At 36.5% G+C, this 72089-nt stretch overlaps 1 protein-coding gene across 1 annotated transcript; it reads left to right on the top strand.

Moving 5' to 3' along the window:
• The first annotated feature begins 44366 nt into the window (after positions 1–44366).
• Positions 44367–69681, top strand: LOC121980705 (myosin-6-like). The gene is made up of 39 exons (XM_042532869.1): positions 44367–44908; positions 45143–45271; positions 45519–45662; positions 45753–45898; positions 45989–46145; positions 46253–46311; positions 46464–46623; positions 48131–48280; positions 48366–48502; positions 48600–48746; positions 48897–48998; positions 50634–50691; positions 50811–50912; positions 53791–53828; positions 53921–54047; positions 54699–54869; positions 54951–55082; positions 58291–58400; positions 58476–58542; positions 59595–59772; positions 59889–60094; positions 60399–60518; positions 61398–61496; positions 61733–61945; positions 63928–64088; positions 64354–64459; positions 64545–64583; positions 64672–64755; positions 64839–65009; positions 66720–66875; positions 67001–67180; positions 67855–67983; positions 68061–68131; positions 68210–68309; positions 68391–68447; positions 68822–68878; positions 68985–69065; positions 69232–69311; positions 69457–69681. Exons 1-39 carry the CDS (start codon positions 44906–44908, stop codon positions 69569–69571), a joined length of 4542 nt encoding a protein of 1513 aa, XP_042388803.1. The 5' UTR covers positions 44367–44905; the 3' UTR covers positions 69572–69681.
• Positions 69682–72089: the final 2408 nt, after the last annotated feature.

Genomic DNA, 72089 nt, shown 5'->3' with positions numbered 1-72089 from the left:
TTATAGCTTTTTACAAAAGATTAAGAAAAGATTTGAAATCTTTCCTTATTTGTAGATTGAAAGATAGATTTTAATTTTGAGAAAACTTTCCCTTTTTAACCATGTTCATGATTTAAAAGAGAGTTTAAAAATTAAATATTTCTTTTATAAGTTTTTACAAAATATTAAGAAAAGATTTGATATCTTTTCTTATTTGTAGATTGAAAGGAGATTTTAATTTTTAGAGATAACTTTCCTTTTTAAAAATCATCCACATGTTTAAAAGAAAGATTTTAATTTATAAAATTTCCTTTTTACAAATCACCATGAAGGGAAAAATTATTGGAGAATTTTTTTAAAAAAATTTCCGAAAACAAATTATGAAGTTTTAATTCTTGTGTTAATTAAAACTCTCCTTGTTTTGGAGATTAAAGTGGCCGGCCATTATAATTAATGTAACACCCCACCCTCCTCACTACTGGTCTGTGAGGGCGAAGCGCTACTGGACTACTAACTTATCTTAACTAACCTTGTTCCCATGTTGATAGTAATTCCTAAAACTCTCGGAGAACTCAAAACATACAATTAACTAGCAGCGGAAGACTAAATGACTCATCTAATACATTCTACTCAACTCTTTGTTAATAAATTCTTATGCTAAATCCCAAGGCTTCTATAGTCCAGGCATCACACATCCATCCGCACCTCCTTGTCGCCTTCGTTTGCTATAACTTTTCTTTTCCTTTATCTACAGTAAGAGGAAATGCAACTATAAGCAAATTGCTTAGTAAGCGCTATCCAACTCACAAAACTCGAATATGCATGTGAATAAAATAAATCTAAAACTGATTTGTGAAGTTTTGAAAACTATTTTCATAATAGATAAAAATAATAATCAAACTGCTGATGGGCCCGACAACTGTACTTGCTATGCGCGCATCCCTAACTAGACCCGAGGTAGCTAGTCCCGAATTTAGTAGGGTTTACTAGGTTATCTGAACCTAGGGACGACTATGGGAGCCCAACCCAAGGACAACTGAGAGTCCAACATACTAGGTTATCTAAACCTAGGGACGACTATGGGAGTCCAACCCAAGGACAACTGAGAGTCCAACACAGTGCCACTGATAAAAGTAAAATACTGATTCATAAGCTGATTTATCTTAATTACTTCTTATTTAAATGCTTTGGCATTTTAACGAGCACCTTGTGTGCCAAAATCACTAAAGTCTTGACTTTGGGATCTACTTAAGGCCTTGGCCTTTTTCTTTCTTTTCTTTATCTTTCTTATACTTGTTAATACCTCTAATAAAAGAATGCTTCTTTAAAAACTGAAATGTTTAAACAAATTCTAACTTTGAAATGCATAAACAAAAATCTGCATACTATGCTAATCAAAATTCTGCATACTATACTAATCAAGATTCTGCATTCTATGCTACACTATTTCTGCATACTATGCAAACATAAATTCTGCACTATAATACTTAACCAAACTGCACTATAATCTTTTTCTTTAAAAAACTGCACTATAAGTTCCACCAAAAATCTGCACTACAAGCTCCACCAAAAATTTACACTTTAAATTCCACCAAAAATCTGCACTACAAGTTCCATCAAAAATCTGCACTATAAATTCCACCAAAAATCTGCACTACAAGTTCCACAAAAAATCTGCACTATAAACTTTAAGGAAATCTGCACCATAAGCTCTTTAAGAAATCTGCACTACAAGCTCTAAAGAAATCTGCTCTAAAGAAATCTGCATTTTAAGCTCTAAGAAATCTGCACTACAAGTTTAATTAAAATCTGCACTATAAGCTTACATAAAAATCTGCACTATAGGCTTAATTAAAATCTGCACTATAAACTTAAATAAAAATCTGCACTATAAGCTTAATTAAAAATCTGTACTGTAAGCTTAATTAAAATCTGCACTATAGGCTTAATTAAAATCTGCACTATAAGCTTAATTAAAATCTGCACTATAACCTTAATTAAAATCTGCACTATAAGCTTACATAAAAATCTACATTATAAGCTTAATTAAAATCTGCACTATAAGCCTACATAAAAATCTGTACTATAAGCTTAATTAAAATCTGCACTATAGACTTAATTAAAAATCTGCACTACAAGCTTAATTAAAATCTGCACTATAAGCCTACATAAAAATCTGCACTATAAGCTTAATTAAAATCTGCACTATAGACTTAATTAAAAATCTGCACTACAAGCTTAATTAAAATCTGCACTATAAGCCTACATAAAAATCAGCACTATAAGCTTAATTAAAATCTGCACTATAGACTTAATTAAAAATCTGCACTATAAGCGCTTCTCATGCTTTGAATTCAAGAAGAACAAATGTAACAACCCAATTTTCCCTATTTCAAGTTCTAAAAGTCCATAAAAATATTGGTAAATACCTTTAAAATATTCTAGCGATTTTTAAGGATTTTTAGAGTATTTTTACGCAATTTTTGGAGGTCGTTTAGTATGTTTACAAAAAGAAAGAAATTTTGACAAAAAATTGTCAAAACCGAAGCTCGAACCCGTGACCTCCGGCCGAACCAAACCCAACCGGACACAGCAAACCAACTGGGCTGCGCACGCTTTGTTAACCAAGTATGAGGAGAAATAGGTTTAAGTTATAGTAAGGATCAGAAATTAAACCTAGGTTATAAAGGGTTAATTTCTTTCCCCGAGCCCTAATCCCTTTTCTTCTCGTTCCTTTCTCCCGACGCGTGCGACGGCGCTGTGCTTGGGCGAAGACGAAGCCGAGTTAGGGCACTTCCTCCGGCGGCCGGCGAGGGGTTTTTCGGAGAATCCTTCTCATCCTCGTGACCTCCTCGACGTGAAGAGCACGTAGACGCGAAGAAGGCGCGGTGATTTCAAGTCTCGCCGAACCCTAGCAGCCCTCTCCTTCCGGTTGTAAGTCCAAGAAGGCATTGTAAGTACTACTCACCTGCGGTAGGAGTTGTTTCGGGTTCCTTTTTGATTCTCCCTTTGCTTCCGAGGCCTAGCATGAACCCTAGACCTTAGTATGTGGCGGCACAGCAAGTTTGACCTCTCCTTTATACGAGCACAGCATGTTAAGATTGAGAAATCGGGTTCTTTGTTCATTTTGAATTTGAAGCATGTTGTAGAGATTTATGGATCCTTTTAGCTTTCTGCCGTGAGACATAGAGGAAGAATAAGAATGATTAGGTTTAGTTTTTTTGGATAGCATGTTCTGCCATTGCTGGTTGTTTTTATACCATGCAGATTAGAGCATTTCTTGTCATCATTTTCCTGTAAAACTTGAAAGGAACAGCTCTATATTAGTAGGTCTGGTTAGACTTCTTTTGTGTTATCTAGTGGCTTGTTTTCCTTGCTTCGGTTTTGTACAGCATTAGGAATAGCTTCGGTTCCTCTTAGCATGCATTTAGTAGACTTCCTTGTTGTACCATGTTATTTGTAGGTACTTTAGTTTCGTATGGCAGGCAGATTGTATTAAATGATAATGCAGAATTTTATTAGGTTAACAAGTGCAGAATCTTGCTAGTGTACATGTATTCGGGTTTGCTGTGCATCATGTTTTAGTTTTTCAGTAGCATTCTATGCCCTGTTTTTACAGCATGTTTAGAAGTATTGAAGTAGCATTCTTTGCCTATTTTTACAGCATGTTTAGAAGTATTAAAGTAGCATTCTTTGCCTATTTTGTATAGCATGTTTAGAAGATTAAAGTAGCATGTTTTATTCTATTTTTCAGCATGTTTAAAAGCCTTAGAGTAGTCATCCTTGCCATGTACTTACAGCAAGGTTAGCAGCCCTAAAGTATCGTTCTATACTTGTTTTTACAGCATGATTAGAATCATTTCATACTTGATTTTACAGCATGTTTAGAAGCACAAAAATAGCATCCTTTGCCATGTTTTCATCGTATGATTCAAAGGCTTTAAATTGCTTTCTTTGGTTTAGCTTATAGCATGATCAGTAAGCTTTAAGTTACTTGTTTTATTCTATTATATAGCATGGTTAGTTGATTATACGCCCATACTTGTTAAGTATATTTAAAGGACTCCCACAATCTTTAATAAAAGATAATAAGAAAGATAAAAAGTAAGTCAAGCAAGAGGCTAGTACCCGACATCCAAGAGCTTGTCGTTAAACAAATCCAGGTGACCATTTCCGAGGTCTTGGCCCTGGTAGACCGAGGTCTGCTCTTTTAGGATTGGTGGCTCGCAACCCCAACCTATTAGGGAACGCGCATGAGATGGTACTAAGCCTGGGCCCAAAGTATAGAAAAGTAAAGAAGTAAAGTGAAGAAAGAAAGAAAGAAGAAGAAAGTAAAAGATAGAAATTAAAAGATTAATTTCTAACACAAGGATACAAGAAATGAAATAAGTTCCAAGCTTAGAATAGATAAGAATGGTTAGTTTCTTTGATTCTAAGTTTACATTGTTAGTTTCTTGTTATCCTGCTTGATACTGAGTATGATTTGTATTCTGTTCATTTTCTGTATACCATGAGCACATGCAGATAGCTTTATTATTATTTCAGTTTCAGCACTTATGCATTTCATTTATGCTTTTCGAGTTTTGTGAGATAGATTAGTACTTACTAAGCGTTTTCGCTTATAGATACTTTTCTTTTTCCTCCTACTGCAGATAAAGGAAAAGCTAAGATATGAAGGGAGGCGACAGGGTGGTGGTGATGATGGATGTGTGTGGTGACTGAACTATGGAGAGATCCAGAGTTCGCTAGCAAATTTTCAGGACCTACCTGTTTAGAGTTTCAGTTTATGTTTTTAGTTTTCTTCTTAAATGCTATTATGAAGTTGAGATTGTAATGAAGTTTAATTCGTATTTGTAGCTTGATATGTCCTACTGTTGGAGTTATGCTTGGTTACTATTGCTAGAATAGCTTTCTTTTAGTTATAGTGTGTATTAGTGCTGCGTGGTTGTGAAAATATATGTTCCAGCCGCCTGTGGCTGAGTATAGATTGTTTGTATTATGGATTTGGTCACCGGTACAGGGGAGACTCTGCCGAAATTTTTCGGTAGGAATTCCTCTGAACCGTGATAAATCTAACTGACTCTAATAATAGCGTCAGTGACACTAGTAAGTAGAGTATAGATAGGTAATGGTCGCCCTTAGAGAGTAGTAGTAAGAAGGGTGGTCGTTACAGTTGGTATCAGAGCAGTGTTCCATTCTCCAGCATCACACACACATCAGCATCATCCTTGCCGTCTCCAAGTAAGAAAGTATTTAAATCCTTTCTTATTCCTGCTTTTCTTATTATTAACTGCAGTATAGAGTATTTGTTTTTGAATGCTTAAGTAAGATAGAAGTTTGTTTCTCTTTTATTCATATTTAAGTATGATTAGAAGGGTTAAAGTAAGATATCAAGCCTTTACCTTGAATAAATAGATGGCAAGAAGAGGACGTCCCCGTGCTACTCACACTGAGGAACCAGCTCAAGAGAATGAAGTGCCTAGAGCAACTGAGCCCAACCTTTCTGAAGTGGTTGCTCGGCTCCAGAGGCAAGTAGCAGAGCAGCAGCAAGTGATTGCCAATCTGATGGCAAACCAGCCAGCAGTTCCTCCCCCTCCTCCAGCTGTCACTGCAGAGACCCCAATGGTAACTGAGACTCCACCAGCTACTCAGGGAACCGTCACAGCACCCCAGAGACTAGAAGCTTACCTTATACAGTGGCTAAAGCTGAAACCAGAGAGCTTCTCAGGCACGACTGAGCCCTGGGATGCCCAGGCTTGGTTTAAAACACTAGAGAGCACTATGGAGCTTCTTGACTGGCCAGAAGTTGAGAAGGTCAAGTGCGCCTCTTTCTGTCTGTCTGGAGATGCTCGTATGTGGTGGGAGAGGATAAACACCAAGAGAGCAGCTGATCAGATGAGCTGGGCTGATTTTCAGTCAGAGTTTTATGAAGAGTTCTTTCACCTGCAGATCACCAACAAGCACTACGAGGAGTTTATAGAGTTCAAGCAAGGTGACCTGTCAGTGGAGGAAGCAGCCAAGAAGTTCAACAGGTTAGCTCGTCTCTGTCCAGAGCTAGTGAGTACAGAGAAGGAGCGAGTCAGGCTGATGCTCAGAATGCTGAGACCACAGATAGCACTGAATGTGAGCAGTGGAGCTCATCGGCCCCAGACTGGTGAAGAATTGATCAGTAGAGCATTAATTGCTGAACATTACATGAACAACATCAAGGCACAGCGAGCACAACATAAGCCAGTGAAGACAGAGGACAAGACAGCAGGAAGCCAGAAGTCACAGTCAAGTAAGGAGAACTGGAAAGGCAAAGGTAAAAGGAAGCAGTGGAACACAGGAGGTGGCTAGAAGGGAGGACCAGCAAACAAGCAGACCAAGTTCCCTCCCTGTCCCAAATGCGGGAGAACACACCCAGGAGCCTGCCTTTTGGGTAAAACTGGATGTTACTCCTGTGGTCAGGAAGGACACATGGCTAAAGAGTGTCCTAATAAATTCAAAGCACCTCAGCCACAGCCATTGCAATATGGAGGCCAGCCTGCACAGTTGCACCACATGGGAGCAGCATTAGAGGGACCCTACATCGGTGCCAGAGTATTCTCCCTCACCAAAGAAGAAGCTGCTAGTGCCTCCACGGTCGTAACAGGTCAAGTAGTTATTTTCCAGCACATAGCTATTGTACTATTTGACACTGGGCGACCCATTCTTTTGTATCGATACCTTTTGCCAGTAGTTTACAGGTGCCTCAGAAAGTATGAACTCCAAGTTCCTGACAACCCTACCTTCTGGGAAAGTCATGGAATCCAATCAGTGGCTTCGAGCTGTATTGGTTAGAATTGCAGGCCGAGAGCTATATGTAAATCTAATAGTCCTCGCCATGCAGGATTTCGATATCATTTTTGTATGGATTTCCTCAGCAAGTACAGTGCCTCAATGGACTGCCGCAGAAGGAAAGTAATTTTAGTCCAGAAGGTGAGCCAACTTTTGAGTTCACAGGAGTGCCAAGGAAGAAGACCGAAGCTCCTCTCATCCCTAGCAGCACACCGGATGTTAGCTAAAGGGTGTGCAAGTTTTCTTGCATACATAGTAAAGCGAGAGGAGAAGGGACTCAAGCGGGAGGAGGTCCGGTAGTATCGAGTATCCAGTATTTCGGAAGAGCTACTGGACTACCTCCCAACAGAGAGGTGGAATTTGAGATTGAATTGGTTCCTGGAACCGGTCCAATTCAAAGCTCCGTATCGCATGTCTCCAGCAGAGTGAAGGAGTTACAAGAGCAACTACAGGAGTTACTGGACAAAGGCTTCATTCGCCCTAGTCACTCACCTTGGGGAGCTCCTGTGTTGTTTGTCAAGAAGAAAGATGGGACAATGCGGATGTGCATAGACTACGGAGCTTTGAATCAAGTGACAATCAAGAACAAGTACCCCTTCCCGGGATCGATGACTTATTTGATCGGGTAGGAGGAGCGACGGTGTTCTCAAAGATAGACTTGCGCTCTGGGTACCATCAGCTGAAGGTGAAAGAAAGAGATATACCCAGAACGGCATTCAGAACCAGATATGGACACTACGAGTTTGTAGTTATGCCATTTGGAGTGACCAATGCACCTGCGGTCTTCATGGACCTAATGAACAGAGTGTTCAGAGAATATCTTGACAAATTTGTCATTGTATTCATCGATGACATTCTGGTCTATTCAAGGACCCCAGAGGAGCATGACACGCACTTGAGGATAGTACTGCAGACTTGAAAGCGACTTTATGCTAAATTCTCAAAGTGCGAGTTCGGTTAAATCGGTGGCTTTTAGGTCACATTATTTCCAAAGAAGGTATTCAAGTGGATCCGAAAGTGGAAGCGGTCAACAACCGGAGTAGACCCAAGAACGTCGGAGATCGAAGCTTCCTTGGTCTAGCGGGGCAGGAAGTTCGTGGAGGATTTTTCCAGGATAGCTCCGCTAACAGCCCTCACCGGAAAGAACAAGAGATTCGAATGGTCAATGTGAGCAGAGCTTCCAAGAGCTAAAGAAGAGACTGATCAGTGCTCCCTGACTGTTCCACAGGGCGACAAGAGTTTCGACATCTACTGATGCTTCCAAGATGGGTTTAGGAGCCGTACTCATGCAAGAAGGAAAGGTCATAGCTTATGCTTCCAGACAACTCAAAGACTATGAGAAGAACTACCCTACTCATGATCTCGAGTTGGCAGCTGTAGTTTGCACTTAAACTCCGGCGACATTATTTGTATGGAGTCCAATGTAAAATTTTCACAGATCATCGAGTCTTAAGTACTTCTTCACTCGTAAGGACTTAAACATGAGACAGTGAGGGCTGGAATTGGTCAAAGATTATGACTGTGAAATTCTCCACCCGTGCAAAGCTAACAAAGTGGCGGATGCACTCAGCAGAAAATCTAGTGCATCACCGATGTCTTTGTCATCACTAGCCATGCCACTGCAGAAGGAGTTGTCGATTTTGGGCTTGAAATTATCGAAGGACGACTCTACATTGACCTTAGAGTCTACCTGCTTGTGGAGATACGGAGAAAGCAAAGTGAAGATCCGGACATCCGGAAGATCAAGCAAGGGATACGGAAAGAAGACAACTCGAAGTTTAGAGTACAGATAGCGGAATTCTTTATCGGGAGTCGCATTTGCGTGCCCAATGATGAGGAACCGAGAAAGAAGATCTTAGAGGAAGCTCACAGTACACCATATTCCATGCATCCTGGTTCTTCCAAGATGTACCAAGATGTGAAACGAGAGGTTTTGGTGGTCGGGACTCAAAAGAGATGTAGCTAAGTATGTCAGCACCATGCCAGAGAGTCAAAGCAGAACACCGGAGACCAGGAGGAGTTCTCCAGCCTTCCGAATACCGAATGGAAATGGGAAGACATTTCCATGGACTTCATAGTCTCCCAAGAACCACCAGTGGATATGATGCGATATGGGTAATAGTAGACCGATTGACCAAGTCTGCTCACTTCCTAGCCATCAAGGTGTCCCACTCCATAGAGCAGTTGGCCCAGCTATATGTTAAAGAAATAGTCAGACTTCATGGAGTTCCTAAATCTATCGTTTCTGATAGAGATGGGCGCTTCGCCTCACACTTTTGGGAGTGCGTTCAGAATGCACTGGGCACCAAACTCAAGTTCAGCACATCCTACTGATGGACAGACAGAGCGAGTGAATCAGATTTTAGAAGATATGCTCAGAGCTTGTGCGCTGAATTTCAAGGGAAGTTGGTGCAAGTATTTGTGCTTAGCTTAATTCGCCTACAACAATAGCTATCAGGCTACCATCAAGATGGCACCTTATGAGGCACTATATGGCAGGAAATGCAGATCACCCATATGCTGGCAAGAAGCAGGAGAGAGAAAAGAGATGGAAGTGGAGTTGGGCATTCAGACAGAGATGATAGACGAGACCACTCAGGCGATCCAGAAAATCAGACAGAGAATTGAGACTGCCCAGAGCAGACAGAAGAGTTATGCTGACACACGTCGTAGGCCATTGGAGTTTCAAGTAGGAGATTCAGTTTTCCTCAAGGTCGCTCCTATAAAGGGAGTGATGAGATTTGGCAAGAAGGGCAAATTAAGTCCTCGCTATGTGGGACCTTACCTGATCATAGAGAGGATTGGGAAAGTAGCTTACAGGCTGGACTTACCACAAGACATGTCAGCAATACACAATGTGTTTCATGTCTCTATGCTAAAGAAGTGTCTCCATGACCCGAGCCAAGTGATTCAGCCTCAGTCGGTGCAGATCCAAGAGGATCTTAGTTATGAGAGCAGACCTACACAGATAGTGGACAGAGCAGTCAAGAGATTGAGAAATAAAGAAGTACCACTAGTGAAGGTCGTCTGGCAGAACCAGAAGCACGAGGAAATCACTTGGGAGCGGGAGGACAGTATGAGACAAAAGTATCCAGAGCTATTCTAAGTTCGAGGACGAACTTTTTATAAGGTATGGGGGATTGTAACAACCCAATTTTCCCTATTTCAAGTTCTAAAAGTCCATAAAAATATTGGTAAATACCTTTAAAATATTCTAGCGATTTTTAGGGATTTTTAGAGTATTTTTACGCAATTTTTGGAGGTCGTTTAGTATGTTTACAAAAAGAAAGAAATTTTGACAAAAATTTGTCAAAACCGAAGCTCGAACCCGTGACCTCCGGCCGAACCAAACCCAACCGGACACAGCAAACCAACTGGGCTGCGCACGCTTTGTTAACCAAGTATGAGGAGAAATAGGTTTAAGTTATAGTAAGGATCAGAAATTAAACCTAGGTTATAAAGGGTTAATTTCTTTCCCCGAGCCCTAATCCCTTTTCTTCTCGTTCCTTTCTCCCGACGCGTGCGACGGCGCTGTGCTTGGGCGAAGACGAAGCCGAGTTAGGGCACTTCCTCCGGCGGCCGGCGAGGGGTTTTTCGGAGAATCCTTCTCATCCTCGTGACCTCCTCGACGTGAAGAGCACGTAGACGCGAAGAAGGCGCGGTGATTTCAAGTCTCGCCGAACCCTAGCAGCCCTCTCCTTCCGGTTGTAAGTCCAAGAAGGCATTGTAAGTACTACTCACCTGCGGTAGGAGTTGTTTCGGGTTCCTTTTTGATTCTCCCTTTGCTTCCGAGGCCTAGCATGAACCCTAGACCTTAGTATGTGGCGGCACAGCAAGTTTGACCTCTCCTTTATACGAGCACAGCATGTTAAGATTGAGAAATCGGGTTCTTTGTTCATTTTGAATTCGAAGCATGTTGTAGAGATTTATGGATCCTTTTAGCTTTCTGCCGTGAGACATAGAGGAAGAATAAGAATGATTAGGTTTAGTTTTTTTGGATAGCATGTTCTGCCATTGCTGGTTGTTTTTATACCATGCAGATTAGAGCATTTCTTGTCATCATTTTCCTGTAAAACTTGAAAGGAACAGCTCTATATTAGTAGGTCTGGTTAGACTTCTTTTGTGTTATCTAGTGGCTTGTTTTCCTTGCTTCGGTTTTGTACAGCATTAGGAATAGCTTCAGTTCCTCTTAGCATGCATTTAGTAGACTTCCTTGTTGTACCATGTTATTTGTAGGTACTTTAGTTTCGTATGGCAGGCAGATTGTATTAAATGATAATGCAAAATTTTATTAGGTTAACAAGTGCAGAATCTTGCTAGTGTACATGTATTCGGGTTTGCTGTGCATCATGTTTTAGTTTTTCAGTAGCATTCTATGCCCTGTTTTTACAGCATGTTTAGAAGTATTGAAGTAGCATTCTTTGCCTATTTTTACAGCATGTTTAGAAGATTAAAGTAGCATGTTTTATTCTATTTTTCAGCATGTTTAAAAGCCTTAGAGTAGTCATCCTTGCCATGTACTTACAGCAGGGTTAGCAGCCCTAAAGTATCGTTCTATACTTGTTTTTACAGCATGATTAGAATCATTTCATACTTGATTTTACAGCATGTTTAGAAGCACAAAAATAGCATCCTTTGCCATGTTTTCATCGTATGATTCAAAGGCTTTAAATTGCTTTCTTTGGTTTAGCTTATAGCATGATCAGTAAGCTTTAAGTTACTTGTTTTATTCTATTATATAGCATGGTTAGTTGATTATACGCCCATACTTGTTAAGTATATTTAAAGGACTCCCACAATCTTTAATAAAAGATAATAAGAAAGATAAAAAGTAAGTCAAGCAAGAGGCTAGTACCCGACATCCAAGAGCTTGTCGTTAAACAAATCCAGGTGACCATTTCCGAGGTCTTGGCCCTGGTAGACCGAGGTCTGCTCTTTTAGGATTGGTGGCTCGCAACCCCAACCTATTAGGGAACGCGCATGAGATGGTACTAAGCCTGGGCCCAAAGTATAGAAAAGTAAAGAAGTAAAGTGAAGAAAGAAAGAAAGAAGAAGAAAGTAAAAGATAGAAATTAAAAGATTAATTTCTAACACAAGGATACAAGAAATGAAATAAGTTCCAAGCTTAGAATAGATAAGAATGGTTAGTTTCTTTGATTCTAAGTTTACATTGTTAGTTTCTTGTTATCCTGCTTGATACTGAGTATGATTTGTATTCTGTTCATTTTCTGTATACCATGAGCACATGCAGATAGCTTTATTATTATTTCAGTTTCAGCACTTATGCATTTCATTTATGCTTTTCGAGTTTTGTGAGATAGATTAGTACTTACTAAGCGTTTTCGCTTATAGATACTTTTCTTTTTCCTCCTACTGCAGATAAAGGAAAAGCTAAGATATGAAGGGAGGCGACAGGGTGGTGGGGATGATGGATGTGTGTGATGACTGGACTATGGAGAGATCCAGAGTTCGCTAGCAAATTTTCAGGACCTACCTGTTTAGAGTTTCAGTTTATGTTTTTAGTTTTCTTCTTAAATGCTATTATGAAGTTGAGATTGTAATGAAGTTTAATTCGTATTTGTAGCTTGATATGTCCTACTGTTGGAGTTATGCTTGGTTACTATTGCTAGAATAGCTTTCTTTTAGTTATAGTGTGTATTAGTGCTGCGTGGTTGTGAAAATATATGTTCCAGCCGCCTGTGGCTGAGTATAGATTGTTTGTATTATGGATTTGGTCACCGGTACAGGGGAGACTCTGCCGAAATTTTTCGGTAGGAATTCCTCTGAACCGTGATAAATCTAACTGACTCTAATAATAGCGTCAGTGACACTAGTAAGTAGAGTATAGATAGGTAATGGTCGCCCTTAGAGAGTAGTAGTAAGAAGGGTGGTCGTTACAACAAAGGTCCGAAACTACTCCTACTGCAGGTGAGAAGCACTTACCTTGGTGTTCTTGGACTCACAACCGAACAAGAAGGGCTTCTGGGACCTTGGTCGGCCGCCGGAGACGATGCCCTAACTCCCTTTTGTTTTCTGCCCGAGCTCCGCCATCGTACGCAGAAGAGAAGGAGAGAATGGTTTAAGTCACGGGAAAACAGAGCATCAACTTATCCCTTTTTATAACTTAATATTTCTGTTAACTCCTTAAATAAACTTTTCTAACTTTTTTAAATAGATTTGTCTGTTTGCATTCTTGGTTCGCCGGATTTGCCCCTGGTCAGAGGTTGCGGGTTCGATTCCTCAGCCGAATCCTTTTTCTCCTATTTATTTCCTATTTATTAATTACTACTTAAATAAATTTTGTTCCTTATTTTAATTAGCATCGCTCGCTAGAACACTTGATAATATGCGCTTTGCTAAAATCAGGGGTCGCGGGTTCGATTCCTCAGCCGAACCCTTTTTATTCCAATTTATCTCTTATTCTTTAACTACTGCTTAAATAGAGTTTTCTCTGTCTTTAATTTGTAATGCTCGCTGGAACAGTTGGTCAGCCGCGTGTTGCTTAAAGTTTGGCTCGTGGGTTCAAATCTCGGCTGCAATCTTTTTCTTCCTATTATTTCCTGTTATCAATTTCTACTACTTAAATACATTTCATGCTTCTTTAAATCACCAATGACTGCTTGCACACTTGGTCAGCTGGACTCGTTTAAAACTTGGTTTGGCCGGAGGTCTCGGGTTTGAATCTCGGCTTTGACATTTTTTTTTTGTCGAAACTTCTTTCGTTTAGTAAAAATACCAAACACCCTCCAAAAATTGCATAAAAATACTCCAAAAATTTCTAAAAATCTCTAGAATATTTCTAAAGTATTTCTAAATATTTTTAACCACTATTAGGACTCGTAATGAGAAATTTTGGGTCGTTACAATTAAGAAAAAGATTTTAATTTTAATTAATTAAATTTTACCTTTTCATGGAAAAGGAATTAAGGAAGGTTTTATTTAAATTTCCTTATTTGCTAAGACCAAGGATTATAAAAGAGGAGTTAGAGGTGCCTTCAATAAAATAACTCTATTCTTTTTCTTCCTCTCTTTTCCTCCTTGGTGTGGCCGGCCCTAGAGGTTCTCCCTCTCCTCTTCACTTCTTCTTTAGTGGACGGTTTCATTTTTCTTTTGGAGTTGGTGATAGTGGCCAGTTCTAGCTAGGAGAAGAAGGTGAGAAAGGAGACTTTGTTTCTAGCATCCCTTGGAGCTTGGTGGTGGTGGTCGGACCTCTACTTCTCTTGGAGAATTGATGGTGGCCGAATCTAGCTTGGAGAAGAAGGAGCTTGGTGGTTCTCGTCTCGGAAGATCATTGCCCACACAACGTCCGAGATTAGAAGAGGAATACGGTAGAAGATCAAGAGGTTATTTGCTTACAAAGAAAGGTATAACTAGTAATTGTTTTCCGCATCATACTAGTTTTCTTTGTATAGTTATTTTTGAAAATATCAAACACAAGAGGCATTAGATTCTAGATTTTCAGATTAGATATTTGAAGTTGTGTTTCTTTTCTTTTATTTTTCAAATTTATGATTCGATTGTTCTTTTTTGTTAAACCTAGAGTTATATAAGGAAATTAAATATTAGCTTTCCTTAAAAGGCTTTGTCTAGGCGGTGGTGGATGCTCTCATACCCAAGAAGGTCATGTGACTCGCCATGCAGTCCTGAAAGTTAAGTTTGGAAATTAATATTTAATTGAATTTATAACATAGGTTGATTTGGATCAATAGTGTTAAATTCCGCTTGCGATCCAAGTCTAAACCATCAATAACAGATAAGTAAAATTTGGAATCAATAATGTTAAATTCTATTTGTGATTCCTAATTTAACTTCTAAAGAACACAATAGGTTGTTTAGGAAAAGGTTCGACACTTGTACAAAATTTTTGTACAGTGGAACCGGTATGATCCTCCTAGGACCAACCAACAATTGGTATCAGAGCTAGGGTTTGCTTCTGTGTGTTTGGTTTTCAAATAGATTATGCACATGTCATACATAATTTAGGCAAGATAATAGTAGGAGGTGCTAACTTTGTGGTTACAGGCTCCAACTATTATGGCATATAGATATTGTGTGTGATTGGACCCTTGGACATGTCAAGGGCATTTTATTGTGTGTGCATGATTGTAAAATTAAATACTGCAGGAGCTGTATTATTTATTAGAATTTTACATTTTTTTTTCGATCTAGATTACATGTACATTCCTTTATGGAATATAGGATTGATATATGTACAAATTCTATTTTTGTCGCGGATCGTATCCTTGCGAGGCGTGGTGCTATGGGAGGACCAGAGGCGCAGTAAAAAAAGAAAGCTCGATGGACCCGACGGCATGAACCTGAGGGCTGACAGCACGCGAAGGACAGTGATGGAAGAAGCCATAATAGTTGGAAAATTAATTTCCATATTTATTGCTTTTATTTACTGTGATGTGTGTGTGCATGTGATGTATGCTAGCATAGGTTAAAATTCCTCACCATAAATAACTAAGTGGGAGAGGGATTAGTATATGAATCCCATGGTCTCCATTACTGGTTTGTAAGTGATGCAACAAGTTTGCGCGTTGGCTCTGAGTGCCTTCCTCCATATCGGATGAGTTTACTTGCAGATCACTAGATCAAACTTCCATATTTGGATGGTTATAGGAAATTATTTAGGAGCGTGTGATCTTCCCCATCGGAAGGGGCACAATCTTACTTAATGGACTAAGTATCAAGTAATGATATACACTTAGGCACACTTAATAGTATCCTCCCCATCGGAGTCACTACTATTATTTGTGTGACCGAAGAAAACCAACTATTAATTAATTTGTCATAAAGATAAATTGACAAGATAATAAAATTAAAACCCCCTCTTACAAATGTTGAGATTTTGTATACGTCCATACTATCATGGCATACAAAATTCACGGTGTTTGAGGTAATTTTATTTGTCAGGTTGACAAGATAATAAAATTAATGGGTAAAATCCCTCTTACAAATGTTTGAATTTGTATACGTCCACACTAATGTGGTATACAATATTCACGGTGTTTGAGGTAATTTTATTTATCATAAAGATAGGTTGACAAGGTTATTAATGGGTATAACCCTCCTCTTACAAATGTTCAATTTTGTATACGTCCAGACTATCGTGGCATGCAAAATTCACGGTGTTTGAGTTGTTGGTGAATTTAAATGATATTGTTTTGAGGAATCAGTATTATTTTAAATTCAAAGTTTTGACCAAATATTTGATCAGAGATAAACAAACTATTAATTTTATTTGTCATAAAGTTTAGTTGACGAGATAATAAAATTAATGGATAAAATCTCCTCTTTGATTTTGTATACGTCCACACTATCGTGGCACACAAAATTCATGGGGATTTTAAGGTGTTAGTTTTGACCAAATATTTTTGTGATTCTTAGGATTTAAAATGTTGGTCAATCCCCTAGCTGTTATACTATAGGATAGACTTAGTGGTCCCAATTATAATGATTGGAAATAGGACTTGGACATTAAGGTAGACTGTCATCTTAGAACTAATAATAATATAGGTGTATTTTATTCTTTAGTTGATACATATTTAGTGGTATTATCTACCGATACCTGGTGTGTAGATACAGGAGCCACTGATCATGTCTGCAATTCATTGCAGGGGTACCAGGAAACCCGATAACTATATGAAGGGGAAATCACCGTCTAGATGGGTACTACTGCAAAAGTAGCAGTTGTTGCAGTGGGAGATGTTTATCCTCTGATAGGAATAAAAAGTGGATTTTGAGAAAATTGTCTTTACATACCAAGTTTAGAAAGAACTTGATTTCGATTTCTAAACTATCAAAGAATAGATATTATGTCTATTTTGATAACAAACTTGTTATCAAGAAAAATAGGGAAGTTATCTGTTCTGGTATGTTGGTCGACAATTTATAATCCAATAACTCCCACGACGCAATAAATGGAAATTAATAACACATCTTCTAACTTTAATAAGAGAAAGCAACCTTCGGAAATGAACCAATCATATTTTTGGCATCTAAGACTAGGTTATATTAACTTAAGTAGGATTCAAAGGATAATAACCAATGAACTCTTGGGTTCATTGGTAGTGGAAATCTTTCCAGCCTGTGAGTCTTATTTGGAAGGAAAAATAACCAAGAAGCTTTTAAGTCTAAGGGGTATGGAGCCAAAGATATGTTGGAATTGGTTTATTCTGACTTGTGTAGACCTTTGACTATCCAAGCAAGAGGTTGTTTCAAATATTTCGTTTATTTTATGAACGACTATTCGAGATAAGGATACATTTACTTGACATGCCACAAGTCTAAGTGCTTTGATCAGTTCAAAGAGTACTAGCCTGATGTGGAGTAACGTCAAGCTAAAAATATCAAGACACTACAGTTAGATCATAATGGCAAGCACCTCTTAGGAGAGTTTAGGAGTCACTTATCAAAAGTCGGGATTTAATCCTAACTAACTGCACTTGGTACACCCCAACAGAATGGTGTAGTAGAACGAATGTATAGGACTCTTATGGAAATAGTTAGATCAATGATGAGTTATTCAGAATTACAAAAAATTCATTTTGAGAATATACACTAGAAATAGAATGTAAACATAGTACCTTCTAAGTCAGAACTCTCTACTCCCTTAGAATTGCAGAATGGGCGTAAGCCTAGTTTGAAGCATATTCGGATTTGGATGGTCTAGCACATGAGAGACACTAATAAGTTAGACAGGAGTTCACTTGTTTGTAGGTTATCCTAGAGAAACGAAAGGAGGTTTATAGTCCTAAAAATCAGAAGGTCATTGTTAGTACCAATGCCCGATTTTTTAGAAGAGGACTATGTAATAAACCATAATCCCATAAGTAAATTTGTTCTTAAGGAAATAATAAAGGACACATCTAATTTAATACCAACTGTACAAGATGAAATATCACAAGAAACTGCAACACGTATCACAGATGATACACAATTGCAGAAAGTGCCTCGTCATAGTGGGAGGGTTGTTAGGTAACCTAAAATATTCATGTTTTGGGAGAGTCTTTGGACTTGATCCCTGGTGAACATGAACCTAATTTTTGGACATATGACGAAGCGCTCCAAGATAAAGATGCAGCATCTTTGAAAAGAGCAATGAATACAAATTAGAATATATGTATTCTAATAAAGTCTGGGAGCTTGTAGAACCACCAAATGGTGTAAAAGCCATTGGGTGTAAATAGGTCTACAATAGGAAAAGAGGGGTAGACAGGAAGGTGGAAATTTTCAAATCAAGGGTTGTTGAAAAAGGAAACTTTTTCATTGGTAGTCGTGCTTAAGTCTATCCAAATTCTTTTATCTATATGGACTATGAGATTTGGTAAGTGGATGTCAAGACAACTTTCCTTAATGGAAGTCTTGAAGAAAATATCCATATAAAGCAACCAGAAGGGTTCATTGAAAAGGACAAGGAGCATCTAGTATGTAAGATCAATCGGTCTATGGACTGAATCAAAGCTTCAAGGTCTTGGACATCTGGTCTAATGAAGTAATCCAAACCTATGGATTTATTCAGTGACTGGATAAGTCTTGTGTATACAAGAAGTGTGATGGAAATGTGATGGTATTTCTTGTACTATACGTAGATGACATTTTTGGTAGTTGAAAATAATATCGAAATGTTGTCGGAAGTAAGGGTATGGTTGTCCAAATAATTCGATATGAAGGACTTAGGAGAATGCATATATTCTTGGGATCAAAGTAATAAGGGATCGCAAGAAAAGAATATTTTGCTTATCCTAAGCTTCATATATTAATGCAATCCTTGCTCGTTTTAGCATGCAAGACTCTAAGAAAGGTTTTCTACCTTTTAGACATGGAGTAAACTTTATCTAAAAAGATGTCTCTGAAGACATCAAAGGAGATAGAAGACATAAAGGCAGTTCTTTATGCTTTGGCTATCGGAAGCCTAATGTATGCTATGCACGAGATAGGATATCTGTTTTGACGTAGGCATGGTTAGCAGATATCAAAGTAATCCAAGACCGGGACGTTGAACTGTCGTAAAGCATATATTAAAGTACCTTAGAGGGACTAGAGATTATATGCTAGTTTACAAGGAAGATAATTTGATCCCTATGGGTTATACGAATTTTGACTTCCAATCAGATAAGGACAATAGTAAGTCGACCTCGGGGTTTTGTGTTTACTTTAAGAGGTAAAGCCATAACAATGGAGAATTCAGTGGGAGAATCATTTAATTAAAGGTTTAATTAAATGATTGAAATATGATACTTATTTCTGAATTTCTTATTATAGATAACCATGTTATATAGTACCCTGAATATTCTCTCTCTCTGTGATCTTCCCTTGATAAGGATAATCTCAATGGAGTTAATTTCCTGAACTAGTACAGAAACTTGAGAATTATCCTCAAGCAAGAACGAAAACTGTATATCCTAGAGAAGCTATTCCTGAACCACTCACTACCACTGCAACTTGTGTTGATAGGGATGCTTATAAGAAGCATCAAGATTATGTATTAGATGTGTCATGTCTTATGCTTGCAACCATAAATTCTGAGCTTCAAAAGCAACATGAGAACATGGTTATTCACAATATGGTTGCACATCTTAGCAACTGTATCAGAGGAAGGCAAGGATTGTGAGATTTGAGATATCCAAGGCTTTATTTCAATGCAAGATGTAGGAAGGAAGTCCTGTAGGAACTCATATACTTAAAATGATTGGGTACATTAACAACCTTGACTGATTGGCATTTCCTTTGGGCCAAGAATTGGCCACTGACCTTGTTCTACAGTCATTGCCTAAGAGCTATAGGCAATCTGTCATGAACTTTAACATGAATGAAATTGACAAGTCATTACCTGAGATGTTAAGCATGTTGAGAACTACTAAACTCAACCTTAAGAAGAAAAAGCCTAGTATGATTTTGATAGTACAAAGGGCAAAGGAAAATGGAAGCCCAAAGGTAAGGCTAAGACCCAAGCCAAAGGCAATAACAAGTCTCATGCATTGAAACCCAATGGTGAGGTGGCTAAGGAAGGAACCTACTTCCATTGCTGTGAGACTAGACATTGGAAGCGAAACTATAAATTGTACCTAGAGGAAGTTAAAGGAAGATAAGTGAGACTTCTGCCTCATGTATATATGTTGTAGAAGTCAATCTATCTATTTCTTCTTTATGGGTATTAGATATCGGTTGTGCATCTCATATTTATATGAATGTGTAGGGGCTGAGAAATAGTATATCATTGACAAAGGGCGAGTGGACCTATGAGTAGGCAATGACGCAAGGGTTGCTGCTATAGCTGTAGGAACATATTCATTATCTTTGTCTAGTGGACTTATTTTGGAACTTAAAGAGTAATGTTATGTTACTGCTTTAACTAATAACATTATCTCTGTTTCTTATTTAGATAAGAAAGGTTTTTCATTTGTAATAAAGGATAAATATTGTTCTGTTTATTTCAAGGAAATGTTCCATTGCAATGCACATCTCATGAATGGACTCTATGTTCTAGAATTTGAAAATCTAATGTATAATATAAATATCAAATGGTTCAAATCTAATGATTTAAACCAAACATATTTCTCGCATTGTCGCTTGGGTCACATAAATGAGAATCACATATCCCAACTCTATAAAGATGGACTTTTAGACTAATTTGATTTTGATTCATTCAAGGCATGCAAATCTTGTCTACTATGCAAGATGACAACAACTCCTTTTAGTGGATACATTGAAAGAGATAATGATTTATTAGCACTCATACATACTGATGTATACGACCCTTTCAATATAGCAGCAAAAGGAGACTATCAATACTTCATTACTTTCACTGATGATTTTAGTAGATATGACTATATGTATCTCATTAAACGCAAGTCTGAATCCTTTGAAAAGTTCAAAAAATTTAAGAATGAAGTACAAAACTAACTTGGAAAGCGTATTAAGATGCTTCAATCAGATCGAGTTGGGGAATACCTTAGCCAAGAGTTTTGTGACCATCTCGTTGAGTTTTGGATCATATCTCAACTCACTCCACCTAACACACAATAATGGAATGGTGTATCAGAGAGGAGAAATCATATTTTATTAGATATGGTATGATCAATGATGAGTTAGATAGATCTTCCTACTTCTTTCTGGGGATATGCTCTAGATACGACTGCTTTCACACTTAATCGTGTTCTGTCTAATGTTGTCATAAATGCACCATATACGACATGGACTGGGAAGAGTCCCAAGCTATCTTTTATGAAGATTTGGGGTTGTCAGGCTTACATTTAATGCCAAGTTTAAGAGAACTAGGACATAAATTAGATAAGTGCTATTTTATAGAATATCTCATGGAAACAAAGAGAGATTACTTTTATAATGCCACACAAGGAAAAGTATTTGTTGCAAGAAATGATATTTTTCTAGAAAGAGAGTTTGTTTCTAGAAGAGCTAGTGTGAGTAAAGTCAATCTTGAATAAATTCAAGATACATAGACTAGCACTGAGGCCTTCAATGAAATTGAGCAGGTTCCATAAGATGTTGTGGATCATGATTTTATCACACTGCAAGAAGTTGTGGAGCAACAATCTATTCAGGCCCGCACATGAGAGTGCTTCCAATGGGAAATCCACTAATTAATCGAAAGTTACAAAAGATTTACAATTTTAGTACAGGTAACTTTTAAATAACACAATATCAATGACTTGGAGAAATAAATCTTCAGCGTAGTCATCGTCGGAACATCTTTCGGGTGTCGAGACGCTTTATCGAAGCAACACGCAAGTGCAGAAGTCATTCTGAATGTCATTATTAAGCTCCTGGTTGAATGCTACTTATATAGGATATTCCGAGCGCTTGGAACCCCTCTGGGCAGCTGGACCACGTGTCCTAACCAATCGACACGCTCCTCGTCAGCTTGTGGATGACTTTTTAGGTCTAAGCGCTTGGACCGAGTCTGGGCACCCAGACCAAACTTTTTCAGCACTTAATTTCATGCACAACAATGTTAGTTTAGGCAGTATAAAATATATGTAAAATATGAATTTGACAGCCTCTTACTATCTGATTCTGACTTTGAGTTTCGCTGAGACTCTAGGTCGAACCGACGCTTACTGTTTCCTCTTTGGGGGAACACGTCCTCACCTACTCCTCTCAAGAGAGTTTATCTTTTGTTAGATCGGTCCTCCATGACTATTTGGACTTTTGCTCAGGGTCCGAGTCTTTATGTCTTCATGTTAAACATCCGTTCCATGAACCGTCTAGACTTCCACCTGGTCTGCGACTACCAGGATTTTCACCTAGAGTCCTCGACTCTAGGATTTCACCTAATGTGCTTGGCCCACCAGGACTTCACCTTGCCTAACCATAGTTAGGACTTTCCACCACCTAGGGTTACCTTCCCCTTGGGTTTTCTATCTGTCTAGAATCCACTAGGACTTTTACCTAAGCACATTTAGGACTTTCCTGCAAGCTCATTTAACCTTGTTAGACAACAAGTAACCTTAACTTTGGACCCTTTTCCATAATCAAAACTTAGGTTCGATCGTTTGGTGCTCCCTGCACCAACACTATGTTAAGAGATTTGGCTTATCTTCTTGATAGCTTTGATTATAGTGCATGATTGTTTACTACCATATTTGATGAGGTTACAGTTACTCGCTTACCTTAAGTTTGTCCTATATCATTCCTGAGTTTGATACCTTATTATTTATCCTTATATGTTGATCTATTGTTGATAGCTATGCAGTTAGGTTTAATATTCATAATTGTGTTTATAAATATGCATGATATTACCATACCCTAGTATAGGACATTGGATATTCTGCTAGATCCCTTAGTAAATGATTTGACGCTGTGTTTATTGTTAGGATGATCACACTGTAGTATAGGATATTAAGAATCTTGCTAAACCATTGTTTGTTATTTCATACTATGCTGCAAGATATTGGGTATTCTAATAATCCTTGTTGTTATTTAGGCCTATAGCTTATGTTCGTGAATTTATATTATAGTATGGTTATATACTTAGGCTCGTGCCTATAGGTCACTAATATTATAAATAGTATAGTTGCATACTGGTGCTAGGACATATATGTTAGTGAGATTATACTGACATATACTTGTTGGAAATTATTCCCTAGTAGAAGGGTAGTGTATTCTACTAGGTTTTCCCCTTTGAATCAGTTCCTAGGATTATTAAATCTTGATTTCGTTGTTTATTATATCTGAGAAGATTCCATAGAATTAGTCGAGATATTAATGATAGGTGACTAGTAACTTGGGGATGTGATTGTCTATTTTTCTGCCAATATACTGGTAGAATTATATCGTAATATAGTGTACTGAGTATCCTAGTAGACGGTTACTTGTTATATAGGCTTATGCCTATACATTAGTAGAATTATAATATGGTATAGTATTTCGAACCCTTGGTTGTTATATCCTATCGGCCATTGTCTCCCATTCATGGTTGAGAGAGTCGTCAACAATCATTGGTATATCCTATTGACCATTGTCTCTCATTCATGGTTGAGAGGGTCATCAGTAACCGTTAGTATATCCTATCTTCCATGTGTAGTTGAGAGAGTCATTAGTGAACATTAGTATATACCCTGTCTGCCCACGAGACTATCCATGGTAGAGTATTCTCTAATAGACGGTAACTAGTTTTTTACCCTTTCTGCCCATTGGACCATCCGTGATAAAGCGTTCTCCCATGGACAGAGACTAGTCATTTACCCTACTGCCCATAGGACAATCTGTGGTAGAGTGTTCTCCCGTAGTCATTGTTTGTAATATACTTGCTATATATTGGTCATGTATTTATTCTTGCAGGTTTGGATGTACTGTATGTACTCCCGATTTATTGGTTATACTCAGTTGAGTAGGTTAGTGAAGTTCTATGTTATTGATTATACTTTTAGTTAGCTGGTGAATATTTTGGGATACCTATGTTGGTTAGTAAGTATTTTACTTGAGATTACATCCTTTTATTTCCTGTCAGTATATATATTATTCATGCACTATCTTCTTCTACCCACTGAGTGGTTGTACTCACTACCCTTTTCTTTTCCAATGACTTTCAGGTTAGCAGATAGAGGAGGTATTGTGTCGCTCAGTGGTCCTAGCCGTCAGTCCAGCTCGAGTTGCATTATGTTGAGTTGATTCATTTTATTGTTTCCTTTGCTTATAGTTATAGTTTTTTTCTGTTCTATATTTTTGATTGTTTCTTATGTATATGCATACATACATGCATTATCATTTGTGACTTGGTATTGTTATATTACATCGGTATTTTTATATTGGCTTGAATTGGTTCGATATCGTATTTCTTATATTGTACATATACTTTATAGGAATCCTCAAAATGAAATAGGTCCCCAAAGATTTTACAATCACTAGAAAATTAATCCATATATGCGTCGAAGGCTTTTGAAGGAAGTTCTTCTATAGCCCGATGCTAGTCCAGAAAGTCCTTGAATTCACCTGCTAGAGGATAATCCTACTCTTTGAACTGGGCCATTACTCCTTCAAATCCTAGTTGAAAATAGGTTGCATTTTTAGACTATAGCCGAGTCGTTAATTGTTGTTCTCTTGCAGCCCATTTCTCTTCCACCGAGGATCTAAAAGCTTCAAACTTTGCATTGATGTTGTGTGCCTTCTTGTAGGCCATGGATACATGTTAGTCAATATTGTTACATCATCCCTAGCTTTGTCTAGCGCATTCCCCAATTTGGTGAAATCGGCCTTGACTTAGTCAACAAGCTCATTCTGCCCCTGTTATACCAAAGCTTCATGAAGAAGACTGCTCATGTATAAATTCAAACATCTTGCTACTCGTCTCTTAGACTCTATAGGTTGCTATTCACTTTCTCTAAACCTTTGTGATAATGAGAGATTATGGTCTCATTTAATTCACCATTAGCTCTTTAGAATGAACACTTCTATTTCCAGACTCTGTTTATCCATAAGGGACTAAGCTAGTGAATTCTCCACTTCATCAAGTTTCCGCTATAGCAAATGTGTTTTTGATTGATCTTCGCTGCGCAATTTGGTTAATTCTTTAATTTTGTCATCCATATCCTCACGGTGATACAGGAATATGGCTTCCTAGTTCTCCCACTTCTATTCCTTTATGGTCATCAGGAGGCATTCTTGTTTCAGTTGTTCCTCCAAGGTGGTGCAGCGTCGTTGAGTTTATGATTGGACCCTACAAAAATACCTCATAAGTTCTCCTTTGTTGGGCACAATCTGACAAATACGAGTTTGGTCAATGGATAATGACAGAAGTGGAAAAATGAAACTAAGTTAACTTACTACATCCACTAATTGATTCAATTGTTGAAGAGAAAAGAGTGAATCCGCTTCATTGGGCAAAGGATATTGCTTGGGTAAGTCATGTGTCACAAAATAAGAGGATGACGGACTTGAAAGTTCACGTGGTGGAACCATAGGAAGTAAAGAATATGACACCAATGTTTTGGAAAGAGAATCTTCAGGTATGGAAGGAGAATAAGGAGGTGGTGTTGTCATATCTATTATGGGAGTCAAAAGCTCAAGTGAGTTAGGAGATTCAGTGTTCTGAGGTGGAGGACTAGAAATGGGAGAGGAAACGGGAGATATCATGGGCTTCGAGGAACACTCTGTAAGAATCTTTTGGATGACCGAAAAATTCATGGGAATATCAAAAGTAACCGTATATTTAGACGCAATGACCATAGGATAGAGAACCCCCAGGGGTGTTTTTGTCAAGAGGCTTCTAAGAATCCATGGAGGAGAAAATAGAAACTGAGTCTGTGGTGGTCTGGAGGGACCTGCTAGAAGATGGTGGTGGTCCCTTGGTGATTATTTAGAGGGGGGTGAATAGTCTACACAATAAAAATAAATAAAATCTCTTTTTTGATCTTATAGCTCGATTAGAATAGATACTTGCATAAAATAAATAAAAGACTGATAAAAAGGAAGAGGTACAAAAGGGCTACTTGGTTTGAAATCAGGAGATTGCTAATCCCAGGAAGTTGAAGCTCATTAAATAATCCCCTTCAGGTGGAGAAACCTCTTATATAAGTTGAAGCACTTAATTACAGAATAAAACTAAAGAGGAATTATTTACAAGTGTTGTTATGACATATTGGGATCAGGGCCGTATTAATATCCTAGTCGGGGCCCTTGGAAGGGTTCCAAGCGTCTGGACGAGGATAAAACTTTATCCCCATTGGAAAGGAATGTGTTGTTAGTGTGGGAAGCATCCGACGATCGAAGTCAAGTTTTGATAATGACAAAGGAATCAAAGTTAAGCTTATTTGTGATCTAACATGTCTGATGGAGATTGCAGGAAAGTCCTAAGTGTTCTTAGGCAAAAGTCTTAGCTGCGGTTAGACAAGGTGAAAATCGTAAGGGGTGGTAACCTTAGATCCTAGGAGTGGTAACCCTTAGTGGAGGAAAATCCTAAGGGGCGGCAACCTTAGGTCCTAGGGGGTGGTAACCCTAGGTGGTGAAAATCCTAAGGGGGTAACCTTAGGTCCTAGGGGGTGGTAACGCTAGGTGGAGAAAAACCCTAGGGGGTGATAACCCTAGGTCATAGGGGATGGTAATCCTAGGCAGAAAGTCCAATCGGTCTGGAAGACCGGACTGACATCAAGTAATCTCTCCTGAGGGGAGTAGATGAGGGCGCGTTCCCCGCAGAGGCAACAGTAGGCGTCGGGTCGACCTAGGGTTTCCGATAGGAAATTCGAAGTTAGACCCAGACAGTCCGATGACTGTCGATCACTTGATTTATCATGTTTATGTCTGTTCTAACTTTGTCTTGCAGGGTATGTTGTTGTACTAACGTGTTTTGCTGGTACAAAAGGAACAAGCTAAGCCTCGGATGAACAGTGTTTGAGGCGCCTCCATGGAGCTTGGAGGCGCCTTAGGTGCAAAATAGAAGTTGGCTATGAAGAGGAGCTGGAGGAGTCTCGGATAGAGCTGGATGCGCCTTGAAGAAGGGCTTGGAGGCGCCTTGAAGAAGGGCTTGGAGGCGCCTTGGACTGGCCATGGAGGCGCCTCAAGCAAGATAAGCGACGAAGGTGTCTGCGATGATCCACGCGGCTGACTTGAGAGGCTTAGAGGCGCCTTGGATGAGGTTTGAGGCACCTCCAACAGTGTATAAAAGGGGTGTTCGAGCAGCAGATTAAGACAATCAATTCTAAAGTGACCTTCTCTCGTGTTCTGCTAACAAGACGACCCAGAAGTGCTGTTGCAAGTACCCGACAACTCGAAGCTTCATTTTCTTCATCTCTAGTTGTCGGTATAAGTTTTCTTTTCAGTGCATTTAATTGTAAACACTTATTATACTCTTATCGATTTCATAGTTGTTGCCCACCGAAAAGTGATCAACGATCGCGGGCCTTGGAGTAGGAGTGACCCTAAGCTCTGAACCAAGTAAACCCTTGGTGTCTTTATGTGTGTTTGTTATTTCTTTCTATTCCACTGCTTACTCGTCGAGTTTTTCAAATCCGAAATGCATGAAAGTCATGAGCACTATTCACCCCCCTCTAGCGCATCTCCATCCAACAATTGTATCAGAGCGGGGTAGCTTTGATTTGGTGCAACCACCAATCAAGCAATTTTTTCGTGGTATTTTTCAATTTTTTAGAGTCAATTGGAACTAGTTTTATTGCTATATTCCAATCTATTTTCTTAACTTGAATCGACTTCTACTCGAAGTTGGTGCAATACCACTCGAGTCCGCTTTTCTTTATCATACATCCCGCACTACTAATCCAGGATCAAGTCCTGGGATATTCTTCTTGTTTGTTTTCTTTGTGTGCATATTCTCTAAATGGCCAAACAAGAAGGCTACAACACTGTCCGTCCCCGCTCTTCATCGAAGAAGATTTCGGATACTGGAAGGGCAGAATGGAGAATTTCTTGAAGATCCAGTTCGAGATGTGGATGATCGTCAAGACTGGATTTGCACTACCGACTAAAGAAGATGACAAACGAACACCCTGCGAACACTAGGATCCAACATTAATCAAGAAGGTGGAAGCAAATGCCAGAGTAACTTGCACCCTCCAGTGTGGACTAACAAAAGAGGAGCTCAACCGCATCGGCCCTTTCTCCAGCGCCAAGGAATTGTGAGAGAAGCTGATCGAGCTTCATGAAGGAACACCCGACACCAAAATAAGTAAAAGAGACTTAATATTTAATAAGTTATATAATATTGAATTGTAGGAAGGTGAGACGGCTACCCAACCCCACACCGGGATACAAGATCTACTCAACGTACTACATACGATTGGGTAAAAGGTAGACAACAGGGATGTAATCAGGTATTCCTTAAACGCCTTTCCGAGGAATACCTTGTGAGCATCCATGGTAAATGCCTACAAGGTCTCCAAGACGTTTCTGTTATTAAAATAGATGAATTGTTTCCTGAGTTTGAACTTCATGAATAGATTAACTCACGTCCGACCGAGAAAGATTTGGCTTTGATTGCAGGTACAGGAAAAGCACGCAAGTTAAAATCAAAGCACAGAACCGAACCGAAGTCAGAAGAAGAATCGGATTCAGACAATGACGACGATGAACTCACTGCCGAACTCGTCAACCTGGTGAGGAAGCTCTACAAGAAAAAGAAAGGCTTCAACAAGAAGGACCTCAAAAAGGCAATTCAATCCAAGGAGGCCCAAGCAAAGGTAAAGTTTGAGGTGACATGCTACGGGTGTAATCAGAAGGGGCACATCAAGGCGAACTGCCCGAACCAGAAGGATCCGAAGAAACCAAGAAGAAAAAAGGCCCTGAAGGTGACTTGGGACGAGTCTTCTTCCGAGGAATCCGACGATGAAGAACTCGAGCAGGCAAACTTTCTCGCATTGATAGCCCGGGACTACACCAACGAATCTGGAAGCGAGGATGAATCGAAAGCCGAGTCCGAGAGAAGCCACAGATCCGTATCAGTTTTCGAAGAGCCAAACCCCTCTGTAAGTATGAGTCATCTTTATAATTTAATTAATTATTTAATACGTAAAGTAGCTAAGTCCAATGTTCGGATCAAGTCACTTCTAAATGAAGTAACATCCCCTAAAGAAGCGACTAATACCGAATCTTTGACTGAATCTGTTTAGACTGGAACCTCAACTCAAGTCCAAAAGCTTGAGGAAGAGAATTTCATCCTGAAAATTCAAATAAAAAATTTAAAGACTACATTGGAACGGTTTAAACTGGGTTTCAAGAATCTTGACTTGATTTTTGGAAAACAGAAAGCTGTATACAATCGATCCGAACTAGGATTTAAAGCTAAAAAGAAATTTCGTTCATATTTATCGCTTATTAACATACCAAATAGTAAGATAGTCCATGTTGGGTTTTTCGGGCCGCAAAAACCGCTTTTTGCATTGCGGAAACCCCGAAACCCATGCCACGGATCCGTGCAAAGTTTATAAAATTTTGTAAAACTTCGTGTACGAGTTTCTCTAACCTAGATCTACACTAGATCTACAAGGAAGAAAGGTTACCCTTAATGTGAAACCCTTTGCGTATCCCGCTCGTCCAAGTGATGCCGGATCTCGAGGTTGTCAAGTGTACAACCCTCTATGTATATCCACACGAACAAGTCGATGGAGAGAACCTCTAAGGATGTGCTAGCAACCTTAGAAGATCAGTAACCATAGAGGAGAGGGAGAGAAGAGAAGAGCTTTAGGAAGAAGATGGGAGTTTCAACACAAAATGAAACTCCTCACACTAAAGTGGCCGACCACATTCAAGAATGGGTTTGTAAACCCCATGGGATATCAAGAGTCACAACTCTTGATCTCCCTCATGATGTGGCACACACATGTGCTAATCTTGATGATGTGGCACATCACCATTAGTCACTTAATGTCAACTCACCAATGAGGTGGCAAATGGTCAAGTCAAACTTGACCCTTCATCTTCCTCTCAAGTCAAGTCAAACTTGACAACTTCTCTCCCTTGGTTGATCTAATCTAACCATTGGTTCAAGTCAATTTTAATTTAATGAATCTCTATTCATTGAATTAAATTAATTAAATGAGTCTAAGTCCAAATTAGACTCACTTAACACATGAACCAAATTGAGTCCAACTCAATTAGCTCAATTTGGATTACTCTTAATCCAATTTGGTTCATCATATGAACTTAATCCTTTAGGTTCATCAAATGAACCTAATCTCCATCTAATTGCCCTTTGTGTATGACCCTATAGGTTCTTATAATGTTGGCAATGCTCCTAAACCCATTTAGAAGTATAAGTAATGAGCGGTATCTAGCAACACATCATTACTACCCAAGTTATAAGAATGTTGAGATCCAACATCACCTTGTGACCCCTCACAATATATGACAATGTTCTTCTATCTTAGACATCTAGATTGATCAATGTGAGGCATACACTGTGTCATCCTCTAATCAATCTAAATCTTGAACTCCAAGTAGACTCACTCAATCAAATGAGCTCAACATCTCATATTGACTCATTTGAGCATGACCATGCACTTAGTGGTCTCACTCTATCAAGAATATCAATGTCACTCCCGTCATATAAGAGGGATAGATCACATCTACATCACTCACATCCCTCTGCATAATTCGTTACATACCTAGTAATTGCCTTTATAGTCCACCCAGTTACGGGTGACGTTTGACGAAGCCAAAGTACGTAACTCCTTATGTAGGGAACCATGGTGACTTCAGGTTCAAGGACTAGTAGTCATACTAATAGCCACATGAGAAAGTATATGACACTCATATAATGATCCATGATACTTTATCATGGCGGGTCATTCAGTATATATTCTCCAATGCATACCCATGTGTCAACTTGATATCTCCATATCCATGACTTGTGAGATCAAGTCATCGAGTTGACCTACATGCTAGTCTCGTTGCATTAACATTGTCCATGAATGTTAATACTCGACTAGGAATAATTAAGAGTAGTGTTCCCTATATCATCCCACTATCGATTCAACCAATCGATTGATATAGGTAAGAACCTTCTACTCAAGGACGCTATTATACTTAGTTATTTGGCACCAATACAAGTAAGTATAATAACCAAAAACAAATGCCTTTACATATACATAAGAATATGATACAATGAGTCCATACAACAATCATCAAATGATTGGCTCTAGAGCTCTAACTAACAATCTCCCACTAGCACTTGTGTCAATCAATGTAGGCTCTAAGGCCTAATGACCTAGTGTGACCATCATGCTTTCTCTGTGCCAAAGCCTTGGTCAAGGGATCTGCGATGTTAGCCTCTATAGGTACTCTGCAAATCTTCACATCTCCTCTATCGATAATCTCTCGAATGAGATGGAAGCGCCGTAGCATGTGTTTGGTCCGCTGGTGTGAGCGAGGTTCCTTAGCCTGCGCAATTGCTCCATTGTTGTCACAATAGAGCTCAATAGGGTCAGCAATGTTAGGAACTACCCCAAGTTCAGTGATAAACTTGTGGATCCAAACTGCCTCCTTTGCTGCCTCTGATGCAGCAATATACTCGACCTCTGTTGTAGAATCAGCGACTGTGTCCTGCTTCGAACTCTTCCAGCTCACAACACCACCATTTATGCAAAACACGAACCCTGACTGCGATCGATAATCATCCTGGTTGGTCTGGAAGCTGGCATCACTATAACCCTTTACAGCTAGCTCATCATTGCATCCATATATCAAGAAATATTCTTTAGTCCTTCTCAAGTACTTAAGACTATTCTTGACCGCTATCCAGTGACTCTCACCTGGATCTGACTGGTATCTGCTCGTCATGCTCAAAGCATACGAGACATCGGGACGAGTACATAGCATGGCGTACATGATAGATCCTATGGCTGAAGCATAAGGGAGCTGACCCATGCGGTCTCTCTCCTCTCTAGAAGAGGGACTTTGAGTCTTCGAAAGACTCACGCCATGTGACATCGGCAGAAATCCCTTCTTGGAGTTCTGCATGGCAAACCGTAGGAGTACCATGTCAGTATATGTACTCTGACCTAGGCCAAGCAATCTCTTAGATCTATCTCTATAGATCTGTAAGCCTAGAATGTGGGTGGCATCACCTAAGTCCTTCATTGAGAAACAAGTCTCTAGCCAAGTCTTTACAGACTGTAGCAAAGGGATGTCATTCCCAATGAGTAGTATGTCATCCACATACAATATAAGAAAGACAACTGTGTTCCCTACAACCTTCTTGTAGACACAAGACTCATCTTCGTTCTTGATGAAACCAAACTGTTTGATTACATCATTGAATCGAAGATTCCAGCTCCGAGAAGCTTGCTTTAGTCCATAAATGGACCTATGCAGCTTGCATACTCTGCTAGTATGCTGTGGATCTACAAAACCCTCAGGTTGTGTCATGTACACATCTTCGAGCAGGTTTCTATTCAGAAACACGATTTTGACATCCATCTGTCATATCTCATAGTCATGGTATGCTGCAATAGCAAGCATGATCCGAATGGACTTAAACATCGCTACTGGAGAAAATGTTTCATTATAGTCAATACCATGAATCTGCTTGAAACCTTTAGCTACCAAGCGACCCTTATATATAAGTCCATCCATGTCAGTCTTTCTCTTAAAGACCCACTTGCACCCAATGGTTTTAACGCCCTCAGGTGGATCAACCAAAGTTCATACTTGGTTGGTGTACATGGATTCCATCTCGGATCTCATGACTTCTAGCCATTTCTCAGAATCTGGGCTCATCACAGCTTCCTGATAGGAGGTAGGCTCATCCTCTATGAGTACAATGTCATCATGGTCAGACAAGAGAAATGAGTATCTCTCAGGCTGACGACGTACCCTATCAGACCTGCGAAGAGGTATGTCTACTTGAACTGGTTGTTGTTCCTCAACTCCTTGTGGGACAACATCATCCACAACACTTTGTAGTTCTAGTTCAACTTCCATCGAGGCTTCAGTGCTATGGTCCACATCTTGAACTTCTTCAAGATCGAACATACTCCCACTAGTCTTTCTAGAAACAAAGTCCCTTTCTAGAAATACCCCAGTCTTAGCCACAACTACCTTGTGTTGACTGGGAATGTAGAAGTAATATCCCTTCGTTTCCTTGGGATATCCAATGAAATAACACTTGTCGAATTTGGGTTCCAGTTTGTCCAAGACTTGACGTCTAACGTAAGCCTCACAACCCCAAATCCTCATAAAAGACACCTGGGCATCTCTCCCAGTCCATATCCTATATGGTGTCTTTATTACAGCCTTAGATGGAACTCGGTTGAGAATGAAGGCTGCTGTGTCTAGAGCATAGCCCCAAGATACATGGGAAGATCTGTGTGACTCATCATAGATCGTACCATATCTAATAAAGTACGATTCCTCCTTTCGGATACACCATTCCACTGTGGTGTTCCAGGAGGAGTGAGTTGAGATAGAATCCCACACTCAGCTAGATAGTCACGAAACTCATGGCTAAGGTATTTACCACCTCTATCTGATCGAAATATTTTAATACTCTTGCCAAGCTGGTTTTGTACTTCATTCTTGAATTCTTTGAACTTTTCAAAGGATTCTGACTTATGTGTCATCAAGTACACATAACCATATCTACTGAAGTCATCAGTAAATGTAATGAAGTACCTATAACTACCTCTAGCAGTGACATTGAAAGGGTCACATACATCACTATGTATAAGATCAACAAGTCAGTCGCTCTCTCACTGTGTCCACTAAAGGGAGTCTTAGTCATCTTGCCTAGAAGGCATGACTCGCATGTCTCATATGATTCAAAATCAAATGAGTCCAGCAAACCATCTTTATGGAGCTGGGATAAGCGCTTGTCATTTATATGACCTAAGCGACAGTGTCAGAGAAAGGTTTGTTCATGTCATTTAACTTAAACCTCTTGGTACTTATGTTATAGATAGGGTTCTCAAGGTCTAGAATATAGAGTCCGTTCATCAGAGGTGCACTACAATAGAACATATCATTTAAATAAACTGAACAACATTTATTCTTTATTATAAATGAAAACCCTTTCTTGTCTAAACAAGAAACTGATATAATGTTCTTAGTCAAGGCAGGCACATAACAACATTCATCTAATTCTAGTACAAGCCTAGAGGGTAGAGATAGATAGTAAGTTCCTACAACAACAGCAGCAACCCGTGCTCCATTGCCTACTCGTAGGTCTATCTCACCCTTCGTCAATGCTCTGCTATTTTTCAGCGTTTGTACATTAGTACAAATGTGAGATGCACATCCGGTATCTAATACCCACGATGAAGAAATAGAGAGGTTGACTTCTATAACATTTATACCTGAAGTAGAAATCTTATTTATCTTTTTCTTAAGATCTTCCAGGTATCCTGTGCAGTTCCTCTTCCAGTGCCCTGCTTGTCCTTGATACAGTTGACGAAGATGTTCAACTATATCATAAGCACCCATCAACTCGTGTTGCTTCTGAAGCTCAGAGTTCATGGTTGCGAGCATGAGACATGACACATCTAATGCACCATCTTGATGCTTCTTGTAAGCATCTCGGTCAGCTTGCGTGGCAGTGGCAGGAGGTGCTTCCGGAATGGGTTGCTCCAGAACGTACAGTTTACGTTCCTGTGTGAGAATAATTCTCAGATTCCCGTACCAGTCCAAGAAATTAGCTCCGTTGAGCTTGTCCTTCTTAAGAATAGAACGCAGGGAGAAAGAGTTCGTATTTGACGTCATGGCAATCTACAACAGAAATTAAAGCAGAAAGTAAATATCATATTCCTTTTATCATTTAATTAGGCCTTTAACTAAATGATGCTCCCACTGAATTATAGAACTTTTGCAGAATCAAGTCAGTGATGTGGTCAAACCATACTTACTAGATTCTAACCAATCAACTATAATTTTTTTTGTGCGACAAGATCCACATCATACTATGTCTTGAGTTAGCTTTGGCTAAATCGCCCAAGACTTAGTATGATCGGTAGGTAACTAATTACCAATTACATCTCTATGCAACTCTTGTTTATAGGATCAAGATCCGCATTTATATTAAAACTCGAGTTAGCTTTGGCTAATACGCCCAAGAGTTAATATAAACATGATTTTGACCTATCTACCAACCATTGGAAAATGACTATAGTTAAACTCGATCCAATTGAATTAACTAGTTACTCAATCTAATTGAGTTGTACTCACCCATACATTGATAGGCGGGACCAAGATTGTCCCTCCGTACCCTACCAAGATAATATGTGTTGCTCTGCTTTGGCAGATTCAACAACAACATATGATCGAGGTAGTGATAGGTATCACGGCATGGTAGGCATTACGAGTTGACACTATTGAGATCTAATCTAATCGACGAGGTGTATCATATACGCGATTTAGATCTAATCTAATCGTTAGGGCGCATCATGTACACGATTTAGATCTAATCTAATTGTCGAGGTGTATCATATACGCGATTGATTGAATCGAATCGTTAAGGCGCTAATTAATTATTTATTCTAGCATGCATCACATATACACACACAAGCAATTAATTAAATGTTTTGTGATTAGTTATGGGCCTACTACGATCTTCTCAAGCCAATGAGAAGATCGAATGGTCAACCTAAGGTCAACAGCTTCTCAAGCTCCTTCCTTTGACCACCTTGTGTTGCTCGCGCCCTTCTCGTAACTCCGTCTCGAGTGGACCTTCCACCGCTCCAATTTTGTACATTACAATTTTGAAACTCGAGTTACATTCGAGTCTAAAAACTATTTTATAACAGGAATATAAAATAGAGGAAGGCACGACGCGCAGGTCGCGAATCAAGTACAACACGCACAAATACAAAATGACACGCAGGCCATATTATGAATTACAACACAATTTTTCCAATATAATTGGGTCTTTTGGGCCATGACTATCACAAAATAATACATAATTCTAAATTATGTAATTTCTATAAATTTCTGTAAATTTTCCATAATTTTTACAATTTTTATGAGTAAAAAATTCTCGGCGGTCCCGTTTAGCGATTTTCGGGCGTAATCGTGGAACGAAGCCCCTTGCGGGGTCAGGGGCAGCACCCCTACCCGCGATATAACCATCACGAGTGTTCCTTAGCGATCTTACAGCGCCTTAGCCCACTGTCCCAAAATGATTTGGGGTGAAACCTTGCCGTTTCGGAAAGATCTTCTCGGTAGTCGAAGTCTACAAGTGTCTAAACACTTGTGCTTCGCTTCTACGAGAAAAATACTCATAAAATCTATAAAAAAAACACAAATATACAGAAACTTACAGATCTGAATTTTGTCATAAAGACAAAAACAAAACTCGTACACTCTTTGCACGTGGCTCTGATACCATTGTTGGATTTTTCGGGTCGTAAAAACCGCATTTTGCGTTGCGGAAACCCCGAAACCCATGCCACGGATCCGTGCAAAGTTTATAAAATTTCATAAAACTTCATGTACGAGTTTCTCTAACCTAGATCTACACTAGATCTACAAGGAAGAAAGGTTACCCTTGATGCGAAGCCCTTCGCGTATCCCGCTCGTCCAAGTGATGCCGGATCTCGAGGTTGTCAAGTGTACAACCCTCTATGTGTATCCACACGAACAAGTCGATGAAGAGAACCTTGATACTTTGAGTATCTTTTTATCAAAAATTCATCCTTCTATAGTAAATAAATTATTACTGCTTAAATTAATGTTATTTTCTTATGAAAATTTTATTGCTACTTTGAATATGCTTGTTTAACCCTCATAAAATTTTTTAGGATTTTTTAGCAAACAAAATAATTTTCAAAATAATTTTTATTGATTTTTTTAAAATCATAATTTCGAGAATAAATTCCAAAATTTTTTCCTAAGTGTAGTCATTGTTTGTACTTTCCTTATACTTGAATTTTCATTTAATTTAGCAAAACCTCTATTTTTAATGTGTTCAAAGGGAGAGAGTTAGGAGTTAAGTTTAAGAGGGAGGTAATTTTTTTTTTTCAAAATATTGCATATGCCTTGCATATTCGTTTAATTTAATGTATTTTATTACCCTAACTTAATTTAGGTTGATTCAAATTAAAAAGGGAGAGATTGTAAATACCCCATGATGATTGTGATGTGATCAACCAAATCAAGTTAAGTCCTATTGTGGTTTGATGCCCTGTGTCTAAGTGTGCATGAACTTAGAGCACAAGAAGTCGAGCGAAAGATGCAGCTAGAGAGAATGGCAGCACGGGAGAGAGTCAGCATGCTCGGTGTGTCCGAGGGACCAGGTGTCGTGGAAGAGTACCTTGGCGGGCGAGAAGAAGGCGCACGACATTTCCGAGGGACGAGAAGCCACAGCGGAAGGTTGCTCAAAAAGGTAGGAAAATGGGTTCGGGTGAACCCTATTCTGGATGGCCAAAATCACCCAAGCAAGCGGAATCGGAGCGTAAGACCCGGATAAAAAGTCAACTAGAAGTTAACTCTGCTCTGGGTGCCCGAAGCTATTCCAGGCGCCTGGATCACCTGGGACAGCCAGGGCGCCCCGAGCTCAAGCTTGGTCGCAGGCTGGTTCTGCCCGGTCCGGGCGCTTGGACCTAGTCCAAGTGTCCGGATTAGAAAACTTATCTTTTGCCGAGCTGTCACGATCCGTTGCATTGTGGATAAAATTTTATCCACCCCTAGGCACCTAGAACCCTTCCAAGCACCCAGATCAGCGCTATAAATACAGCCTTGATTTCAGTAGTAGAACAATACTTGTAAACGATTCTCTTTTATGTTCTACTACTTGTTTGTGAGCTGTCAACGTTATAAGATGCTATTCTACCCTAAGGAGTTTTTAAGTGAGTTTTAACTACCTTGGATTAGCAATCCTCTAATTGCAAACCAAGTAACTCTTTTTGTGCCTCTGTCTTTAGTTAATTTACTTCTTATTTCTTTTTGTACAAGTGTTTGGTTTAATTAAGCTATAAGTCGAGAAAGCTTTGCTTTTATATTTTTCAGGTAAAAATTTCTCCCTCCCCTCTAGTCAGTCGCCAGGGGACTAACAAAAATGAATTCATGGAAAGAGGTTATCAAGTGTGCTAATTTGGAGAAAAATGAATGGTTGTCATTAATATATGAATTGTGGCACAAGTGGGTGCCAACATATTTAGGCATGTATTTTGTTCTTGAATATCTAATAGTCAGAGATCTGAATGCTCACATTTATTTTTCAAGAGGTATGTCTCAAATAAGAACTCATTAATTGGTTTTATCACCTATTTCAATAGGGCACTCAGACTCCAAAGACACAATGAATTAATTGATGATTATATTGATATGAATGAGCATCCTAATATTAAGACAAACTGGCCAATGAAAATTCAAATGATTAAGTTGTAAAAAAGAGAAATTGGTAGAATTTTAAAGTGAAATAAGTGAGAGTCATGGTTATTATGTGCAACAAGCATCTATAGGAGTTGACTCAATAGTTTACCATGTGATGAATTTTCAAAGTTGTTCTTCCTTCAAACCAATGGTGCTCACGCATGACAAATAGAGGGACTATATATTATGTAGCTATAGCTAATTTGAGTTTGAAGACATTCCATATAGACATATGTTAGCTTTTTTATGTCAATTAAGTATTTGAATTGTCTGATAAATATATATTCAAACTATGGATACGAGATGCAAAGGTTGGAGTAATATATGATATAGGGGAGGGAGCAAAATTTCATCGATGATCTAGAAAAATTTTTGATGCCAAGATATTCAAGGTTATCTTATAAAACTTCAGTATTAATTGATGATGCATCTTTAATTGATAAGGGGATAAACTTCTTGGATGAACAATTTGATTGTATCTACAACAAAATTCAAGAGATGAACATTAGTAGAACATGCGGCAATGGAAGTCAAAAGAAAAAATCCATGGATGAGACCCCTATATTATTGATCCTTCTTCAATAAGAATAAAGAAAAAGTCAACCTCAAAGTCCAGGCTATATAATGGATGCAGGCATCGAGGCATGTCACATGACAAGAACAACTGTCCAATTTTGTAGCAAGGGTATGTGTCGATTAATTCTACAATTGCATTATATTTTTGTTTGCAAACCAATAAATTTTATTAAATTTTGTTAATATGACTATGTGTTCGATTGTCATATCAACTATATATAATCATCAAGCAGCGATAATGACACATGTATATGAAGAAGATTTGACATCTATAGCTGATACTATCTAAGTTTTATTTTATTAAATTATAGTGGTTGATTAAGGAATTGAAGTTAATAATTGTCTTTATTATTGTAGGTTCTAACAATTTGCACTTGGATGAATGAAGGTTTATCAAACAACCAGCCCCGGTCCTAACAATCAGGAGGCTCGGGGCGAAACAATCAAAATAGACCCTTAATTTTTTTTTCATAAAGTAAAAAATATTTATAATGACTTCTTTTAGTTTTTCTAGATGCAAAATCATCTATAATATTATTAATTTCAAGATTTTCTAAAATCTCTTTTTCAATAGATAAAATTGTTAATCCATGCAATCTCTTTGTGATATTATTGATCTCATGTATATTCTTAACAATTTTAATTTCGAGAAACTCCTTTCAGTTGATCTTACAGTAACGACATAGTTAACAATATTTTCTAAGCAATTGCAACATTTGGATAACAATCTATATTTTTCATAAAATTAAAAATATCAATTGCTGACATTATCTCATTTGGTAAAGTTACTTGTAATATTTTTAATTCCGTAAACAAATCATCTAACTCAACATCTAATAAATTTTCATGCGTAAAAGTGGATGTTAATACAATATTTTCTCAACTCATTATTATCTAATGATTTTAATGTTTTCGAATCAAACAAAAAATCAAATATATTTTCAAATATTATCATTTCACCAAATGTTTTCATTACAATAATTATAAAATTATAATTTAAATAAACTGAATAAAACTATAATTTAAATCAATTAAAATAATTATACGTGGATGAAAAAGATGAGTAGATCTGTAGATGACAGTCCGCAACCGTCGCAACTCGCAAACCTCCGCACCGTAAGCTCAAAACCTCCAGGAGCAACGTGTCGGAGGTGGTGGTGCAGCTGTGTAAAGAAGTGGCAAAGTCACAGTCTCGCTGTGATGCCGTCGCGGTCTCATGGAGTCGCTAGTAGAAAAGAGAGCAAACAAAAATCAGACAACAGTTTACCAAACCTAATTCTTAAAACAATTTTATATATATATATAATCATTTAAAAGTTAAAAGTTGTGGGCCCCTCCAAGAAGTTGAGGTTGTGCGGCGGCGAAAGACAAGGTGCAACAGTGAAAAATTATAAAACTTAATTTTTAAAATAATTAATATATATATATATATATATATATATATATATATATATATATATATATATATATATATATATTATATAAATATTTAATATTTATGGGCCCTCCCAAAGTTGGGGCCCTGGCCAATCGCCCAAGATGGTCCTGCCTCTGGGCCGGGCCTGCAAACAACTATGATTATTACATATGGATTTGACGTACTTATTGAAGTTGTATTAATTGAGTTCTCATATATTAGTCTATTATACTAGAGTCTATATATTTACCCGGGAGATGCCCCAATTAATTGTATTATGGTATTTCTATTATTGAGATTTAGAGTATGGTGTGATCAAGCCAGTGGTTATGCATGCGTTATATTTCTATTCTAGCTAGTGAGGCCATGCATGTTGACCTTTTCAATTATTGGCCAGTGCAGTATTGTTGTTGTTGTGGTTGATGATTGAGATATTGAACTTATATTTTGAGTATATATTTTGATTTTGTGTTGTTGTGATTTTACTGTATGTTCTATTTATGAGAAGGTCATGCTGGAATTTCTATATAATTCAAACTTAAAATTTTAAATATATATGATCATTACTTCAATGCATCCATTTTTCACCTCCCACACACCAAGAATTGTCAACAATATAGACTATAAATACAAGTTCCTGAAAGGATTTGTTTCTTAGATGGTTTTGGATTGGTCCTATGCATAAAAAGTGTCAATTTGCAACTAGTTTCAAGTTTGAGAATGCATGGATTCTTCAGAAGCTGTTAGGTGTTTTTGAAACCTGATACAAGTTCCTCTAATAAACCATCTGCTTCATAAATGAGCTATTTGAAATGTGCTAGTTTGTTCAACATCTTTAAATGTGAGACTTTGACTGACTGAAATTTAATCTTGTAAATTAGAGAAAAATCAACATTATTTTCCACTTGCAAGTCCATTAGTTTTTTTTTTTTTTTTTTTGCCAATCCACCGACTCTCTTGCATTCTAGCAATTCACTTTTTCTTGGTTTGAATCTAATTAAACTTTAGTACTTCAGTTACCAATTGAACAAATCTAAAAAGACTTGAGAATCCTGTGCAATAATTTCATTGGCCGCTGGCAACATGGGTTCTTCATCCAAAGTGTTAGATTCCTATATTCACAAAGCCCTTATCTGAAATGGCCTCCACCACTTCTTCACCCCTGATAAGCTTCATTTGGTTACATTAATTCCTTTCATTTGATTACATTAATTCCTTTCCTTTTATTCTTTTTTGAGCTATCTGAAATTCCTATTATAGCTTGGATTCACATATTTCACTTTCTTTTTGTTATCCCCACGGATTTATATAGTTAGTACTTATATAAGTATTTACTCAAATAGATCTTCTCCTAATAACGTAAAAGTTGTCTTAGGAATAGTAGATATGGTCACCGAAAGGATCGTAGTAACATAAGTTAGAGCATTGTTTCGAGTAGGTGAAACACAAATAAAATAAATAAGCTAAAACAACTCAAATAAATCATTATTTCAAGTACAAATAAAACAACATGTTTAATCATTACCACTAATATGTATAAAATCAAAATAAGACTTCATCTTTTTGAATACATCTTTTAACTTAGTTAACTTTTCAGACTGTGAAACTCTTCTCCCTAAATTTAAACTTGAAGCAACACATAAACTTTCATTTCCACTCGATGTAAAGGAAGTGGGTGCATATTTTTTATCCAGGTGTACCCGAAAATCTCTTTTTGCCTCATCTTTACTCATAAAAGGCTAGTGTATAGTATCCTTAAAACTATTAACTTTACTAGATGCTTCAGCTCATATGTCATAAATACTAACATACGTTTTTCTCTATATTAAAAGCAATGTTTAGAATACTGTATAAACAAAAGTTTATAATTCGAGCGAATTAAAATTTAAAATGAAATGACTTACCATTCAATGATATAAAGAAACATTATTTTGTAAGTTTTCTACAAATTGTACAAGAATAGAAGTTATCAAAAGAAAAGTTTTTTATAATACTAATGATTATATGAAAACCTATTCCAAATTATTATCAACAAACTACTTAACCACAACACTTATATGTGCAATGAAGTGAAGCTCTGCATATTACTATATAGCCACAAAAATATTCTAAATCAAATAAATATAAAAGAGATAAATCAATCTTATATAAGATCATATGCATCTAACAAAACAGAATATTACATAACAATATCAATAACCTTAACGATTGTCAAATTGAGTTCTCAAGTAATATTGTTGTTCAAGAAGTTACTGTCACCATGATATGACCTCGGCCTCAACTAAACGAAGATTGACGCGGACAAACCTAAGAAAAGAGTGCATCGAAGGAAATCTAGGCTAGGGTTTGAGCACGACAGAGATTTCTTAAAACGAGATCACTATCAAAAGAAGTGGTAGCGTCAACAAGGGACGGAGATGTAAGTGCGGCAGTGAGGTATCGCTACAACGAAGGACAGAAATGAGGACGCGACGGTGAGGGAAGAGAGATTGTGGCGACGACGAGGGATGTTAATGAGAGCAACAAGGAAAATCTAAATTCTTCTCTAGTAAAGGAAATATATATATATATATATATATATATATATGTGCACCTCGAAGGGGAGTCTTGGCGCAACGGTAAAGTTGTTGCTTTGTGACCAAAAGATCACGAGTTCGAATCCTGGAAACAACCTCTTGTAAAAAGCAGGGTAAGACTATGTACAATAGATCCTTCCATTGGAGGCGCGCATGTGAGAGCGCAACATAAAAGAACCCATATTCATATATGAATTCCAGGATACATGTTCGTGCACTATATACCATAATAAAGAAATTAGTTTAAATATTTTTTTTTAATATGATGACTAATTGAATGACTTAGGTGTCCTTAAGGAGTGTCTAATTGATCAGAAGATGTTAAATCTATTATAATTAGGTAGAGATCAATTCCCGTCGTGTACATGCTCTCAGGGAAAAACTTTTACCATCCCTAATTATTTGGCGGTCAACTATGAGTTAACTTTATAATTTATCTCTTTTCATATAATTTGAGGATGGATTGTAATTGACACTTGAGATGAACGTAGTCACTTTTATTACTATAATAGTTTCAATGTTATTTTTTTTTTTAAAGTATACTGACTCCAATCAAGAGACAACGTTTTCTTTTTAAAAACATACTTGAGCTTGTGAGTAGACTATGAATTTATGGTCAATAATTGATAAGCTCTCGAGTAGACAACAATCAATGAGTTTGCTAGTTAAATGGATAGTGATCGATGAGGTTCTGAGTAGGACATGAGCTTGCGACTAGCCGTTGCAACGCTTGTGGGCAGGGATTGAGTTGATGCTTAGGAGGAGAGCGGGAGCATAACTAAAATTACAATCCATTACTCGAATAATTTCTACATTAGTAAATAAAGATAAGTGTTTATAATATGACATGAGATATTTCAAATTTATGCCCACTAATTTTATGTGCGACAGTTCGATTCCATCATAATTTTTCACTAACCACTAAGGTATATTAGGAAATACACATAGTAGATAGTCCATTAACTCAGTATTTTTACATCGACCGTCTATTAACAAAATTCAATAATCCATTGAAACTGAGATTCAATTAGTAAAACTAAGGGTTTGGAATTTGAAAAAAGCTATAATATATCTTAGAAATCTGGTATATCTGAAATTACTGAAAATCATATAGGGGTACCAATTCATATGAATTGGATGAGTTCAAGTTAGATTGAAGTAAATATCTTATAAAAAAATTTCAATCTGAATCCGATTTAAACTCGAATTTATTTCAAAATCTCTAAATCCGATTTTGAACATGAATAATATGAATAATTCAAATAATATATATATTTTTATATTTTCTAAATAAATTTTTATTTTTATATCTTAATATTTTATTATTATCATGATATTGATATACATAATTTTTAAATAAAATTTAATAAAAAAATTTACTAAACCATAAATTCAGATTAATTCGGATCCATCAAGATCAATCCAAATCCGATTTGATGTTAACATAATTTAAAAACCCCTAATCTCAATCCCATCCCATTCTAACCTAATCTAAACATTTTCAATTGGAATGAATTTGATCCGAAAATAAAAAAATTTAATTTTAATTTAATATTTTTTTTGAATCATTCAGCTCGAATTTATGAGTCGAGTTCATTTTTAACGCATCCGAAGTCACATCCAGTTGAAACAAATTGTATTATACTAATGCAGGGGTTAGAATATATATATATATATATATATATATATATATATATATAAATTCCAACGCGACGCGCGAACGAGTGCTGCGCGACTTCTTCGCTACGACTCATTTTAACTCATCGGGAGAAAGGAAACGCTTGCGAGTAAAAGTAGGACAAGTTAAGCGACGACACGAAGAAATCTGAGCGGAAATCAAACGATCTTCGCCGTAGCAGCAGGCGAAAGGAGTCATTAGGGCTGCGATCGGAGAAACGGCTGCAAGACCTTCGCCACTCTGACCTCGGCGAATTCCCCTCTCGTTGTTTTTTTATAGGCGCGGTCGTGTAGGACGACACGGACACGACGAGGTTTTCGGATTTTGTGTCCTCATCGGATCTTTTCGAGGTGAATCTTTGGAGTTCCGGTGAGCGGCGAGAAAGAGGATATATGAAATGGCCGTGAGGAGAAATATCTGATCTTTTTTCTGGCGGAAAGTTCGTTTTTTTTCCCCCCGATATTTTGTGGGGATCTTCCCTTGATTGTTTTTGGACATTCTCATTGGTACGATCTGGGATCCTGGAGGTATCGGGCTGAGGGAGAATTAAGAAGATAAGGCGTTCACCTGATTTTAGTGCGCGAAATGGTACGTTACATCGTTCTTGTACCTTATACTATCTCTGGAGATCTGGAATTTGGTTTAGTTTGTATAAGTTTAATGTATGTATAAAGGGTTCCATGTCTGCCTTGAACCAAGGTGGATTGGATGACTGATGAATGCTATTGTTCCATCATTAACTATCCTCTCTGCTGGTTTGTTTACTTACATGAGCTTCACTATTTATATGGTCTTGGATTCATTGTTCTCATTGCATAACAGAACAATCTCAGCAATGCCACAGTAGGGTCAAAAGTATGGACTGAGGATCCTGAAGAGGCTTGGATTGATGGGGAGGCCGTGGAAGTCAATGGAGATGAAGTGACAATCAACTGTACTTCTGGAAAGACAGTGAGTGATTGTGCTCTAATGAATGTTTCTAATTTCACTTTTTTTTTGCTTGAAAAAATACGATTCTGGTTGATTCTCTTGGTTGCATCACATGCTAGAACTGTGAACTGTTCTTTGGTAAATATACATGTGGCGAACACAACCTCCCATCTCTCCATCAGCCTTCTCTTATCCTGTTTGCACGAACATTCTCCATCTTTCCCAATCATCAACTGTGATTTTATGATAATACTGTTTTTCACTCCAGGTTACAGCAAAGTTGAACAATGTGTATCCAAAAGATACTGATGTATCCTCATGTGGTGTCGATGACATGACAAAGCTAGCTTATCTGCATGAACCAGGTGTCTTGCAGAATTTGCTATCAAGATTTATGATGAATGAAATATATGTAAGTACGCATTGGGGACTTGATGTATCTTCGCCATCTTTATTTTATGGCATTTTAGATAGAATGCTAATCTAATGTCCTATTTCTCAGACATATACTGGGAATATACTAATTGCTGTGAACCCTTTTCAAAGACTGCCACACCTATACAATGCCCACATGATGGAACAGTACAAAGGGGCAGATTTTGGCGAATTAGCTCCCCATCCTTTTGCCATTGCTGATGCTGCATACAGGTAATAGTAATACTCTCTTTTTCTCTAGGTTAATGCTGCTATATCTCCTTTCTAGATTATTAATACTTAGATTCTTTATCCTAAATGAAGACGCATGATGATTGATGGAATAAGCCAGTCAATATTAGTAAGTGGAGAAAGTGGGGCTGGAAAAACAGAAAGCACTAAAATGCTTATGCGCTTTCTTGCTCATATGGGTGGTAAAGTGGCAACTGAAACACGGTCAGTTGAGCAACAAATTTTGGAGGTCTGGTACATTGTTATTTTTCTTCTTTGTTATGAATGATTGTTTTTGTTCCTAGAAAATAATGTAAACTTACTTGAATATCATTTATTGTCTTATCTTTGGTACAGTCCAATCCTGTGCTTGAAGCATTTGGCAATGCAAAGACAGTAAGGAACAATAATTCGAGGTAGTTAATCATTATTTCCTCACTCTTTCTCCCTTCCTCTGTTCTCTTTTGCCTTTTTTTTCATCCCTTGGGTCAAAAAAGTGGAAGAAAGTTTGAGGTTGTTGGATTGTTTGTCTTTTATGATGACCATGTTGAATTTCCTACCTTGTCAGTCGTTTTGGAAAGTTTGTTGAGATTCAGTTTGATGAGAAAGGAAGGATTTCAGGAGCTGCTGTTAGAACATACTTGCTTGAAAGATCTCGTGTTTGTCAAATATCTGAGCCTGAGAGGAATTACCACTGTTTTTACATGCTATGTGCTGCACCGCCAGAGGTAATTTCTCATCTAGGTGGCTATTAGTCCTTATAGTAAATATTCATTCAGAGAAAGAGATCTAGTTATTTCTAATAAACAATTATTTGTGTAAAAAGATTGTTTATTAGTTTCTTCTCATATCATAAGATCTAGCATAATGGGAAATTAATCATACAACAAAAAACAGATGTATGTATAACTTGATCAAATTTATGGATATTGTTCCACTATTGTATCACCATGCAAGGCTTAATTTATCATTAATGCTATCTAAGTTTCAGCTCAACATGGAAGAAAACTATCTTATATAGAGCTAATAGATAAAACCACGTAAACTTTGTTGTGTTGCTCACTACTCACAAGAGAACTTTTTTTCCCTTTTTTCATTTCCTTATTGAAGGAGAGTCTTAGCGCAACGGTAAAGTTGTTGCTTTGTGACCTGAAGATCATGGGTTCGAATCCTAGAAACAACCTCTTGCAAAAAGCAAGTTAAGGCTATATACAATGAATCCTTCCCTGAGACCCTGCATGGCGGGAGCTTTGTACACCGGGTTGCCCTTTTTTTTTCATTTCCTTATTGAACCTGTAAAATTTGGTCTTTGGTGGCCTTATGGAGGGTTGCATCCATCATGTTTACTGTGTTCAGATTACTTCTGATTTAACATAGTATATTTTTCCACCTGAAACAACTGGGTAATTGGCCTCGCACTGTCAAGTATATTTATTTCATGTAAGGTCGTCTTTGTTTTGCACTAGTCTTCCTTGCAGAGATTATAATCAGCAAATTAATTTTCATAATCCAACATTTTGGCTGATCTGTTCACTATTTATACATATGTATGTTTTTGCTTCATTCTTTGGTGTATTTCTATTTTAATTTCTTATGCCCGGCGAGAATTGGAATGTTAGGAAAGAGGCTTGAGCTGGTTCATCACAAGTAGTTGTGTTATCTTTAATTTAAATTCTTGAAATGCTATCCAAACCATAAAGCTTACAATAATGGGCTATTGCATATATGCTATTTTCTGTTATGAGGATAAGTTCAAGTCTAAATGGTATCAAACTATGTGATATTGGAGCGTGTCATGTTGTTTTAGTCTCTGTCAACATCAGGTTTGCCTTTCTACTTGATGAAAGAGAGATCGTGTATCTCAAAGTGATACAATAAATCAAGGTTCATTGCACTTGATATTTTACTCCCACACCAGAAACCTATCCAGCATTCAGTCACAAGACGAACTGTCCATTGAATATCTTAAGATTTCTTACCCTCACATTCAATGCCTCTATGTCATAGTTTCATGAGCACAAGTTGTTTGTTACTTACAATTTGCATGCTTACGTTTTCAAGTATAATAAAGCTAAGCGAATTATGGGAATCTTAGCAGAACCAGAGTGAGAAAGAAGTAAAAACAAAAGGATAATGAAGTGACTTGTTCCATTTCTTGTATCAATCTATGCACTCTGATATCATATGATTGATTGGTCAGCTAAGTTTCACTCAGTTGCTGCAATGGATAAACAGGACATTGATAGATACAAATTAGACCATCCTAGAACGTTTCGCTACCTTAATCAGTCAAACTGCTTTGAACTTGATGGTCTAGATGAGTCAGAGGAGTACTTAGCAACTAGAAGAGCTATGGATGTTGTTGGAATTAGCACCGATGAACAGGTACAATTTTATCCTGTTCTTCTCTCAAACATTTTACATTGTTCTATTAATATTTATTTTTATTTTTCATGTGTGCTTTATTCAGGATGCAATTTTCAGCATTGTAGCTGCCATTCTTCATCTTGGAAATGTTGAATTTGCAGAAGGAGAAGAAGCTGATTCATCTGTACCTAAAGACGAGAAATCTTGGTATCATCTAAGAACTGCTGCGGAGCTTTTCATGTAAGCCCACTTCTTATCACATGCCATATTCAGTGCACTATTATATTCTATAAAACAAATCTCTTGAAAAATCAAATCCAATGCTTTTAATTTTTAGGTGTGATAAGAAAGCTCTTGAGGATTCCTTATGTAAGCGGATTATCATAACTCGAGGTGAAAGCATTACCAAAAATTTAAATCCTGAAGCTGCAACTCTTAGCCGAGATTCTTTGGCAAAAGTTGTCTACTCACTGTTGTTTGATTGGTCAGTGTCATTGAATTGTTACAAACTTATGAGAATTACTTGTTAAACTGATGATACATACCTTCCAGGAATTTGTTCAAAATAATCCATATTCATTTTGTATGACAGTTTTATTACTATGCTATTAAGTTTTTTACATGTGTCATGCAGGCTTGTGAATAAAATCAACTGCTCAATTGGCCAAGATCCTGATTCAAAGATTTTGATTGGAGTGCTGGATATTTATGGATTTGAAAGTTTCAAAACAAACAGGTGCTAAGCCGGTATGCTTTTATATTCATCATTGAAGCTATCAAAAAAATTGTCATGATGTGCATCAAGTTGGGGGGTGCTGCATTATGACTACTCAACTGGTTTTTTGTCTTTTTCTATATGCTTCCTAAAAAATTAAGTTCCTCATTAACCCAGTTAAGACGACCAAATTAGCCTAGCCCAAGTATAAATTTGGTTCATCTTTAATTTTCTGGTTATAGTTTCAAATTGATCCTGATTTGGATCCATATGTCCGTAATGTCAACACTTATGTGATGGATTTTCCCAAAATTTAATTAGACTACATTAAATTCCAAAATCCAATAAATTGTTTTGGTTCAACTTAATTGGCAATCTAAAATTTAAAACTAATTACAATGAGCTTTTCGATAGGATAAAAATTTGATATCTAAAAGTGTGTCTCCTCATGAGCTCTCACTAATACTAACTTCTCTCCTTTCCTCCACATAGTTATTTCCTTCCCCCTCCCCATGCACTCCCTATCACATCTTCTCCATCTGAGCATGGAGTTGATCCTGATGTAGATTGTGTCACTCTCAATGTGGGTGGTGTTGCAGGACGTTTCAATGTGGATGCATGGCAATCTTCTACACCACCATAATAAGTCCTATGATCGATTCTGCATCTTATTTGTCAACCCTGTGGCATATAATGATCTAGCTCTCATTCATATGTTGGCAACCTCCGTCACTGTAAATTCTAGTTTGGCATCCTTGTCATATATTCCACCTTGTTGCACAACCCTGACACAGTGGCAGAAACCTACCCTTTCTATTTTCTTTGCCTTCAATGTCCTGCCCTTGTCTTGTTCCCCAATCACCTGTCCTTCTGATCCCTGCAAACTTAGTGCCATCCTGTAAGGCACCAGGAGGAGGACAACAACATCTAGGGAGGATGAACACGTTGCTTATTGAGCCACACTACAACTTCTTTGCTAGGAACTCCATTCCATGTGAAAACTGGCCTCCATATTCAAGTTGGCCCTTGGTGTCAATTGAGTTAGGAAATGACTAGTGGTAGGTAGGATTAGGAAGTGACTCTTTACTGCCAAGTGCAGGATATGGAGCAATGTATGTGCAAAATGGGATATTCTCCCAAGTGGTTTGCTAAAGATTTTAGATTTGGTTCCTTCTATTCTCCATCACTTATCTTCATATGAAACCTAAGCTTCTTGTATTGAAATGGAAGTAGATATTTTCCAGCTTGTTTTTTCTGCCCATATAGCCTACCTCAAGTAGTTGGGACAAACATGGCTTGTGGCTTGACAAGTATTATCTCTCTTTCCTTCACTTAGTATGTGGCCTTGAACATTTATACTTGATGCATATATTTGTTGAAATATGCTTTTGTTTAAAACATATACTTATTTCTGGTCGACATTATTGCCACAGACCGTCTATTTCTCAGGATTGAGACCTCTCCAATCCTGGAGGATAGATATTGATGCAGATTGTGCTGTATATATTCATGTTGGTTGGGACGTAAATGCTCTTCTACCTATAATTGTTGTATTTTCTCTACCTATAAAACCACAAGTAACTAATCATTACTTGTTTCCCTCCTATCTGAGCTTAAGGTCCCTCCATCAGGCTCTAACATGTTTATCATTTGCAGCTTCGAACAGTTTTGCATCAATCTTACTAATGAAAAACTGCAGCAACATTTCAATCAGGTTTGAGCACTAGAATTATCATAAGCTGGATAGCAATTCCTACTTAATATTCTATCGAGAATACAACATTTTTATATCTACAAGATGATAATAGATCTATTTTCCGCTTACTGAAACAGCATGTTTTTAAGATGGAACAAGAAGAATATACAAAAGAAGAAATAGATTGGAGTTATATCGAATTTATTGACAACCAGGATATTCTTGATCTTATTGAGAAGGTTTGTTTTGAGTTTCAACAAAGTTAAAGTTTTTTTTTCAATAAATTCTTTTGGCTTAACTGACATTGTTGAGCAAGCTTCTTTTTTACGTCTGCAACATGCCAATCCATCAATATGTATTGCAAACTTCTTTCTGATAATTTTCCTTCTTTTTTCAATACAAAATTACCCAAGTAAATAAATTGCAATACCACTGTAATGCTTAATTGCTACTGTGTATCTTGTTACAACTTCAATAGTTTGCATAATAGAGATGAGTTGTAAAGGAAAACAATCTCCTTTTTAGTAATGATGATTGCTCATCTCCCATGCTTAACAGTTTATAACTAACAATCGAAAATGTTCTTGAAGTGACTGAAGAATTAGGGGTGTAATCGAGCCAAGCCGAGCCGAACTCTTGGATGTTTGAGTTTGACTCGTTTATAATCGAGCTGAGCTCGAGCTTTATTTAACGAATATATTCATGGCTCACGAGCTTATTCGAGCTTTTATCGAGCCTAAACGAGCTTAATAAATATAAATTATAAATTTAAATATTCATTAAAAACTAAATTATATATTTTTAAAAAATTATAATATTCTTGTTAAAATTTATAATTTTATTCTAATAAATAAATTTAATATATTTATCTATGTTTTTCATAAGTAGAGTGTAAAATCTATAAATTTAATATCAAAACTATTATTTTTTTATTTAAAAGTTGATTCATGAGCATAACGAACATGTTCACGAGCTAACGAGCCGAATATTGTGAAGCTTGAGCTTGATTTGTTTATCTTAATAAGCCTCATTAAACGAGCTCAAACGAGCTTTTATCGAATCGAGCTTCGAATAGCTCACGAGCGGCTTGGCTCATTTACATCCCTATGAAGAATTATGAACTTTAATGTTTTTATTTAACACTAAAAACTAGAAAGAACTACTGTTTGTCAACAATGAACAACAGAAGTTGGAAGAGGCTTTCTAAGAATTTTAAAAATATTGATTTCTATCAAGAATCTATCCCTATCTTCTGGAGGTGGAGAAACCTCTTAACAAGATTGCAAGGCAATCAAACACAATAACAGAAGTAGTAGTGAAGCAATAACAAACAAACAAACTCGTGGATCTATCTAGAAGTCCTGAGTGTGACGACGCTCATCCTGGATCTTTCTGGATCATATAGGCAGAACTTGGATGATCTTTTTCGGGCACAAATTGGAGAGCTTTGACAATGAATTGATTACTGAGCCTCTGCCATTGAGTCTTCTTTTATAAGACTTTATCGATCGACCTATCACCATTATACTGATCCAGATTCGATTTCGCCAAATCAACGCTTGATTTCTGCCTTTTACAGTCGACTCATCCTTCAAATTGGTCGACTAAACCAAAACTTTCCTTGTAGGTTTGATCCGATCCTCTTTTCCGGTCTATTGATCCTCCAATTTGCTTCTCGGTCAGATCGCATTGGGCTCAATCGGTTGATCGAATTTGGGTTCGGTCCACATTATCGGTCGACTGATCTTCTTCTCTCCTTCCAAAGTCAAATCGTATCCATGTTTGATAACCGGTCAACCGAACCTCGACTGAACTAATCTGTAAAACTCTGTTTCCTGCAACACAGAGTTAGTACAAATAGATAATAGAAATAGTAGTGAAAAATAGTATTAGCCACACTATTCAAACCTTGTTTCGGTCGCTCAAACCTACTGGCCACACTTACTTGGAGTTCACTCTCCAACACTTCTCACTACCTAGAGTTTACTCCCCTAGGGTTTTTCCTCCTGCCAAGCATCCGGTCGCCCTTGACCTACTTGGATTTTTCTTTTGCCAAACATTCAGTCATCCTCGACCTGTCTGAACTTTTCCTTTGATAGACATCCAGACTTGCTTGGACTTTTTCTTGCTAAACATCTGGTCAACCTTGACGTGCTTGAAATTTTCCCTTGCCAAGCATCCGGTCAACCTTAACCTGCTTGGACTTTTCCTTTCCTCACTTGCCTACGTCAACCTTGACCTATCAGCACTTCTCACTTGACTACCAAGCATCTGGTCAACATTGACCTGCTTGAACTTCTCACCAATTAATTTCCCGTTGCAGTCATCCAGTCAATCTAGTTGGATTTTTCCCTTGCCTAGGTCAGCCTTGTCAGGACTTCTTATTAACTTAGTCAACCATGACCAAATTTCATTAAATATATTGTCAAACAAATATCAAAACCTTAGAGGTTAATTGCACCAACATGTTTAAGAGCATTATGTGAATTACCTTTTATGTGATGATACACCAATAAGTAGATTTGAGTATGCACTTCAAAGATAATAGGAAATCTATAGAAAACTAATTTACTTAACTTTCAGAATTGGCAAATTTTTACATCACTAATTATTGTAATTAACTTGTAAAATGTCATAATCGATCCATAGTTCTTAGTGTTTGGACTAGTATATGTGCTAGATAGCATGTTGTAATACACGGAACACCATGTCATACTTGATGTGTACTGGTATGCTAGGATTTGAGACATTGACGGTCTATTTTCTTATACTAAATTAGTTTTCTTTAAATATTAATTAGAGTTTACATATTTTGTAGCAATGATCGGGAAATAAAGAACTGTACTAATTAACAAAATTCTAGATACACCTGTGCATATTTATTGTTGTATGTGTAATTTCTACACTAAAACAAGATAAAATTTATTTAAGTATAAATGATGATATAGTAGGGGATAAAGTCCAATGGTGTAAAAGAATCCATATAGCCAACCCTACCCGGTGGGCTAAAGCTTGGTTGTTGTTGTTGTAATTTCCACACTAATTGCACTTTGTTATACTGTAAATTAAATTTTCAGTATAACAGTATATTTCCACTCTTCATTGAACAATTTTCAGAAACCAGGTGGAATAATTGCTCTTCTGGATGAAGCTTGGTATGTATGATATTACCACTCCAATATTTCCATTTTATTACAGTTAATATTTTCCAGATTTATCAGCAACTGATGTATATTCCTTTTTATAGTATGATGCCAAGGTCAACCCATGAAACATTTGCTGAGAAGTTGTATCAAACATTTAAGAATCACCAGCGGTTCACAAAGCCTAAATTTTCACGCTCCGACTTTACAATCCGTCATTATGCTGGTGATGTAAGTTGACAATCTCTGTTTGGCTGAACCATCCAAATCCAACTGGACTGACTAAACTAAGAAATTTTTGTTGACTTCTTGGTAGATGGTTCGGCTTGAAATGCAATTTGAATTTTGTTTGTAAACAATATTAGTCTACAAATTATCATTCTTCTACTTCAGTAGTTTATACTTCTATTCCTTTACATAGTAAATACTGGTAGCCATAAGAAAAAATCGCTTTGTTATTTGTGATTTGTACTGTTCTTATCTCTACCTTATTTGTAAGACAGGAAAATAGAAGGTGTGTATACTGAGTAATCAGTATGAGCATTGAGTTGTATGAGTAGACATATAAAGTATAAACCATATTGAAAACTGTATAACACCCAATTATTTTGTTTGATTTCTCTAGTTAGGTGGTTTGGTTTAACTTATCTACTTTTGGATGATATAATTTGTTTGGCCACAACTTTTGAAATGTATCAATCTAGCATAGAGACACTATTTGGCTTGTCAATTTAAATTGTTGAGCATCATTGAATAGATCCAATTTCCACTTGAACCATAGTTCATATTCCACAGTCTAGATGTGATCTCTTAAGTTTCTTTCCTACTTTGAGTATTTCATTGTGTGTAGTGAGGAATATCATCTTCCTTTATATCTTTCAGGTTACATATCAGACAGAATTGTTCTTGGATAAGAACAAAGATTATGTTGTTGCTGAACATCAAGAACTCTTGGGTGCTTCAAGGTGTCCCTTTGTTGCAGGTCTTTTCCCACCACTTGCAGAGGAATCATCCAAGTCTTCAAAGTTTTCATCAATCGGTTTAAGGTTTAAGGTGAAATATTTGTTTTTGTTTTGTTTTCCCATTCTGCTAATATAGAATATATATGTATTACTTGTGCACACTTCTTTGCAGCAACAACTGCAAACATTATTAGAAACTCTAAGCCATACTGAGCCCCACTACGTGCGGTGTGTAAAGCCTAATAGTCTCCTGAGACCAGCAATTTTCGAGAACAGGAATGTCCTACAGCAGCTTCGTTGTGGGGTAATTTTGCATCCTTTTATATTATTGTATATGTGTTTGTTCATATCTACTCCGTGCACAAGTTTGTTTATGCCGGAGTAGTATTTACTTGTAAGACCAAGCATTTTGGATGGATCATACTGCTGGGTAACCCTTGTGAGCACTTCTTTTGTTGCTTTCTTAAATGAGTTTATATTACTTGTGTTGGGAATATGATCAAAGATCATGAGTTTAAAAGATGAAAGATATCTCCATTTGAATGAGGTATTTTGGGTAGAGCCCAAAAACAAATTCATGAGGGCTTAGGCCTAAAGTGGATAATATCATACCATTGTGGAGATATATGAATTATTTTGGTCCTAACAAGTGGTATCAGAGTCATGGTCCAAATTGAGCCATGTGGGTGGAATAGTGGCCTTGAACAAAGGAGGTGAGGCTCCTAGAGGAGTGAACTCTAAGTGAAAAGTCCAAGTAGGTCAAGGGTGACCGGATGCTTGGCGAAAATTTTGGGGAGTGAACCCTAGGTGGTAAAAAGTTCAATCAAATGTTTGGCGGAAATCCTGGGGGAGTGAATTAAAAAGTCTTAGAGGACCGGAGCAGGTCAATAGTGATCGGATGTTTGAGGGGAGGCCTGGAGTTAGTCAATAGTGATCGGATGTTTGTGGGGAGGCCTGGAGTTAGTCAATAATGATCGGATGCTTAAGGGGAGGCCTGGAGCAGGTCAAGAGTGATTGGATGCTTGGGGAGAGGCCGGACCATTCGAATAATGGTGGTCCTTCGTTTGAGGGAAGGATTGTTGGGAATACAATCAAAATCCCACATTGAAAATACATGGAAAAGATCATGAATTTAAAAGATAGAAGATATCTCCATTGAATAAGGCCTTTTGGGTAGAGTATAAAAACAAATTCATGAGAGTTTAAGTCTAAAGTGGACAATATCATACCATTGTGGAGATCTGTGAATTCTTTTGGTCCAAACAACTTAGTTTACTATTCGTCATTTCACTGTCATATGGACTTTAAAAGTAGTTAAAAAATTGGTACTTAACTAGTTTTGAAATCTTGGCCTCCATCTTGTTGAAGAATCCTGTTGCTTTTGTGTGACATGTTCATTCATGTCAAATGGCATGGTAAGAGCATGTCGAATTATAGCCAGAAGTATAATTTACGATTCATATGATACAATACCTTATGATTCAAATATACAACAATAGGATTCTTCATCAAATGTCGTTCCGTGCCGCCCGGCACGAACGGTTTTTACCGTTCTGTCGAGCTGTCGAAACCGGCACAGGAGACGGGGACGTCTCGAGGAGTCGCGGACGCCTCCGGCGGCGCAGGAGGAGACGCGGGATGTCTCCGACAGCGCCGGAGGCGTCGCGGGAAGTCTTCTGCGGCGCCGAAGGCGTCACTAGACGACCTTGTCAGCGGCACCACCCGCCGGATGCTTCCGGCGACCTTCTGGCGCCACCGAATTATTTTATTTAATTAATTTAAACAATTCCTAAAGACCGGTGATATTTCGAACATGCTTTTATAAACCCTAATTAAAGTATCCTAATAAAATATATAAAAAATATATTTAAAATTAAAATAAATTCAATAAATTTTATTAATTAATATTCTGATTTTTTAATGTTTTAAATTTCATTTAAAAATTTATACTATATTTTATTTTGTATTATTTTAAATTTCATTTAAAATTTTTTAAAAATTCTTTAAAATTCTATTTTTTTAAAAAAATTTAATAAATAATATTTATATTCTGATATTTTTTTATTATTTTATATTTTTTTTACTCAATCTTTTTTACTATTTAAAATATATATCATTTAATAAATAAATAGTTAATTTATATAATTATTATTATATATAAAGTAATATCTTATATTAATTTTTATACTTATTACTATAGATAGATCCATTTAATTCGAATTATTGATCTATCAATTTTATTTAAATAAAACTATTTTTAATTATTTTTTCTAACAATGTTAAATTGTTCAATAATTAAAAATTTATACAAAATCAATATACAACTTATTTTTATATATAGACCATAATTATATTTATCTTATAATTATTATATATAAATAAAAAAAAATATCGAAACTATATCGGCACGGCACGATACGATACCGAAACCGTATCGTTCCGGTCTGAAATCGAAACCTCGGTACGAGTCGAAATTTTAAACCTTTGGATTCTTATCATGCAATACAAAACGATTCAAATATACAATAATAGGATTCTTGCGTATGGATTAGAAATGAAAAGTACCATGATAATTCAGTTTAATTCAATAGAATTTGATACAAATATTATTTAATACAATTTTAAAATAAGAAAGAAACTTAAAAGTTAAACTCAATAAGAAATCAAATTAAATTAAATATACTAGAAGTTAAATCAACTCTATTATAAAAGAAAATTAATAAATTTTATATTTTACATTTATACAATATAAGTATAATGGCTAAACAAAGTGAAATATTGAAGATAATTATGACATAGAAGAAAGATCTTCTAAGTATAGACACAGTTAATGATAGCCAATTTGAACTTGGATCCAAGGATGATGAATATGAATAAATTTTGTCACATTTGTACATAAAATGATAATAAAGACAAAATTGATAGCTACTTAGAAGTTTTGTCATGGCTGAGATGATTTCCATTTGAGCACAAAGGTTTTTGATGTAAAAAAAAATTATAAATAAGTTTTCTATAAATTTTTTTTTTAGTTTTTAATCAAATGAAATAAACAAAATTCTTTACATTGTAAGAAATTGAATATGAAAAGTATTTCTTTTACAAATCGACATCAACTTCTTTAATCTATTTTATTATGCCATTAAATGAAATATTATAATGTTTTATTAAAACTATTTTAAATAGAGTAGAATTATGTTTTAACATATATTTTATAATTGTTTATGTGAACCTTACCATTCACAATTTGATGCAACAATAATAACAATCAAGCCTTTATCCTACTAAGTGAAGTTGGCTATATAGATCCTCCTACACCATTGGGCTCGATCCCTAGTATATCCTTATCTATATTCAAATGAATCTTATGTTGATTTATGGATTTGATAATTCATATCAAAATGATTCACTATGTGAACCTCAATGTGACAACCTTAGGTTGCTAGTCTTTTTTGTTAGTATGGTTTTAGAGTTGTACTTACGCACAAGCGCAATTTACTTTCTATGGCATATAGGGTGTGTTGGAGGCGATCAGGATAAGCTGTGCTGGATACCCAACACGGCGCACATTTGATGAATTTGTAGATCGGTTTGGCATTTTTGCCCCTGATTTATTGAACGAGAGGTAGTTGTTGATCTATTTCTGGAAACTAAACATCCTGGCTTATAATTGATTACATATTTTTTTTCTTATGCACAGTGGGAATTTTGATGAGGTAACTGTTACTAAAAAACTGCTAGAGAAAGTGGGGCTCAAAGGTTATCAGGTAAATACAGAAGTTGGCAGTAAGAAACTTGATATTGTATTGTCTCCTTGAAAGTTCCACTTATTTGCAGGTTCATCCAGCATCATATATATGCTCCATACTATTTGTTGCTAACTTTTTATGCGTGCATTTGGTGCTTAATTTTGAACTGCTTTGTTACTTCACTATGCATAAATAATACTGCATGAAAGTTTTTTAACTTACAAACAGCTGCTACACTTTCATAATGAGCAATTGCAAGATAACAGGAATGCCAAAGATTGAACAACAAAAATTCAGGTTAAGTAGCTGGAAAAGGTTACCATCAATGGATAGGTTATCACAAAGGCCAACCTACTTTAATTTTCAGGAATGGGTATATCCACGTTCATAGGAACCATTCTTTACGAAACAGATTGCCGAGAATGTTTACATTTTACTGCATCCTCTAAATTCCTTTTTCAGCTATGTGAATAAAAGATTAAATCATGGTCTCACAGAAGTTATAGTGCCGAATAGTAGTCATATTTTCCTTTTCTAAAAGTGCAGAATGGTAGCCATATTTCAACTCTTATTTAATTTAATATAAAAATTAGATCAAATAGCTGGGACTTGTTGCTTATTTTTCTGTACCATACAATAATTCAATAGTATGGCCAGAAAATAGTCATAAATTCTCTAATCTACTTGTCTTTCACGAGCATTTTACGAATTTGAAAGGATTCTCAGAGACAAAAAATAATGCTAAAAAAATTTCTCATTGTTCTTTCTTTGTCGTTAACCATTATAGTTTCACATTCCATGTTATAAGTATTAGTGGTGGATAGGAATGGTAGAAGATTTTGTGCTTGTTTTGGACTTTTTTCAACACTCTTGAAAATAACTTTTTTCTTAAAAAAGTGCGAATAGATTTGCTCTTATATGTTTTTCTAATTGGTATTTGTAGTGGGTAAATTGTGCCCATTTACTTTGATAGTGGAAATTTTTTACATTTGTCGAACTACATATTCTTGCTAAGATTTACCAGTTTTAATGCTATAACAAATTTTTAATTGTAATGTATGCACTTCTAGATAGGCAAAACAAAAGTGTTTCTTCGTGCTGGTCAGATGGCTGAATTAGATGCTCATAGGAGTGAAGTTCTCGGACTCTCTGCCAAGAAAATTCAAAGGAAAGTACGATCTTATTTGGCTCGCAAACATTTCATCTTACTCCAAAAATCAGCTATACAATTACAGACTGCATGCAGAGGTAATATCAAGCACAATACTTTCATTTGGTTGGTTTACCCCTCTATATTTCTGCATATTTGATGTTCAGAAGGATAATATTATCACACTGAAAGTAAATTTGATCCTCTCTTGAAGGTTGCAATGCACGTCAATATTATGAAAGCATGTGTAGGCAAGCTGCAGCCTTGATAATCCAGGCATATTTTCGCATGCATCTTGCAAGGAAAATGTACACCAACAATTGTCTTGCATCTATTACCATTCAATCTGGTTTACGTGGGATGGTTGCTCGTGAGGAATTTCATTATAGGAAACAGACAAGAGCTGCAACAATTATTCAGGTACAAGAAAATTGTGTTTTACCTGTCAACAAAAATTAGCAATATATATTTCAGTTTTGTTCTATTGGTCTATAAAAAAAAGTGTCACTTCTCAGTTCCATGCCTCCATCCATATTCATAATTAATTTTTCTAGTTAAACATTTGTTTTCTCATGTGTATTTGTTGATCTATCCGATCAACCTATTTCCAGCAGAGGTATTTGTTTACACATGCATATTGGCTGTACACTATAGTTTTGAACAGTACTTATTATCTTTTTCCATGTTATTGTGGTAAGTCCAAATAATGTTCTCCTTTTTCCAGAGTTACTTCCGCAGACACTTAGCATACTTATGCTATTTGAGGCTAAAGAAGGCAACAATCACGATGCAATGTGCTTGGAGAGGAAGAGTTGCTAGAAGGGAACTACGGAAACTTAAATTGGTAATTTTTTTCTAGTTTAAAAATGCGCCTATATGATCTCATATTTAGTTTTGCTTTATTAGATCATGCCACGAGAAAGCAGCTTGCATTTTCAAGTATTTAGAAGCATCTGAATTTCTTGCTTGGATAACATTTGCATAAACTATGTATGCGATACAATTGCAGTTTCATCCCTGAGAATGACTATTTTTGCTTGAAAGGGCATCGTCTTGCATTGGCCCTGCCCAATCCGTGTCAACTTCTTTCTTATACTGGCATTTATTGTGCTTGTCCACTATTGTGGATGAAGTGGCAAGTCAGGACACTCTCTCCTCTCTCTCTCTCTCTCTCTCTCTCTCTCTCTCTCTCCATGTGTTTTGCCAACTTGTTTTATCATGTGAATCGGTCGTCCCAGGTTCAGTGTTGAACATTTTTTTTTGTTTTATCATGTGAATTATGCATCATGATGTTTACTCTAAAATTCAAACAAAGGAATCTTAGCCTATCGAACTGTCTTTCCTGTTAAAGTGATTAAAGTTAAATCAGAACCAGGGCCTTATTAAGGAAAAAAAGTTTGTGATTTTAGTGACCTGATAATTTACAGTGATGGTTTATGAATCTATAAAATAGATGAAAAAACTTCAGATTTCAAGTACATAGCAATATGACATATCTTGAGTAGTTAGCACACTGAAGGCTTGTAATAGATAAAGAGAAACTAATGTGCAATTATTTATGTAAGAGTTTAGTGGACAAGTATAGAATATTGGTGTCAAATGTCTAATGTTCTCTGTTATTCAGGTTTACTATAGATGAAAAATCACTTATTTGAGCAAAACATTTGTGCTTGCACATTTTACTATTTTTTGCATCTCCTTACTCTTGTTCTCATGATTTTAGGCTGCGAAGGAAGCTGGTGCACTCCAAGAAGCTAAAAATAAGTTAGAGAAGCAAGTTGAAGAACTCACATGGAGACTACAGCTGGAGAAACGCATGAGGGTTAGTGTGGTGTTAATTTGCAGTATTCTTTATCAAAATTTTGAAAAGCATATGAATATGGTGACCAACCAATGTAGCGGTGCATAAGTTATACATGATATGCTAGCTCTTTATGCGAGCGATAGGGAGAATTCCAAACAATATTTGATAAGTGCATTTTGTGAATGTAATTTATATTCAGAGCAAGTGACTACAGATGTTTAGATCGTTCTCATACCATTGACTTGTATTTGCAGCTTGACCTGGAGGAAGCTAAGTCTCAAGAAATTACAAAGTTGCAAATAGCCTTGCAGGATATGCAACTACAGGTCAAAGAAACACAAACTAAGCTTGTAGTGGAGCAGGAAACTTCCAAGAAGACTGCAGAAAATGCTTCTTTGGTACATGAGGTCCAAGTTATTGATATAGATTTGATGAATAAAGCCACAGCTGAAAATGAGAAACTAAAGGTGAGTTAGATCCCATAGTTGATCCCTCATAAATTCTTCATTTGCCTCTGTTTCTTAGTAAATTAACTTATATCGCTTTCAAGTTGACGCTGGCTTATCTTTTCCAATCATCTCTACTGACGATACTTATTAGTAGGGCTCAGAGACTTCCGTTTACTACTGTCATGTGCCTACTATCCGTATGAATTTGCATACTATACATGAGCATGTAAAGCATCGCTAACTTGGATAAATTTTTGTGTAGCCACACAATTCTACTCTCTGTATTTGTATTATGTAATAATATCTTCTCGATATACTAAGAACAAATAATTTGTACTATGTAAAACTAAAACAAAGAGTTATATTTGCATGTTCATATTAAGAGGATTGAGGAAAGATGTAGAACTAGCAAAGTAGAGTCAGGGAGGGAGATTGATTGGGTCAGACAGTAATTTTTTTCCTTCAGCGGTATAAGTGAATATTACTAAGATTGTAAGTAATGAAATGGATTCTGCTTCATTTGAACATTTGAGTACTCAGTTAATGTTTAATGGCTAAAATCATTGTTGAAACCAGGGATGAGGAAAGCTCTGATGAATATCAAGGGTTATTTTTTTGGTTGGGTTGGGTTGACTAAAAAATATAAAAATGTGAAAAAATGGCCAGAGGTAGTGGTGAGGTCATTTTTACCAATATTGGCTTGGACCACATGAATCATGGGTATGTCAAGTTATGGTCCACTTTGAAAAGACACAATCTTGTAGTTTCTCAAAAGGTACCACTAGTAGTGAAAATCTCTTCAAACTTATAGCCTGAGACTCAACTTCCTGCTAATGCGAGACTAAAGTTGTAAATATTCCTCCTTAGCATTTACTTATGCAGCAATTGTGTATACATAAATTTATCAATTATGATTTGCATTGATAAACATAAAGCGTATGTATGCTACAATAATGACTTGCCTTGTCACACCTTGCTTGGGGCAATCCACCAAGCAGTCAAGTGTTAGAGCAAACTATCTCGCCCCCAGGGCGTAGCGCAGATGGTGGGCGCATGGTATCTCTGGCGTAATGGCCAGGGGTCGATTCTCAGGAACTGACGACCTGGGGTTTACCCCGCCATGCGCCTATGGCATCTGCATGAACCTCCCTCCATATCCGTGGGGCCGACACTAGGGGGGCCGCTAAGGTAGCGGATCTACCTTTTTTTTTTGTTAGAGCAAACTATCTCACCCCATGTGAGTCTCGTGGCCATTGGTATGTCATGAAACTCATGATGATCATGTGACAATTTCTTCGACACCTACTAAATACATTTTATCTATGTGCTTCCAGGTAATTTTTGAAAACTAAATCTAGGCAATTCATTTTGGATTACTGAGAAGACTTTAGTTGCTGTGGTCGTTTCAGAGAAAACTTCCCCATATTTCTATTTTCCTTCAACAACTGTTTATGAAATATTTATATTTGATAATATATATTTTTTCTTATTTTTGTGGAAGGTAAGTATTCTGTGCATAAAAATCAAATTTATTGTATAGAAAAATAATTTTTAAAAAATGATGCCAATGTTCTTTATATGTTCTTTTCGGTTTCCAAAATTTTCTCTAGAAAAGGAAATCTGGTAAAATAGAGCTAGAAAATTTTGTAGGAAGCAAACACACCGTAAATAATCCAAATGGATCTTGCAGCAAGTGCATATTGATCGAGCATCAGGTTAGGTTAAAGTTACAGTTAGGACAATATTTCCATTTTGTAAACTAGGCATTTTTTTTCTCTAATGTAAAATAAAGTAGAACAGATTTGTCTGAATTTACTCTATTCCTTATTTTCTACATGAGTGTTTTATATGCCTTCCATGACAACTAGCCATTGTCCTCTTTGCTCAAGGGTTGGGTAATTGGGATTGGCATTTTGTGGGTGTTGGACCGAGGACTGATGTGATATGCTAGTGTTCAGTTTTTTTTTTGTTCTTGCATAATGTTTTGGTATAAATTTCAGGCTTTGTTGAGTTCTCTAGAAACACAAATTCAAGAAACAGAGAAAAAGTTTGAAGACAAAAGTGCACTAAGTGAGGAAAGACTAAAGAAAATTCTTGAGGCAGAATCAAAGATTGCCGAGTCAGAGGCAAAATTAATTGATCTAAAAACATCAATGCGAAGGTTTCTATATTTTTATTTTTCTCTTAGTATGGCATATGATTAAATTTGAATTTAAGAATCAAGGTACAACTCTGAACTTAATTTCAATCCTTTTCATTTACCAAAAAACAAAAGGTTCGAACTTAAATTCAGAATTGTACATTAATTCTTGGATTAAGTTTGTACATTGAAAAAATAAGGTTTGAACTTAAGTTCAGAGTTGTAGATTGATTCCTAAGCACATTGTCTATCCACAATGGATTAAGTTTGTATGTTCCTACTGCAGTCTTCAAGAAAAGTTGTCTAACATGGAATCTGAGAATCAAGTACTACGACAGCAAGCTTTAATGCTTGCATCTGCAAAAAATATACCTTCTACCACATCAAAACAAGTACTGCATTCTGAATCATCTCCACCATATCTTTGCACGTTTTTTTTTTCTGTGTTTTTCACTTACATGTTGCTATTACTTGCAGAATATGGATAATATTTCCCACCAACTTATGGATCATAAGGTCTGCAACAGACCCATGACATTATCAATCTCTCTTTTGTGACTTCTTCCATGAGTTGACTTGTGTTAATCCTGCATTGTTTTTGCAGGATCTACCAAATGCTCCTCCTCCTATTAAGCACATTGCCAAGACTGATTCAAGGCTGAGGAGATCTTATGTTGACAGACAACATGTAATGAAAATTCTTATGAAGGTTAAATTTATGTTTTCCCATTCTTTTGATAGGACATTTACCCAACTGGCTTTTTCTCTCAGGAGAATGTTGACATACTGATCAAATGTGTGGTTCAAAACATTGGTTTTGATGAAGGAAAGCCTGCGGCTGCAGTGACTATATACAAATCTCTTCTTCACTGGAAATTATTTGAAGCAGAGAAAACGAGTGTTTTTGACCGTCTTATTCAGATGATTGGTTCCGCAATTGAGGTTCTTATTTATGAAAGACAAATTTATATTTGTTTAGTTCCCCAACTACAACCTTTGCTAGTTGATCTGTTTTTCCTGTTAAGCACATGGCTCTCATCTGTGACTACTGGAAGTTAGATTTAAGATTGTTTAGTAAACATAATTTTTTGTGGTAATTTTTTAAATCTTATTTGTAATGCGAGAGAAAGAGTTTTTTTTTATTAGAGATAGCAAAACTAGAATAATAGGAGGAAAAGGAGACACGAATTGGGATATCCAAAAGAAGCTGAACAGCTGGCTGATATGTAAACTTGGGGGTTTGGGGATTGTTTTTTGGTTTTGATATTTGAACCCCCGATCTGACTGTTTTATTTAAAAATAAGTAAAATTCACATTCAACTGTGAAAATATATGATTAGGACAACAAATTGGCCTAATATGGTTTGACTCAACTTGATTTAGTCTTTGTGAAACTCAGATTTGATTTGTAAAAGAACATCTGAAGGTCTCTTTATAATCTAATCTTCTAATATATTTTTGTTTATTTCATTTCCATTTTCCCAGTGGGCATTAGACATCCCAGCAGAGCCTTGATTAGATTTCCTAGTAGAACTCAATTGTTCAGGAATCAATTTTCAGCAGACCTATCAAAATTAAGGAAATTCAATTGATCTAATTTTAGTTAGCTACTTGATACTGATTGCTATGAGTCAGTCCATGAATGAGATGCGTCATAAACATATTGTTGTTGGTAAATGATGAATAAATGCCATCCCATCCTTCCATATTAAATTGCTGTTTTATATAATATATATATATATATATATATATTTCTTGTATCATCCTGGACTTTGCTCCCTTTGATCAAGCAGTTTGAACTTTATGTAGGTAAAACCAATTTTTATGATTGACTTTCTTTTGACAATGTTTGGTTTAAAACATTAATAGACACTTATTTTTGTCACGTGTGCAATACAGAAGTTTTTGAAATTTTGCATGGTAACTGATATTCTGTTAGTTCATACTGATTGAATGTACCCTTTTGGTGATATTTCGTAAGAATTTTAAAGAGCCAAACTATGTTTCCAATTACTTAAATAAAACATTTTTAATTGAATGATCCATTCTGATGGGTAAATCCTTCAAGCAAGGACATACAGTATTTTGAAGCATCTTGTGGTAGAATTTTCTGAAAACATCATTAGGAGATTTTTTAGACCATGATTTTAGAAAACAGGATAGGATCTGGATAGGATGACTACTTGATTAGTTTAAGGGCATCAATTTAATCCATGCAGTCTTTTGTTGTAACTATTTCTTTTTGTTTTATCATTTGGTAGATATTTCTTGGACAATATATTTTTCTTTCTAACTATACATTGAATGGAGACCAGAACTTAATCTAGATTTTCTGGCACTTGTTCTTTTTATGAAATTATTTTGCAGACACTTTTTAGTATCGGTTGGTTCTTCACTTTCTTCTGCAATAGTATAGATATTTTACTTGTGTGGATGTATGTTAAAATAAATTTAGATTTTCAGATACTTAATGCATGATTTTGCTAATGAGTCTGTTTCAGTATTACTGTTAAGTTCCTTTGCTTTTTGTTTTTTTTGTTTTTTGGTATCATCTGATGTTTCTAGTCAGCTACTTCTCTTTTACTTTCTAAGAATTGCTCAACTGTAAGCCCCTTCCCAAAGATACTCAACCCAACTGAATGTGTGACACAGGATGACCAGAGCACCGATCATCTAGCTTACTGGTTGTCAAATTCATCTGCTTTGTTACATCTGTTGCAAAAGAGTCTAAAAGCTTCTGGTGCAGCTGCTTCTACACCACGAGCTATACCTCCAACGACAACATCATTGTTTGGGCGAATGACACAAGTATGCAATTCATCAAGTCTTTCTGTTGCTATGAGAATTCTGTTGTAAATCATACAGGGTTACTGAAACAATTCTTCTGAAATTGTAAAGTTCATCAACTCCATTTCTTATGAAATGTGTTGCAGGGGTTTCGCTCTTCTTCAAACCTTCCTGTGGATGGACTTGCCTTTGTGCGCCAAGTAGAGGCCAAATACCCAGCATTGCTATTCAAGCAACAGCTCTCAGCTTATGTTGAAAAAATTTTTGGGATCCTTCGTGATAGTACAAAGAAAGAGTTGAGCTCATTAATTTCACAGTGTTTACAGGTGATATGATTTGCATTTGTTTCTATGGTTGTGCATTCTTTTAAATTTTTGCTGAGCAGTCACTCATCCCCAAACCAAATCTCTCATTCATACTCAAAACTAAGCTCGTATCGATGGCAAAATGCCAGAGTTTACAACTTCATGCTCTTAATGCTTCCTGTTCATGATTGTAAGCTGTACACATCTTTGATTGCACAGGCCCAGTTTAAAAATCATCAGACATTAGGAAAAGTACAGTTCTATTTTTATTGTTATCATATTCTAATCGCCACTATAATTTGATTATGCATAAATTCCTTGATTATTGTTCTACACTGCCTGTAATTGTTGCACTTGCCCTTGATTCTTCTTGAGCTTCATTACTTGACCACTATTACACATTTTCTAAAGAGGTTCAGTCAGTTTTCACTGCATATACTTTTTGTTTAGGAAAAGGTTTAAATACACTAACTTGATCATTCTGGTATGGCCAGCTCTGGTATACTCAGAGAAGTATAGGAATCTGTACGAATTTGTTTCTAGGAATACAATCTTTTAAATGATACTGTTAGCTCTATCAGATGCTACGAGGACATGACTTTTAATTGCACTCGGAGTGATAAACACGTTTGATGGTGTTTTAATACGTTTAGTACTCACTTTTAATTTGCTGATTGTGAATTTTTAAACTAAAGGTAACAAAGACAGTAAGAGCAAAGACTATGCTAAGAGGACGATCCTTTGTAAGTAACACTCAGAACAGCCCGTGGCAGAGTATCATTGACAACCTTAATAACCTGTTGGCAATTTTGCAAGAGAACTATGTAAGGATTCTTTTGTCATGTATAAATTGTGAATAAATATTTATTCTAGCAATCAGATTACCTTTGTCAATATTTAGGTACCTGAGATTCTTATTCAGAAGATCTTTGTTCAACTCTTCTCTTTCATCAATATTCAACTTTTTAATAGGTGAGATTCCCTCTCTCTCTCTCTCTCTTCTCAAATTAAGTTACATGCCATTAAATTGGAGCGTATATATTGTTCTAGTCTTCTCCTGCGCCGAGAATTTTGCTCCTTTAGCAATGGAGAGTACGTTAAATCTGGTTTGGATGAATTGGAATTGTGGTGCACTAAATCAAAGCCAGAGGTAAGTATTATATATTTATATGCTTGTTTTAGTAAAAAAGTTCTTATATATATCTAAATCTTTTCTGTTTCTAAATTATAGCTTGTTGGTTCATCATGGGATGAACTTAAGCACACAAGACAAGCTATTGGTTTCTTGGTAAGTTAACTTTTTTATACATGGTGGTTTGCCATTCTACATGGATAAGTTTTCTCTTAGATATATGTAAATTCAGCATGTACAATTTTCTTGAATCAATCATTGACTAATATTTATTAGCAAGGACACCATTTCATAGCTTCATGATCTTGACCATAACAATTATAGTTTATCCATTTGATCTATTTCTGTTGTATATTGACTTGATTGAGTTGGGTTTTCCTAGCAAGCACATGTTATTTTTGAATGTGGAATTACCTCCTAGAAACCTATCAAGAAACATTATTTTTGTTGTTTAATTCTCTTATCTACTATTAGTTTGGGGGGAAAAACCAGTCTTGTCTTCATCTGATGGTTCTTGGTGCCATGTGCAGGTAATATTCCAGAAGTATAGGATTTCGTATGATGAGATAGTCAATGACCTCTGCCCGGTAAGCTTACTCTCCGGTTTATTCAAATCTATAGGGTGTGCAAGCATTCGATACTAACAACTCAAATATTTGCAATAGTTACTAGTGCTTTTTTCTATTTATGCAGGTGCTTAGTGTTCAAGAACTGTACAGAATTTGCACCCAGTATTATGATGACAAATACAACAGTCAGAGCGTCTCTCCAACTGTAAGTTCAAACAACTAAGTCTTCGATAAACGAAGTAGTACATTATGCATTTCTTTGTTATTGTAATCTTCTTTTTGAACGTTCTTGTAATCTTTTTCAACATCCTTTAGGTACTATCGTCTTTCCATTTCAGAACCAACTATATCTTCCATTCATTCTTCTACAGGTACTTTCTGACATGAGTAAATTACTGGTAAATGATTCCGAGGATGGTGAAGTCACATTTTTGTTGGACGATGATTTGAGGTACAAACGATGTTATACAATATATTGTAGTTGTTTTAAAGTTATAGAGCAATTCATATTAATTAGTTCGAATTTAATATATGATAGTTGTGTTAATGTTATGGAGCAATGCATGTTAATTTCTCTTTCACTTCTCATGATACAGCATTCCTTTCTCACTGGATGAAGTTTCAACCTCCGTGCACGACAAGGATTTACTCGATGTCAAACCACCCGAGGAACTTCTCAAATACACAGCCTTCCAATTCTTACAAGACTAAAGCTTTGGCAATCCAAGCGTGCATATACTTTTCGATAAACCAAGGAACATCAAAATTCTTTTAGATTATTTTGAGTTGTTTGTGATGAATTTTGGTCCCTATTTCTTGTAGTTCTGGTTCAATTCTTTGTTTGATTTAAAGAAGAAATATCCTTCTTCAGAATAGCAGTTTATTCTTCAGAATAACTTACGATAGAAATATCCTTCTACAGCAATATAATGATTTGATTTCAGTGCCAAGAACAATTGTACAACAAAATATATTCTGAATTAGTTTTGTCGATCCAGAAGAATAAGATATGATTAATGTGAGAGATTTTGAGATCGTTTATTGTCATATATTTATAAGTCAATTAATTAGCTGACTTGAACATCCAAAAATAAAGAAAGAAAAGAAAAGCGAAACGAATTATTAGTTTGATAAATTTTAATGGAATCATTTTTCATAATATAATTTAACTGGAATTTGAAGGAAACTACAATTCTTTCTTCTAATATGATTTAACTGGAAAAAAAAAACAAAAGATTCTTTTATTAAAAAATAAATTATTATTTACCAATGCTCATTACATGATTTCCATTAATAAAAAAATAAAACAAAAATCAAGAAAAAATAAAATTGATTTTCTTGATTTTTCTAATTGATTCCTCCGGCGGTGGCTGATCGGGGTAGCCGCTGGTTGATCGGGGTGCTCCTCCGAGCGCTTTCGCTCAACGACCGGCTCCTCGTCCAATCCGGGCGACCATCATCGGATGCCGATCACACCGTCTCTTAATCGTTCCCATCGCCCTCGACGCCTTAATCCTCCGCAACAGGGACTTTGCAGGAGGTCAAAAGACCTCAGGGGCGACAGCATGGCGATCCCGTCGGACTCTTCCGCGCCGCTAAGATCGGAGGAAAGCGCGGCCGAATCGCGGAGCGTAGATGGCGGCCGGAGGAGAACCTGCCGATCAAACAGCGGCAGACACGACGAATTGACAGCCTAACCGGAAAACCTAACCCTACATTTGGTGGAGAACGGAAAGGGTAACAATGAAATCGAAACGGGAGGAGGGCAGGAATTTATAGAATTTAGTGAATTAAATGAACGGTCGGGATCAACAATGGACGAACATGATGCAATATAAGTTGATATTTTTCTTTAATGCATTTTTAAAATTAGAATTCATTATTATTTTTAACGGCACTTAATAGTATTATTTCTCTCATTCCTATCAATTAAAAAATCGAGAGAACAAGGAACGAAATCATCTCCCGATGATTAATATTTATCCATTAAAGACTGAGAACAAAATGCAACAATTTATAAAATATAAATAAAAATATTTATCTCCTCCATATATACTGTTCAAAAGAGAAAAAAAATTAGATGCTAATTTATCTGACTTTATCTTTAAAATAACTATAAAAGTTTTAGAATCGTCAAATTGTTTTTTTATTTCGAATTATTAAGATTTATAGGAAGGTTTTGATAAGGTATTGTGTGATATAATTTTTCTACAATGAGATTTTTAGAATGTTACAAATTATTTTTTTAGTAAGGTATTGGATACTTTCTCCCCAAATAAAATTAAAATGCAAATGAGTCTAACAAACTTGTGTCTTGGCCCAACCTAATATGATTGTGGCTAACATAAAGAAATTCAGATTCTCAAATTACATCATTAGGTATATTTAAGATAAAAAAAAAAATAAAATAGTAAGGCTTATGGTATATTTAAGATTAAAAAAAATAAAATAGTAAAACTAAGCCGAGTCAAATTTTGTAATATTTAAATTTATTTAACAAGTTAATTGAGTGGAGTAAAATTAAATTTAAAATAAATCAATCTATTAAAATAGTTGTTTAAATTTAATTTATTTATTTTTTTAATGAACTTGAGTTTGGTTTATGCTTGACTTCAACTTAGTTAATTTATATATTATTATACTTATTAATCGTAGATTTCTTTAATGTCAGGTCCTTTGATTGATTATAATTTTCTGTCATATCTCAATTAATTTAGACTTCAGCTAGTTTCTTCTGTTAGATCTCAATCGATTTGGATTTTATGTCAATTATCAATCTAGTTGGACTTTAGCCTAGTGTTTCGGTCCTCTAGACTCATCAAATTTATATCCTACACATTTGATAGACAGATTACACAAATATAACATTTAACTTTAATTTATTTATTATTCATCAAAATTTAGATTTAATCATTGATGTTAATTACACCAACAAAAATAATTTGTTAGCATTATTTCTATCATTCGTCTTTTTCTTTCTTTTCATTGCGTCTTCTGTTTACTCGTATTTAAATTCTGAAAAACTTGAAAAAACTATAAACGTTATTTAACTCCTTTAGTGCTTTTAGCTACATAAATAAATCTAGTGCTTAATTACTCATGTTCATTAGCATTCTTTCATAACTCTTTTTTTTTTTTTTAATGGATTACATATCTCAGACCAATATTGATACAAGACTCTGATTATTAACTCAGAAGTAACAGGTCACATGACTTCTTCCCAAGTTCA

Source organism: Zingiber officinale, chromosome 5A (assembly GCF_018446385.1).
Source record: "Zingiber officinale cultivar Zhangliang chromosome 5A, Zo_v1.1, whole genome shotgun sequence".
Classification (NCBI taxonomy): Eukaryota; Viridiplantae; Streptophyta; class Magnoliopsida; order Zingiberales; family Zingiberaceae; genus Zingiber; species Zingiber officinale.
This window is presented reverse-complemented; position numbering and strand designations above follow the sequence as displayed.

Coding starts and splice junctions, on each gene's coding strand:
- LOC121980705 (XM_042532869.1), top strand. Junction 48,747..48,896: donor TACTCACTGTTGTTTGATTG/GTCAGTGTCATT, acceptor TGTGTCATGCAG/GCTTGTGAATAAAATCAACT. Junction 67,984..68,060: donor CAATTTTGCAAGAGAACTAT/GTAAGGATTCTT, acceptor GTCAATATTTAG/GTACCTGAGATTCTTATTCA.